The sequence below is a fragment of the Macrobrachium nipponense genome, chromosome 24, assembly GCF_015104395.2.
Source record: "Macrobrachium nipponense isolate FS-2020 chromosome 24, ASM1510439v2, whole genome shotgun sequence".
Lineage (NCBI taxonomy): Eukaryota > Metazoa > Arthropoda > Malacostraca > Decapoda > Palaemonidae > Macrobrachium > Macrobrachium nipponense.
Genome location: NC_061091.1, coordinates 53510863 through 53582951, shown reverse-complemented (window position 1 = coordinate 53582951; position 72089 = coordinate 53510863). Strand labels below are relative to the sequence as shown.

Genomic DNA, 72089 nt, shown 5'->3' with positions numbered 1-72089 from the left:
ACCCAACTGTTAGTCCACCGTGAGAACATATTCAAAAATATGAAAAGCGGAAATGAAACAGATGTGGTTTATCTAGACTTTGCAAAAGCTTTTGACAAGGTAGACCATAATATATTAGCGAAGAAAATTAGAAAACACAATATCATGGATAAAGTAGGAAGATGGTTAAAAGAATTTTTACACAACAGAAAACAGATAGTTATTGCAAATGATGAGAAATCGGATGAAGCTAAGGTAATATCCGGTGTGCCACAAGGTACGGTGTTAGCTGCAATACTGTTTGTTATTATGATTGAAGACATAGACAGTAATGTTAAGGACTCGGTAGTGAGTAGTTTCGCTGATGACACAAGAATAAGTAGAGAAATTACATGTGATGAAGATAGGAACGCTCTACAAAGAGACCTTAACAAAGTATATGATTGGGCAGAGGTAAATAGGATGGTATTTAACTCTGATAAATTTGAATCAATAAATTATGGAGACAGAGAAGGAAAGCTATATGCATATAGGGGACCTAATAATGAGACAATCACAAATAAGGAAGCAGTTAAAGACCTTGGTGTGATGATGAATAGGAACATGTTATGCAATGATCAAATAGCAATTCTGTTGGCAAAATGTAAAGCAAAAATGGGAATGTTGTTACAGCACTTCAAAACAAGAAAAGCTGAACTCATGATTATGCTTTATAAAACATTTGTTCGTAGTCCACTTGAATATTGCAATATGATATGGTACCCACACTATCAAAAGGATATTGCACAAATAGAGAGTGTACAAAGGTCCTTTACAGCTAGAATAGAAGAAGTTAAGGACCTTGACTACTGGGAAAGACTAGAATCCTTAAAATTATATAGTCTAGAAAGGAGAAGAGAACGCTACATGATAATTCAGGCATGGAAACAGATAGAAGGAATAGCAGAAAACATCATGGAACTAAAAATATCGGAAAGAGCAAGCAGAGGTAGATTAATAGTGCCCAAAACTATACCAGGAAAAATAAGGAAAGCACACAGGACATTAATCCACTACGCACCAGCATCGATAATGCAGCGTCTATTCAATGCGTTGCCAGCTCATCTGAGGAATATATCAGGAGTGAGCGTAGATGTGTTTAAGAATAAGCTCGACAAATATCTAAACTGCATCCCAGACCATCCAAGATTGGAAGATGCAAAATATACCGGAAGATGTACTAGCAACTCTCTGGTAGACATTAGAGGTGCCTCACACTGAGGGACCTGGGGCAACCCGAACAACATGTAAGGTCTGTAAGGTAAGGTAAGGTCTCTCTCCACCAATTCCATACACATTGGTTTCTCAAACACCAAAGGTCTCTGTAGTCTGTCTTGAGTTTCTGAATGTCTAACTAAACTTATTTATTTATCTTTTTTTAGATATCGAGAACATCGACCCGTTTTTAGTTTTCTGTAAAAGAAGACTATTTTGTTAGCTCTCTGTCCGTCTCCTCTTAAAAAAAAAACTACTGAGGCTAGAGGGCTGCAAATTGGTACGTCGACCATCCACCCTCCAGTCATCAAACATTACCAAATTGCAGCCCTCTAGCCTCAGTAATGTTTACTCTATTTAAGGTTAAATTTATCGGTGGTTGTGCTTCTGGCAATGATATAGGATAGGCCACCACTAGGGAGTGGCTAAAATTTCAGGGTGGGGCGCGGCTCATACAGCATTGTACCGAGTGACCTATTTCCTTGGAAGTTTTTAAAAGTATTTGTAGTCGTGAATACCACATTGCCCATTATAAATTAGAGAGATTGTAAATGTTCATGTATCTTTAAGTGATATCGCATGTGAATATTTACAGTCAAAAAATTTACATAATTTTTTATTTTTTTTTTCTTGAGCATTTTCCGAAAGTTGCTCTATTGCATTGTCGTCACACCTTCAACTTGGGGAATTACGTACTTCCGTCCGGAGATTAACCTGGGGAAATTAGCCCGGGGTAAGATATGCAAATATTTCCCAAATTTTCACAGCTGGGCACATAGTGGCTTGGTACTGTCATGGTGCTCTCTCTCTCTCTCTCTCTCTCTCTCTCTCTCTCTCTCTCTCTCTCTCTCTCTCTCTCTCTCTCTCTCTCTCTCTCTCTCAGAAGATTTGTCCTTCTCGACATTGGTTTGAATTGTTCATCAGTTCTTGGAAAGGAAATTGGCGATAGATATGAATGCATTTGTGCATTCTTGTGTATGCATGACATTCATTTGCGCATTCTCACGTTTACCAAATGAATAATGAGGTTCATATCTTCATTACAGCTGGTGGCAGGCGGTGAAAAAACGGTATAAAAGGTTTTTTTTATGCCTGGGAACGCCAATGAAGAGATAGGTGACCAGTTAGAAAATAAAGGGGTTATGGCTTAGTGATAATTTTTGAACGACAAAGCCTTTGTGGGATTGTGGAAAATTGTTAAATTTTTAGTTTTCAGTTACTAAGTGAGAAAAAAATGAGAAATATCTGTCCGTTAACTGTGAAGGGAGGGGAAGGATTTTATTGGACTCAGCATTTTTCCCAGGGAGTCAGCCTAGAAGCAGTTGCAGGCACTCAGTGTGACTCTTGTGTGTAATGTCAAGTGCATCCCGAGATAATGGTGCGTGTGTCACTGCCGTGTCGTACCAGAATTCCGAGTTCTTTTTGTTCCCATTATGGAGTGGTGAGTGTTAAAAACTATTGCTTGTAAGGGGGAGGGTTTTTTTTTAAATATTTCAGGGTTATGGGATTGGTTTAAGAGGTCAAAATTTTTTTTTCTCTTTCCCCATAGTAGCAAAGTGACATGTTTTTTTTTTATTGGCGCATGTTTATGATAGACGCATTCGTCTGTTTAAAATATGAGGGTGCATAAAGATGTTTTTTCATGCACGCGAACTGTGCTTGGATAGCATATTTCGCTTGGAGACAAAGCGGCCACTGAATTTTACGGGCTCAGCAGATTTCTGCTAACCGGCGCAGGAAGGCATTGCATGGTGGGGTATTGCAAGGGGAGTATGGCCTGCCTCGAGGGATAGTGCAAGGGAAGGGTACTAGTGTATACCTCAGGGGGTTCCTCAGACACTGTTCAAGGGGAGATGAGTACTGGTGTATGCCTCGGGGGAGTGTTGTGCCGCTTGACTGAGGGGTGTTTCAACGCTCAGTGGGGGGAGAAACTTTTTTTTTTCTCAGTGTGGGTGAACTCCTCCTTCCTTTTTTTTTCTTTGTCGGGCTGTTGAAGACAAGTCTGGCCTTGACAATGAATGCTAGGACATCAGCTGATTGATTAGTTGATGAAGTGAAATGCCCGTAGAGTCTTTTTTTTTTTTTTTTAGAAAAGAGATTTCCTTTCTTTTGGATGAAGAGAAAAGGAAATGAAAAAAGATTTTTCTTTCTCGTGAATGAGGAGAAAAGTAAATAACATGCACGGGATGTGTTGTATGTTTTCCTTATGCCTTGGAAGACACATATAATGGGGATACACAGATTATTATTATTTTTTTTTATTGTGTTGGAGGGATTACTTGGAAAATGGTGCCGAGTGGTGGTGTGTGGTAATGCCCGTTGCCGTGAATGGTGTTGGTTTTTGGTGTGGCAGTGGTGGTGTATGCTGGAGAAATTTTGTGCGTTGTATGCTATTTGAATTACACCCTTACTGGAGATCTTTGCAAGAGAATTGTTGCTATGGAGAGTTATTATTATTATTAATAATTGTTATTGTATGAGATGTGTCACGGGAGGGTTGCTTAAGTATAATTATCATTACAGGAGACTTGTTTTACGAGAGATTTGAGATATTTCATGGGAGATTATTTTATAATTATTACAGATAATTATTCATGGAGAATTATTACAATGAATTAATGGGAGAAGTCTTGTCTTAATTATTTGTTGAGTTTTTGTAACTTTGGAGAATATTTCGGTCATTCGCGAGTGATGAGTTTTGCTGAATCTTGATGAATCTGACTGAATCTTGGTGAATTGTGTTGAATCTTGCTGAACTTTTGCTGAGTTTTGTGCTGAATTCCTTGGTGAATGGACAAGCATTAACATTGGTGATGTTTTTTTTTTTACTGATAATAGTGATTTTGATGATAGCAATTTTTTTGTGATTTTGCTGATAATGATATTTCTGATACTGATTTTTTCTATACTAATACGTGGGTGCTGTAATGCTATCAAGGGTGGTGAAATCTTTTTTGTGTTTGGGAGGAACTAACAACACATTAGTTTTGTTTTTTTTCCTTTTTGTTATGAGTTCAGCAGACAATTGCTTGACATCTAGTGAGTCACGGGAGATAGTTGATAATGCCGTTGATTTTTCTTTTCTCCTTTTTTGAAAGTTAGCCATTGCTGACACAAGTTTTTTTCATCATGGGTGAATTTGAATTTATTTTTTCTCCAGTTGGTGTGTATATTTTTTAATATCTCAGTTCGTGACTTAGAGTCATTGTTCGGGAATGTGTTTGTGTTTCAGCTATTTGATGCTGTAGAGAAATTTACGGGAGAATTCTGGCACTGTTTTGAATGCATACGTAGTGGCACTAAAATTTTTTTCTCTGGATATTTGTGTTCCAGAAATTGTGAGTTTTCTTGCACAATACATTTGTTGTATTTGTGACAACTTTGTGAGAGATAGGAAACTTGGTTAAGTTTTCTAGTGGCTTATGTCGTAGTGCATATGGAGAAGTCTTGGCTAAGACACTTTGAATTTGGAGTTCTGTTATAATGAGTTGCGGCACATTGGTGATTTTTTCTAGAATTTTCTAGACAGTTTTTATTTGCCGAGTTTTTGCCTTTTTTTTAGCAGTTATGCTAAATGGAGAGAGTTTTATAGTTTTGACTATAACATTGAGTTATTCTCTGGAGAATTGAGATATACTATTTGGAGTTATAATTGGAGGTATATTATTTTGGAGTTATAATTTGAGATATAATATATTGGAGATATATTTTTGGCCATATTGATATTTGCCAATAGTGGTGAGAGCTATGTTTAGTTCAATTATTTTGCAGCCATCTTTGTTGCAAATGGAGACACATATTTGGAGATTATGGGGCAATATTTGTGAGTGGGTGAGCTAGATGCTTTGAGTGCACATTTCTTTTGGAGATACGATTTCATTTTTTTTATATTCCTTTTTGGAGATATATTTTTTGGAGCCTTGTTTTATTCCACATGGAGTATTGGGGAAATGGAGGTAAATATTTTGTATTTGCCGAAATAGAGGTGATTATTTTTTATTCCTGGAGTGGTGGTTTTTTTTATTAACATATGGCTATCAGAGAAATAAGAGGGAATATGTGGAGGTGGTTATTAACCAAATGGAGGAAATATTTTCATAACCAGAGTGGTGTTCTTATTAATATGATGTCACATATTTATATATGGAGGTGGAATTAATCTTTGGCGGGTGACCCTTTTTTGTGGTTATGGGAGTTTTGTCTTTTCGAGCAAAGAGAGATTTCTGTGGTTCTTTCTTTTTGGTTTCGTGACTATTTAGAGGCGAGTGGCATTACTGCATTGTAGTCCTATGGAGATGTGTACATTTTTTATGTTCACAAGTATATTATTTTTGGAGGCATATAATTGGGCTGTCATGTTGAGAGAATACGTCTTCGAGACAAATTTTTGAACACATTAGTCATATCCTGGAGTTAATTTTGTGAAATGTGTCAGTTAGACCTTTTTCTGTAGAATCATGAGTTTTCAAACTTGTGAGTCTGACTAGACATTTTTTATGCCGCTGTTTGAGCATACGTCCGCAGGCGGATTTTCTGTTGACAAGCGATGTGATGAGCTGTGTGCTGACTCTTTTCCTTTGGTGGTGATAGATCAAAGTTTTTGCAATATCTGGAAATGTTGACAATAGCATTTCACGAAAGCGCATGTGTTAGAGTTTGCTTTCTGGACATGTCCAGTCGATAAAGTTGCGATGTCGAGAAATTCCATAACTTTACATGGGGCATTTCTTGGGAAAAACGCGGGGGGTTATGCATATTATACATGTACTATGTATTTTGTGATTGGGGAAATCTACTTGTGGTTATCTTTATTTTTTTTGTTTTTCTTCCTTTTCCTATGAAAGATGTAATTGGGGATTGAGTTTTAAATAGTATTTCTTTTTTACCGGGAGATGTGATTTATCGGGGTTGTTACTTACGTAAATGGGAGTTTGACATTAAGTTTCATTGTAATTAATTGTATGAGCAGTAAAGGGGTTTTTGCTGTTAAACATTGGAGATTTTTACTGATTTTGTGGGTCGTTCAGATATCAGAGCTTGAGAGAACATTTTTTGGGTCTGGGCTTGTTACGTAATTATTTTTTTTTCCTTGGGCTATTTACAATTTTTTCTTTTTTTTTTGCTTGTGAGAACATTCGAGTTTGAACGTGAGTGCAGAAGTCCGTGGAGTTGCTGTGAGTTTTGGATTGTGTGTGTGCTGATGTGTGAATTTGGAGTATTGAGTTGGAGAACTTAATGTTTTTTTTTCTTTGAGAGTTGCGATAATGACTTATCATTTAGTAGTCATATTAAAGGGAGTTAATTGGGAGACGTTCAGTTAGTATTTCTGACCTTTTGAGATCATTGTTTGATAGAAGTAGTATGTCTGGGTTAATTTTCTTAGATTGACCAAGACTGACATACTAACACACCAAAAAGTCGTTTCCCAACGCTAGCAAGACGTCCACCAGCCGTGCAGAGAGGTTGTTGTCGTTTTGTCCATGGTGATCACAAGAGTTCTACAGTGTGTCTTTTGGGGATCTGCAGAAGTTGTGAGAAGTCTTCTACAATGAGGGAGGCATTCCGTCTTCCTACAGCCTGCTACTGTCTGTTCAGCAAGTTGCAGACAGAGAGGGATATTCAAGAATCCGAGATGACAGAAAATTCTAGTGTTATTTGGAGATAAAAGCGTAACAGACTTTATTTTATAATGCCAGAGACGTGCAGTTATTACTTATATTTTATTTAAGCCGGCCAATGTGTTTTATATTACATAAGCTATTTTGTTTGACAATTTTGCTAGGCGGGAGCTAGCATTTCGAGGTGGCCGAACGGTGTAAGGCCTAGGGTTACGATTAATGATATATTGCCAATATGTTCGCTGTGACCTATTGGAATGTGGAGAAGCAACGACCTGAGAAAAGCTGACCAATGGTTTCTGTGGGTGGCGTGAGATAAAACTGCATAGTTAGACAAGTCAATGTACTCAGTTCATGAACTCTCTTTCCAAAGTGCCTTTGGGAAACTAGTTGCAGCCAGTAATTATGAGGCGCTAACGAAGTGTGCGTTCGTAAGTGCATGTACGCCTCTTCCTTTTAAATGTATGATACCCAAGTCTATGGGGGATTTGGCATAGAGGCGGCTTTGAGAGAAAGGCAGGATGCCGTGGTGCTCTCCGAAGTGGTTTTTTGATAAGTGTGTGAAATAGTCCGGCTGCTTGGGTGAGTTTTGAACTGTTTTAGCCAAAGAGTGGCTTGTTACCTATTTGACATTTTTGTGGGAATATTCAATCTTTAATCTCTGATTGTTAAACTTGTGTGTGTACTTACGAGGTATTCCTTATGTCTTTGAAACAGACAGTTCTAGTGGAACCATGAGGGGGGACCGAGGGAGTCCCAATGGATAATAGACGTTTGGTGTGACTAAATACTGTTTAGACATTTTGTTGGGGTTTTAATTGAATTAAGTTAGTCTGTGAAACCTAATTAATTTACTGTTTTATCATTGTTAATAAATGTATTTTTTTATAATGCAACTTTCTCATTTTGACTACCTGTTAGAGTGGAGAGAAAGAGGTGAAGAGAGAGAGGTATCGCTGTTTGAGAGAGAGAGAGAGAGAGAGAGCGGTCGTTTAGCAAGAGAGAGAGAAAGGAAAGTCGCGAGCCGCTGGTTTGTTTGTTGTTTGCCTGACGCTCGAGTTACACGTTTACCAAATGAATAATGAGGTTCATATCTTTATTACATATGCACTCTACATTCATGAGCGCATTCTCATGAATGCACTCTACATTCTTGCATTCTTGTGTATGCACTCTACATTCATTTGTGCATTCTTGTGTATGCACTCTACATTCATTTGTGCATTCTTATGTATGCACTCTACATTCAGTTGCGCATTCTTGTGTATGCACTCTACATTCATTTGTGCATTCTTGTATATGCACTCTACATTCATTTATGCATTCTTGTGTATGCACTCACATTCATTTGTGCATTCTTGTAAGTATTCAGTCCATTCATTTGTACTGTCAGGTAAATGTGTATACTGTGTACATATTTAAGCCTATATAACATTTTATATATATATATATATATATATATATATATATATATGTGTATACTATCAATGTCTGTGTATAGATATATCTATAAATGAAGAGGAAATGCTAGGTCTTCCGCAAGTGAAATGTTTATATTGCTGACGTTTCACATCATGTGATACATTTTCAAAGTTGGAAAATAAAACACAGGCAATAAATGCATAAAAAAACCCAAACATATACTGGAAAATCAAATTTATTTTTCCAAGCACATTAGGCAAAAACAAACGGAAAACTTGAAAAAAGCACCCACCAAGGCAAGAGCGAAAGAAGGACTTAAAGAAACATACGAACTTGAAATGCAAACAAACAGGTATATAATTAGGCCCTGAACAGTGGGATGGACCGCGATTGGGTATTAAGCTTAGTCAGCCACGTCTGTTTTTCTTTACCGAGAGAGACTCCAATACCGTCGTAGTACTAGGTTCCCAGGCTACATCTGGGACAGGTAATATATATATATTATTATATATATATATATATATATTATATATATATATATATATATATATGTATATGTATGTATATATATATATATATCTATATATATATATATATATTAATTATATGTATAATTTTGATATTGTTGTATATATATTATATAATGTTATATTTATATCTCTATATATATATATATATTGTGTGTGTGTGTGTAAAAAGGAGGAATGTACAGACTTATCATTTTTAACTTCCCTGGAGACTGAGAGTTCGAGCGACAACGTAAGCATGCTGATGACTCTTTTTTGGGTGGTATGATGTTAAAGTTCCTTACCTAAGCATATCAGTGCCATGATAGCTTGTTCAAGGTGCCTTTGAAAACTGGCTGCAACCAGTTACCGAAGGGTGTGAATTCATGTGTACGTGTGCGCCTCTTCCGTTCATAATGGCATCTTTAGCCAAAACTATGGGGAGACTTACGGAGAGGTCTGTGCAAGAAAGGCAGAGCCACGATGGTGTATGCCGAGGAGTTTCCTTTTGAAAGTGTGTGATGTTCCAAGCTGTAATGGGTAAGAGTCAATGTGCTTTAGCCAAAGTTGTGGCTTAGTTGTCTGTTTTGATATTTTGTGAAGGTGTTCTATTTCATTTAATCTTTTGACTTTGTCTTTACAATTGTGTGTGCTCACTAGTGTGTTCTATTGTCTTTTAAACAGGCAGATCTAGTGGAGGGGACTAAGTGTCCTAGTGAGGGGACTGTGTTTTGGGAAAGAGATAATTGGTGTGTGACTAATTACTGATTAAGACTATTAAAATACCGGGGGGTTGTCTGTGAGACTTGACCTATGAATTATCATTCTATTAATTATCCTGTAAGAACCTGAATTATTCAATTAGTGCTTTGCTTTGAATAAACATGTATTTTTGTAGCTCTGACTCTGATTTGGTGACCTTAGATGATGGAGTGGAGGTTGAGAGAGAGAGAGAGAGAGAGAGAGAGAGAGAGAGAGAGAGAGAAAGCCTATTGCCAGTGATTGCCTTGAGAGAGAGAGAGAGAGGAGGGACAAAGTGTTACCAGTTCGCCTTCCGCTATGGCTAAACGCTTACCAAATGTGAGAAATACGGGGGCGATGCTCCCGTGTTTATATATATATAAATATATATATATATATATATATATATATATATATATATATATATATATATATATGTATTGTGTGTGAATAATGATGGATGTATGTATTTAAATATCTCAGCAAAATTATATATATATATATATATATATATATATATATATATATATATATATATATATATATATATATATATATTCCAACACACAGTCAAAAGTTAGTCATTGTCTGTGTTGGAGTTCTTTATATTATATATATATATATATATATATATATATATATGTATATATATATATATATATGTATATTTATATTCATATATATTATATATAGATATATATATATATATATATATATATATATATATATATATATATATATATATATATATATATATATATATATATATATATATATATATATATATATATATATATATATATATATATATATATATATATATATATATATATATATATATATATATATATACTGGGTATGCTGTCGTTTCTAGAAAAGTTCAATTTAAGGAGGAACAGGATAGCCAGAAGACGTGGTAATATTCCAGACATTATTATTTCCTTAAAATAAAACAAGGGCACAGCCGAGCTTTCGGGAATACATTGCTTTTCCCATCATCAGGGTCACTTATCTATAAAATGATACAAAAAAGAGAAACAGTAAGAACTATACTGATTAACTATATCTGAAAACATTAGAATACTTTAAAATACATAATACAAAATAAAAAAGGAACATAAAATACACAACACAAAGTAAAAAAGGAACATAAAAACTAAGTTAACTGCAAATAAAAGAGCAATGACAAGTTAAAAGAGATTACGAAAAACGCAGAAGTATACTGAGATCGAAAAATAAAAACATGAATATTCAGAGTAAAAAATAGAATAATGATATTGTAGTACAAAATATTGGAGAACCTACTATTCATGTCGTAGTTAAATGACAACTGGGTGAGTTAGAAAACTGCGAATGAAATGGGCAGAAGTGGTGTGGGTAAAAGAGAGAGAGGAGGGAGAAAAAAATAACAAGCAAATTATGCAATGAACAAAGGAACAGAGGTGGTTTGGTTATTGAGTGTTGGAGATTGTTGTTTAATATGGAGGGACTCTAAAAAGGGAAGTGAATGGCTGTTTTTCGTTTGTCCGAGTTTTTCAAAATCGCTGTACTGTATGTGATGGTGACAGGATATGGCATGAAGTCTAATTGCACTATTTTCCTTTTTGCTTAAAGGTAAGCCTGTACGATGGCTAACACCCCTATGAGAGTCGATGCGCACCTTAAGTAGGCGTTTGGAACATCCCACATAAGTCCCAAATTTACATTTTGGGCAATTAAACTTATAAACAGTGCAGGTACGCATCAACTCCGGGAGGGTGTCTTTAAAGTGAAACAGTCTTCCAATTGTTAGTGGGTTATTAAAAATAAATCTGAACTCAACATAAGGGTATAGATGGCTCAAGAATGACAAAAATTTAAGTTTGAGTGGGCCAGAATTATTAGTGAATGGTAGTGGAACACACTATCTTTTTGGGAACGGTGTAGACTACAGTTTTTGGCTTAAAAATATTGTCTAAAAATTCTTTAAGGATTTTATTGAACATGTTCAGGGGATAGCAATTATTCTTAAAATAAGTTTCTAAAAACCTAACTTCCAGGTAAAAGTTATTCCAGTTGGAGCGAAGGGAAAAGGCTCGATGAATGAGAGTTTTACATGAATTAACCTTGAAAGCAAAGGGGCAGTGACTAAAAAAGTTTAACCCAAGGCCGGTAAAAGTTTTCTTCCTGAAAATCCTAGTCATAAAATATCCTTCAGAGCGAGAGACCAAGATATCTAAAAAGGAAATGCGGCCATTGCATTCTTTTTCCATGGTAAAAGTAATATTGGAATGAAAAGAGTTTACAAAATCTAAAAACAACTGGGCATGACGTTCCTCGGTGAAAAGTAAAAACGTATCATCTACATATCGTCTATAAAATCTGGGTTTAAAATTATCTGGGCACTCATTAAAGAACTGTTCCTCTAAATGACACATAAAAATATTAGCGAAAGAAGGTCCTAAAGGGGAGCCCATGGACATGCCATCTATTTGCTCATAAACTTTCCCATTAAAAATAAAGTGAGTGTCAATGACTAAGAGTTCCAAGAGTTTTTTGAAATTATTTCTGGAAAAACCGTGGTAGACAGTATTCGGGGGTAGGGAATAATTTTCAGAGGATAATATCAATGGTTTAAAAAATGGGGACATTGGTAAATAGGGACTGGACATCGAAGCAAACCATAAATGTACGTGAATTTTGCTCAAGAATGTCAGGGACAAAAGAAGAAGAATTTTGCAGTGTGAAACGGTTACTCGTGATTTGGCTGAGGAGGGGAACAAGGTACTTGGCTATTTCGAAATTAGGAGTTATAAGCAGCAAGTATTGGCCGAAGGGGAATGTCATTCTTGTGAACTTTAGGAAGTCCATACAAAGTAGCAAAAGAAAATCCTGAACTGTAAAGAGAATTATAGGTGCTTTCAGAAATAGCAGCATCATCTTTAAGCTGTTTCAGTATACGGTTTCTTTTATCTTCAATTTTGAAAATGGTACTAAATTCAGGAAGACCTACTTCAACGAATTTACGGGAGTCGGACAAAACACTACTAATTTTTTCAATGTAATCATTGCGAGATTCAGTATCACTACACCTTTACCTTTATCTGGTTGGCAAATTATGAGGTCATTTCTTTTAGCAAGTTTCTTCAAAATCTGAAAATCATCATACTTGAAAAACAAAAAACCAATTTCCATACAGACCTTGGCTCATGAAACTTTCTCCAGTCTTAAAACTAGAAATTGGGCGAGTGTTACACTACTTTCTTTCAATCAGAAGTATACAGTCCACTCAGGGGGAATGAAAATGACTGGGAATTTACACAGAGAGAACTATTTCGTTGCTTGAATTAACTAGGGGATGTTTACTAGTATCACAAGGGGAGTAATCACAGCATTGAACCAAGATTGGGAGAATGAGAAGCTAAACAAAGGAGGGGGGAAGTTGCCTCGGAAGAATGGAAATGAAATACAGACAAAAGGCAAAACAATTCCCTGGCTGAACTGGAATTTACTCTCACAGTACCTGGAAATCCTGGGCTTGGTAGTCTTCTTATCTGCCGATATTTCTGTGCACTATGGAAGTATAAAAATACTTGGGACTTCCCCAGAGGAGGCAGGGGGAGGAGAAAGGGGTGAAGTGGGGGATAAATTCAGGACAGCCAATGGGAGCAGAGATAGCTTTCTAGAGAATGGAGGCTTTCAGTTCAAAGGGGCCACTTGCATATAGACAAGGATGAATGAATCTTGTTGTAAGAAATCTTAACTTTCCTTGGTCCTCGCTTAAAATCTTGAACACCTCCACATTCTAGAGGACATTTCAATCCTAGACGGGTTGGAATGGACAAGACAAGCCAGAAACAAGGACCAATTGCAAATATAAATTACTGAGCCTTCCATTCTCCCTTGAGTGGACTTATAAAATAAGCAATATTCAAACTCTGCCAATGATAATATTCATGAATGTTTACTTGACAGGCAGAGGATTAATTAATTAAAAAATAAAGTGTGACGTGACTAAAGACTAACAACTTGCTATATTCCAATAAAGAATACTCTTAAAATATAATGTCACACTAAGAATAACAATGAATAGCAAATAATGAGATAAAACTTAACCTACAGGGTAAATTATATCATATCTAATACTGGTAGCTTAATTGTTTAAGGCCACACATACTATTACTTTACCCTGATGTGGTGATATGACGCGTTCAGGTGTGTTAATGGCCCTGCGATTTCGTTAAGTAACTTTGTCTCATAACAAGAAGACACCTAACAGTATTAATTACATCATAGTAAACATTAGTGCAAACTAACAATTATGGAATTAATGAAATAATTCTCTGTAGAGATTAAATAAGATGACAGAAAAAATGTAAATTTCACCAAAGACAATGGCTAGGGAGTTACACTCAATCAGAAATCAAATCAAAGTAATGTATAAATGAGCCAGGCTTTGAAAATACCTCTAAAGCTATAGCAATTTTTGCTGGCTAAAATTTTTCCAAGTTAAATGGAATTCTAAGTGCCTAGAATAGGGCACTGTGCCAATTGTGGCACTTTTATGACAGTACTTCATAATGAAGTAATAATTTATATAAGGCCAGCTATGGCAGGTTTGGCTCTGCCTAAGCAGGGCATAAAATATACAATGAATGCCTTAAAGGCAGTAAAGAGGAAGAGGAAAGGAAACTATGGAAGAGAAGATATAGACAATACAAAAGATAGAAAGTTACACAAGGGTCAGAAGGAAGTAGAAGAAGCAGAATCTGGCACTCTCCTCTGGAAGAAGAGGGTCAGAATTCTCTATAAGAGGGTGGCACTGTGCCCGGCACTAGTGCGGAGAGACTATTGGCTCTTGTAAGGTTTCGGAAAACCTCGACGCCCTTTTCCCTTGACAATGCCATTGGGGACCTTGAATGATTCACGCAGGGGCATCGGCTCCCGCTGCTGTGACAACTGGGGCCTTGGCACTCGTCCCCATGCCCAATGCTGCATGGCTCGGTTCCCTGAGTTCTTCGGCCAAATAGGATTCGGCAGTCATTACTCCAGGACCGGTAAGCTGCTGACGGAGGGGGATTGGATGAGGTAATGGTATTTGGGATGGGCTTACCCGTTGGGAGGACCGACTCTGGGGCGGTCTGCGAGGCTGCACCGTTGGTGGAGTGTCCGCTATGGTCATGGGTGTCCTGGAGGATTCCTATTGGAATTGACTCTTTCTCGACTGCCAGCATGGGTAGTGGGGCCAAGCCAGCAGAGGGAAAGGGACTGGGACTTTGAGCTCTGGGAGGGAGACTTGAGTCTTGCCTTGGCACTGGCACTGAGGCCATTCCTGGCTTAGTGGAAGGACTCGAACGTGGCTCAACATCCAGGAGAGACGGAGCCTGGCACTGCCTGGCACCTTCAATTGGCACAGGCTGTGCAGAGGTAGTTCTTGGAGGCCCGTGGCACAGGTCTAGAGCAATGCGAGGGTGGGGGCCCTGATACAGTATGAAGGTAGGAGGAGACTTGAAATCTTGTCCTAGCAGGACATCATAACCTCCTGGTATATAGGTTGCTACTGCCATGGTACATATCTTAGAACGGTGAGGTCGTGTGACTCAACCGGACATTAGGTAAGAACATCTTGACGTGGTTGAGGCTCTCTATTGTGATGAATTGGTGCCTAACAACCTGAGCTCCGTAAGAAATTGTGTCCTCTCAGATGATGGATACTTGCGCACCAGTGTCGTCAAAAGCTCGGACCTGGTGGGCAGGATAGCGACCTCTGGGAGGTGCGACAAATATGGGGCCCAGAGCAGGGGGCCTAGAGCTGACGGATTTGTCATGGCCATAGCAATGGCAGAAACAGGAGCTTTCTTGGGGCATCCCGCCCAGGCAGCAGTGTGCCCATGCACTTTGCATGTGTCACAGAAACTCTTGCTAAAATCAGGCCTGAACTTGTTGTTCCTGTTCCAATGGCCGTTGTTCTTGTTATTAGAATGGTTGGGTAGTCCATTCGGAGGAGTGGTGGCAGCTTGCTGAGGAGGATCCACCTTTGAGAGGCACTGCTCCGTGGTGTGACCTGGTTTATTGCAACGCCCACACACAGGTTTCCGTGGAGGAACATTGGGGCACTGGGTAGGCTGAGAGGTGGCAGCAGGAGTAAGAGGGAGAGCAGGGCGTATTTTCTTCTTTAAAGAACTCTGCAATGGATGGTGGGTGTCATAGGCATCTGCCCATCTACAGCACTCCAAAATAGTCTTAGGGGCCTTGTCCACCAAGTTGGTGGCAAGATCAGGGGGAGTGTAGGACAGGAAGTCCTCTAACTGAAAGAGTTCTAAGACCTCCTCAACAGATGCTGCGTTGGAGGCCTTCGTCCACCTATGGAGTGCCGGTGTCTTCTTGGCTGCCCACTCTGTCCAGGTTCGGTTAGCCTCCTTGGGCATAGTCCTCCATTTCTGCCTCCACTGGTCGTAAGCCCCAAGGAGTGCCTCTCGGACAAGGGCGAAATCTTGTCGCTCATTCAGGGGAAGGGCCTCGAATGCAGTCCGCCCTTTGCCAGCGAGGTGCTTGCCAAGGAGGAGGGCTACTTCCTGAGGGGTTGGATTGAAGTTCTTGAACACCTGCTCGACATGATCGAATCAGGTGTCGGGTTCATTATCGTTCGAATTCCTAATGAGGGCGCCCATGCTATGTAGGTGAGAGTGTGAAGGAGGGGGCGCTGGGGGTGTGGCACTCGGGGGTGCCAGAGTGGCACTCTGGACTGCCATAGACAGTTGATGAGCTCTTTCTTCAGCTTCTCTTCTCTCCTGGGCTTCTCTCTTTCTCCTTTTTGGCTGCTTGGAATGCTCTTTCAGCTGCTTCTCTTCTCTCTTGTGCTTCTCTTTCAGCTGCTTCAATTTTCTCTTGTGCTTCTCTTTCAGCTACTTCTCTTTTCTCTTGTGCTTCTCTTTCAGCTGCTTCTCTCTTCTCTTGTGCCTCTCTCTTCTTCTCCCTTTCGGCTGCCTGGTAGGCTCTATCTGCAGCTTCCTTCATTTTATCATTCACCCAATCGATCAGTCTTGCGCCCTCCAGCCCATGACTCTTCTGGCTTCGGTGAAGGTCCTGGCCTCCTCCAGTGCTGTGTTACTGGCCATCTCCTCAGAAGTAAAATGCTAGTAGTCTAGCCTGAGAATACTAGGATGGAAGGCAGTTGAAAAACTGCAAATGTCACTAGGGGTATGCGGAACACTCAACAGCGCAGATACTTGGCAAGATGACCATTAAATCCCTGCAAATACATTACTACTGGCACGTAGCGCTGCGGAAAACTCACGCTGTAAAATCTCTGTAATTTACAGTTTGGCGGAAACTCAACGCCAATAATGGATTTGGCAATAAATTTCGTAGACACGAAAACTCAACGTGAAAACGTGGCAAATGAATGTCATAAACGCAGACACTCAACGCGAATACGGCTTTGTAAATAAAAAAGAATGAATCTGGTCACAATTTTCACGGAAACTCAACGTGAAAAGGTGGCAAATGAATTTCGTAAATGCGGAAACTCACGCGAATATGGCTTTGTAAATAAAAAGAAAGAATCTGGTCACGAATTTCAAGGAAACTCAATGTGAAAAATGTGGGCCATGCAGTTCATAATATAAAATGTATTGGGGTCTCCCTTTTATATGTATATATATATATATATATATATATATATATATATATATATATATATATATATATATATATATATATATATATATATATTATATATATAATATATATATATATTATATATATAATATATGTATATATATATATATATATATATATATATATATATATATATATATAAATAAAGATATATGCCACGAAGGAAAAATAAACAACGGAGTATCCGCGAGACCTTTCGATGTCCAAACGTCCTTTACTAAGCAGATGAACTGACATACATGAGGAAAAAGACAAAACAAGAAGATTCGTATAACTGACAGATAGGGATTATAAAGAGATTAGTACCTAGAATCCGACACACCTGGAAGATGAGTAACCTTCCCAAACAAGCATAAACAATGGGTGCAATTAAAAGTTTAAGACAATCATCTCAGATACCAGGACAAAACAATTAAAGGATTATAGGTGACAGCTATTCAGAACTTTGGTAAACAAAACCATATTCGCAATACATATTCACAATACATATTAGACATACATTACAACAAAGGTAACTCTAAGGCAACTAATTTTTATTTAAGTCTGTAATTATATTTTTGAGGTCATTCTTAAACATGTTACAAATACAAGGGTCTAAATGAAAAAGGCCACGACTAACATTGAAATTACAATGAAAAGTAAGTTGTATTAAAGAAGATTCTAAAAGATTTCATGATAAGACATCTCTTGACCTTGCAATTACTGAACTACCAACCCAATTTATTCGGTGGTTGTTTTCACTTTAATGAATGATTATTGCATTAGATGTTTGCCCAGTTTTTACAGAATATTTATGCTGGCTTAGCCTTACTTCTAGGCCCTTGCTAGACTGTCCGAGGTAAAATGAGGGACAATGTCAGTTATACGAATCTTCTCGTTTTGTCTTTTTCCTCATGTATGTCAGTTCATCTGCTTAGTAAAGGACGTTTGGATGTCGAAAGGTCTCGTGGATACTCCGTTGTTTATTTTTCCTTCGTGGCATATATCTTTATTCATGGATTTATCATGTTCCTAACTTTCGTGATTCAGTTATACATACATACATACATATATATATATATATATATATATATATATATATATATATATATATATATATATATCGTCTCGAGGACGAAGACAAGAAAGGGATATAAATTATTTTTCCTTTTCCTACCAACGCAAATTCCTGGTCTGTCTTACCCTTTCAACCTAGCTATGCTCAGAATTCGTATTTTAAACGCTATCTCGTATACATTAATGGGAAGAGGAAGAACCAGAATAAAGATCTCTCACCCTGCATAAATATACCGCCTCCGCTCAAACCCCTACCACATACCCTTTTTCACCCAAGCTCTCGCAAACCTAAGACCCTCCTATTCCACTAATTTAAAACCCCGGAGAATTAGGCCTGCACACGGGTCGGCTAGACAGAAGGGATGAATCGCAAGAATTTCAAGGCCACGGTAGAGAAAGTTAGGCTAAAGGTAACATGTGCCCTTGTTTGTAAATCAAAAGTATTTGCCCTTATTATTACTCTCTCCACAGAGAATAAAAAAAAACGTTTACCTTTGATTTTCCTTATCCTAACGTTAAGAATTTTACGCTAACACTGTTTTCTTTTTTTTCTTATTGATTCATCTATTCTTTTGTTAATAAACAGGCAATGAATAGAGTTCAAGCAATGAATAGAGTTCAAGTAGACATGTGGCCAGGGATTTAAATTCTATCCTGTTTAGACCTGTAAGTGACCGCGCGAGAGAGAGAGAGAGAGAGAGATGCTGGGGTCACACATTCACGTATCACGACGGCGTATGCCCACGTATGTGGATCTTGGGCATCATCGCGGTGAAATGACCTTGAACAGCTGGTAAACAGGACACGGGCTACCGGACGTAAAGCCAGCGACGTAAATTGCGCCGCAAATGTACGCGCAAAGAAAGCAAGGTCGGACGTCTACCTGGAACTTACGCCGATCAACTTCACGTCAAGACCACGCCCACCGTTGTGGGGCTGTGCTGTTGCCAGGGGTATGAGCACATTACTACAGTTTTTAATTTTGTTTTATTTTTATTCTGTTTGAATCCGCGAAAGACATCTACAACACAGCTGAATATTACAGTTGAAAATTATATGCACACAAAATCGAGATTTATTATCATTGAGAGAGAGAGAGAGAGAGAGAGAGAGAGAGAGAGAGAGAGAGAGAGAGAGAGAGAGAGAGATTTACCAAGATAATTACTTTCTAATTGTACAACAAAAACATTTCAGTAGACGCAATTAGAATAATGGTTGTAAATGAGCACATCACTGATTATATATTAACCCCATTTCTGAATGATATTTATAGCAATAACCAAGTAACCAGTCGACAAGGAATACAAATACGTAGTTTTTTAGGAATTATGATTTATGAACGCTTTGGGAGCTCTTATATAAGATTAGCACTAGAATTGTTTTGCTTCGATTTTACCATTCAGACATACACTTAGACTTATAAAACTGTTGACTATGGGCGATTTATATTTAAGCGATATAGAATAACATCTAATAACTTATCAAACATTCTTAAAAATAAATAGGAATTCTACCTATTCAAGATAATATTTTTTTAGATGTATATAGGAATTCCTCTTAGATATTTACATTATTTGTTACACCATTATTGTAAGACTGCTATTCAGAAGAAATAAATATCTTCGACACTTCCATAATCTGAGAATACCGTGTTACCGGGAAAGTGTTCGTGTGTGTGTGTGAAAGTTATTCTAGTAGATTATACTATACGTTTGCTGTCTACAAGTGAAGTCTTTTGTTATTTTTGGCCTAAGCAGTAAAGGTTATTTCAAAAAGGACTACTAGACATCCTAACAATTGTCTTCGTCAGAAATTTCCCCAGTATTTTTATATTCGTTATCCATTTCCCACTCGCCTTTTATTGAAACCTTGTCTCCATATTCTCAATCGTGATCAGCCACCTGAGACACAGAGAAACAGCCCCTGGGCTATGAAGCCATTAGTCCTGCTCCCACACAAATGGTTCGCACTGCATGGGTCCATATAAGTACTCGTCCAACCCGGGATTATTCATGGCCTAAAGGAAACCTTACCAATAACACCAGGCCCCAACTCCTCTACTGTTCCTGCGTTGCTAATCATAAATTAATTTCTTACTGGAGCAGGTGTGACAGACGACGTATAGGCGGTAGATGCCGGAATCCTGTTGACGAAAATGACCCGGTTGTTGATTTCTGGTTGAGATTTGTGTACCGGAACGCTGGAATACTACCTTGGGAATAAAGCCTGGGATTACCCTGTATCCCTCTGACAGATTCCAATTCATTGTTTGATTGATAGCGGTCAAAAGTCAGGAGAAAGTGGAAATCGTATTAGGAGCCAGTGCTAAAGGATTATTCCAAAATCCGCCATTGTCAATGAAAGAAATAACTGAGACCGTCAGGTCTTGGGATAATCCTGTGGCCATATTTTCAAGTTGATTTTCCAACAGATGATCCGAGGGCGCCGACCTGACCTTTTATACCACGCTACAGCGTTGCCATGTCGTACAGGGTTGTAAATGTGTGAATCGGTTTCGCCGTAGGCTGCAGCGCAATTAGGAGGCCCACGTGCTTCGCGGCGGAAAGAAAACGACAGCGAACAATGCAGGTGACCCTAGCGCGTACCCCGCAGCAGTCACCGTGGGTCCCACGTGCAATGCCTGGAGCTACGTCAGGAGACATTTGGCGTGACCACCCACGACTTGTTTTGAACATTTCAAAACTGGAGTGGGCTACGGCGCCCTAGTGGGCGGAGCTTAGCACCCGGACGACACTTCGCCGTACGTTTACGATTTTACGTGTGTTTTACGTTACATTTACGGTTTACTGACGTGAGCTGTTGCCAACTACCAATTTCCGCTCATGCGTGGCCGTGCGTGCGTTGATACGTGAATGTGTGACCTTAGCAAGAGAGAGAGAGAGAGAGAGAGAGAGCGAGCGAGCGCTCGGACAATGACCAGCACGTTGATTCACACAAAAAATTTAATATCTTTACAATGCAAGATTTGTAATTAACTTGCAATTCACGAAATATGGCACGTATTTTCGTTTTGAATTTTACTCCCTAAATACCTCTATGCTTTATGCAATGGCACATAAAAGAAGTTAAGGCTAAAATTTCTCTCTCTCTCTAGTCTATTGGCATACACGTGGTCTATTTCCTATAGCTATAATGGCAGTCAGATTTTATGCCCATAACTAGAATACCTAGTTCTACACAAATAACAAGAAAATAAAATTTACCATTTTCCTGTTATTGAGAATTGGGAAACCTTGCTTTTGCTTGTTCATAAAAATATTAAAGGAATTCAGATTTATTTCTTTCGTGATACCAGTTTTAATGATTCGGGCCAGCCCTAGGAGAGCTGTTAATCAGCTCAGTGGTCTGGTAAAACTAAGATATACTTAACTTTTTTACCTTGCCCAGGAAGATGAAAAAGAGGGTTTCACCCTGGAAAAAAAGGTAAAAATATGTCTCACAAACATAGGAAAATTGTGATAGTCATTGGGAACAGAAGAAACTTTAAGCGAATAGTTGTCTTAATTGAATTTATAAAACAACTTGAAAAAAATCTTGAATTTAGCAGGAGATAGTTTGATTTTTAGGATGACGGTTAATTAATCTTTATACCATCAGACTTAATTATCCTTTATTTATTACTTGCCTTTGTGAAATCTTGTTACGAATATCATTTTCCAAAAGTACGCCAAACGTTCTTGGTGATAGAATAGAATATTTTGTGATTTTTTCAATCATTCAACAGTTTCCCCAGGTAGGAATTGGTCTCCAAGGGAAAAGAAAAGAGAATTATTACTGCCAGATTTATACTTGGAAATCTGAATCGTTGGTGAAACCCGCTAGCAGAAATCTTCTAATATTAGCTGTTTTTTTATACCATCAGAGAAGACTCATGAGCAGCACATTCAACCATCCCGCACATTGTGTTCTTCAACAGTCTCGTATGATTTCTCTCGCGTCCTGAGCTCCTTCTTTTCCAATACCTATTATCGCGCCATCTGTCAACCCCATCCTAAACTTTGTTAACTAATCCATCATTCCCTTTCCTTTCCACGTGACCAAATTCTTCTTTACAGTTTTCATCATTTTCTTTAGTTTTCGTTTAACCTTCACTTTTAAGTTACAAAGAGAAGGGAGAGTCCACAATCTTTTCATCATTCCAACTTTGGCTTTCTAAGACACTCTAAGTATCCGCCCAGTCACTTACACACATGCAGCTGCTTTCATCGTCTTATTCGTTCTGTGTCTGACCTCTTCTCTTCCTACCATCATTCAACACTTTCCCAGATACCTATACGAATCTACTCTCCCACTTTTCCATCATCCACATGACCATTCATTGGCCCTTCCTGACTCCCATTTACTTTGCTCAAATTTACTTTCAGCTTTCTCCTCTTGCAAACTCAGTGTGTCTGTTCATTTTCTCATCATTATCCCTAATTGGTACGGCATCATCTGCAAAAAACCAGCCAATCCACACTCCATTCATGACCTACCTTCTTATCGTGCAAAATGTTCCTACATCTGCTGCCGCTTCTCCGACTTCTCACACTTCATTCATAAAGATATTAAACATCATTGAAACATAACACTCTCGTCTCATATTTTTACACCAAATCAGCCATTCACATCTAGACACTTTACTTCATTTCCATCGCAAAAATTATTTATTGCTGTCAGCAGCTTACCATTTTCCCTTCAGATTTTTTTTTTATATAACTTTTGAATAGCAAACATTGATCCACCTTTCATGTCTAAACCCTGACTATTCTTTCCATTTTAATCTAAAATCATGTCTTATTTTCTTGATTAAAATCCTACCATACATCTTCCCTTGTATATACTAAATAAATAAAGTTGTACATCTAAACTTGACAGTTGCCCGTATCACTTTAGCATTATACTGAGGAACAGTTCTAACTCTCACCCATTTCTTCGAAATTTTTCCATCATCCAAACATAACCGTATTGACACCCCTGGTCAGCCAACTACTTTCAGCTTACAAACTTTTAAAGATACATACTTGTGTGACCACACAATATGTAAGATAATGAAACTTTATTTTGTGTATTTTACTGCCAGTTTTTCAAGGAAAAGTGAAGGATTTTAGTTTATTACAAACTTTATTTTACGTACAGAGACTGAAGTATCTTTCCGGAGAGTGTTATTACTGCAATTTACAAAAGGATAACTACAATGCTGGGTGCCTAGGCTAACTTTATTGGACTTGCAAACAAATTGAACTTACAAATGAGCTATTGGAACGGAACTCGTTTGTACTCCATGCTTTCCTTCTGTCTCGCAGTTGTACCTCAGAGTCTTTTTTTCTTTATTCATTGCCTACTCTTTCCGTTTGCGTCTCCCGTCACTCACTTTTTATCACCTCTCCCTACCTTCCTAAAACTACTTGCTGAAATTTTGTGCATGCTATATTAATCGAGGAATGTGAGTTAAAAAAAAAAAAAAAAAAAAAAAACGCCAATCGACCTGACAAATTTGCAGAAACAAAAATTGGTCTGCGGTTTCTTCAGGCCATTCTAATGAACATGCTAAAAGTCCTCATCGATACAGGCTGAACCTGACTTCGTGCAATTGTAAGGTTGCTTACAACAATAGGTGCAAATGTGCACAGTTTGGTATGCACTGCTCAGCGATGTGTGGAAGAGAGCCAAGGAACTAATCGTGAAAACTCAATTGAAATAATTTTAGAAGAGCCAGAATACTGAGCTGGAAATTTGTGAAATAACATGGTTAAAATGTGTATATCACTTTCGATATTAATAGCATGATTTATTATTAGAAACAATGTGTTGCCAGCTATTATGTGATGTAAGAGTAAAGTACTATATTATAGAAAATTAGAAAAATGTGTCATTTAAATATTGCATAAAAAGAACAGAATCAGGATGTACTGACTTTACTTTTGAAGATGAACATTATTATCATTATCTTCTCAGTATTAACAAAACATTCTCTAATATTCACTGAATTTTGTGATGTAATCTGGCAGGTAAGTGTTTCTGGTAACTCAGAAATGTTTAAAACTTGGTATTATATAAACCAAATTAAATTGGAAAGTTTAATTTCATTTATATTGGAAAATTTCTATATTGTTTTGATATACATCAGAATTTTCTATGGACACTGGAATAGAGACTGCAAATATTTCATTAAATTGATAATTTCTCCTATATGTATATTAGTTTCTAAACAATTACTAAGCTGTCCTGTATAACCTGGTAATGCTCACTGGTTTTCGATCAAGCATATGGAAAAAATATCGACAAACAAAGTTTCCGCCTTAGCGTTTTTTTTATTTTTCGTCTTTCAGAAAAACTTATTGTATGAGAAATGTTTGTTTTTTTATGAGGAATATATCTTAATTCGTGGATATTTTCTGTAACAAGAACGATTTCGAAGATGAAGACGAAAATACGACACTCTACCGCCATTTTCCAATATATAAGGACGTTTAATATTTTAATCAGCATGGGTCGATGTACAACTGTGCCCAGCTTAACTTATTGCAAATTAGTTAGGTCGATTTTCCTAAAATTCCTCGACTACACTCATTTAACTCTGGCACATTTTTTCATCCATTTCCTCCTCATGTATCCGGGCTCTCCTTTCTACCTCGTCAAACTAAGTTGTTTGAAGTTTTAAAAATGTTTGGAAATTGATAGTATATAGTGTCAGTCGTTTGACTTCAGTATTTTTCTTTATCATAAGTTATGTTGTTATAATTAGTTTTTCTAGGATATTTACTTGACCCAACAATATAGGATATTACTAAAAAAGAACACCGGTTTCAAACCGTGTTTTCTTGTTAAGATTGTCAATACATTTTCTTTGCTTTTCATTCGGTGATAGACACCAAACTGGATCGCCTCTGTAGTTTCGAATTTTACTCACAGCGAAAATTTTGCGTGGGTTCAGTAAGGAGGAGTAGGGTAGATACTCCCTGGGTACTACTTATGCCAGATCAAGTTTTGTTGGAGAGTGCCAGGTGCACCATCCCGATACCTAAGTTTAGAATCTTAGTTACTGATGCAGACATCATTCCAGGGATTGATAATGATGCAGAATTATGGTTATCAAAATTATAATTTAAAGCAATATGAGAATTGCGTTAGATCACACACATTGAATCAATAATGTACTCCTACTATTACGAGCCCTCGTAGGGCGGTAGTGCCGTCAGTGCACTCCATACGGTGCACTGTAGGTATTACTCAAGGTAATTGCAGCGTCCCTTCTGCCCCTACCTGCAACCCTTTTCATTCCTTTTACTGTGCCTCTGTTCATGTTCTCTTTCTTCCATCTTACTATCCACCCTCTCCTAGCAATTAATTCATAGTGCAACTGTAAGGTTTTCCTCCTGTTACACCTTTCAAACCTTTTTACTGTCAATTTCCGTTTCAGCGCTGAATGGCCTTAGTTGCCCCAGTGCTTGGCATGTATACCTAAAAATCTACATAAATAAAAAAAAAAATAAACAAAAAAAAAGCCTACTATTACGTGTAAAAGTGGTATGCAGACATTTTTTGCAGTCTTAAAACTAATTTAGGAAAAGGAGAATGGGCAAAGTGTATAATTTCCTGGAATGAAAAATTGTAACATGAAGTCTCTTTTCACTCTTGAAACCAATTTTATCTTTGTAGGTCTTTGGTTTGTCGGTTTTTATAGATTTAATTAGTGGAAAACTTTAATATTTTCTGATTAGTGTTGGCCGAGTGGTTAAGGCGTTCGACTAGATATTAAATGGGATCTTCCTGTGTAGGTTCTAATCCAACTCAGTGTGAAATATCGGACGGTTTTCAGGAGATAATGTTATGAAACTGGGTGATACAAGAAAGCCAAAATGCTGCAAAGTACTAAGGAGGAAACTCTGTTGCCCATTTCTGCGTACAAAAGCAAACTTCATGTGGGGCTTTTCCAAAGATTTGCGATGTCATAGTGCCATCTTAAGAGTTCACAGAGTTGGAAGATTGGAATGTACTCACAGTAGCTGCCATCGCAATTTTCATTACACCGGGCATCGGTTAGCAATATTTTATAGCAATCTGGAACATAGCTGTATTTTCATTGAGAAAACTATGTGCTGAGAGAGAGAGAGAGAGAGAGAGAGAGAGAGAGAGAGAGAGAGAGAGAGAGAGAGAGAGAGAGAGAGAGAGAATGAAGACTGGGGAGTCAAATATTGGTTTGTATCTTGTAAATATGAACAGAGGCAAAGACAAAGTTGCTTAACCAGCCAAATTCCAAAATCCCATCCTGCCTTAGTTTTGACCTAGTGCTTGCAGAATTCTTATTAAGTACCGTTTCCCACAATATTTACAGAATGACTCTCACTCTAGCTGCTCCTGAAAGGCACATGATACTAAGACAACGGAATAATTCTATTTCATGTTGTTGTTACGATTCGTTTAATTGTGATTAATTTCTTGTTGAAATATTTTAGTTTTTAAAATGTCCTCTTATCCTCTCCTGATAATGAAAATACTATTGACAACACTGACCATATTGATGATGGTGCAGTAGTTATGGTTATTTCAGCAACATAAAAAGTGCAATATGAGAATTTGGTAATCACAAAATACGAAAAGTATGTAATAAATTCCTAGTATTAGGTTTACAGTTGGAATCAGTGCTATTTCTAAAATTGTAAATTAATTTAGCGTAAGGAGAACGGGCAAAAGGTATAATTTGCTTGAATGAAGAAAAAACGTGGCTTAAAGTTGCTTTTGACCCTCAAGACTAATTTTATAACTTTTCAGTCTTACCTTTGTGTATTTTTGTAGATTTTGCTACCGGAAAATTGTCAAAATTTTCTATGCAGTGATGGCCGAGTGGTTAAGGCGTCTGACTAGAAATCAGATGGGATCTTCCCGCGTAGGTTCGAATCCTACTCACTGCGGAAATGTGGGTTGATTTTAGAGATTGTGATTAGACTGACCTGGTAGTGCTTACTGTTTGTTGGCTGAGAATAATAATGTTGAAATGTTTCAAGAACGAAATTACCATAAATAAATGCCCATTTCTGGCAAGCAACGAAATTTCATGAGGTTCTTCCACATAGATAAGAGATGGCACAGTGCCACGTAAGAAGCGTACTAAGGCCCTCATTATTTAAAATATGCTTCATAGATAGGAAAATGAGTCTGGAAAAATAATAAAGCCTTAGCTGGAGTTGTGCCTCATATGCACAGAGAGAGAGAGAGATGATAGGTAATATTTTAGCATTTCAAAAATTACCTGTACTGCAATGTTGTATTTTGTTTACTCCAGATTCCAGCATAACCCACCATTTTTTAAAATATTTGTTCATGTGCTCACAGAATGTCTCTCTTTCTCTTTCTCTCTCTCTCCAGCTGAATTTGCCTCATAGATTGTAATTTCAAGTCATACCTCGCTTTTATTGTTTTGAAAATTTATTACACAAGTTGACATCATCACTTCCAAGGCCACGTAACATAAAATCACTGTTGTGAAATTCAGCTACTCATTGTGAGTCACGTGCTTTCACTTCCACAAATATCCACTCATCTCCTGCCTCTCACTTCTTAGTTTTCATCCATGCAGGTCTGAGTCTTCCAGTTCCTGTGGTGCTGACTGTTCTCCAGGAATGGTTACATATTCATGTAAAGGATTCTGTGACCAAATGTAGATGATGTATGGATGTAGATATATGTGTTAATGTGCTGTGCATATGCTCAAGTTTTGTTTATGTGAATGATTATTGGAAAATGTTTCATCTTTAGAAAATTCACATTCCTTGCCTGTACGACTTTGTGGCAAAATAGTGCTGTAATTTTTTTGTTTTTTCTTTGTTTGAATAATACATGTTAAGGAGAGTTATTTTTATCCTAAAAAGATTCACATTTAATACCTGTATTGTTCTATTCTGGTGTTAAGGCAACATTTGTAACTTTTCTCAATCATGACAGAAAGCATTTACTGTATTGCAATGAGTCTTAGATGATTTGTTTGGTATCAACATATGGATTCCAAAAATAATCATGCTTCCCCAACTAACATGCAAAACCCGCAAAGAATATAAAAACTGAATTCTGTAATTAGACTGAAAGTTGTGATTGCTTCAGTCTTTTATATCATCCACCTAATACATAACCTTATTCATAGCAAACAACTGTTCAATACTATCTTCTTTACAACCACACAGTTACAAAAATACTCTCATTGCATGCAGTAGCTGCTGGAAATATATTTGTCACAGCCAATTTACAGGCCAGCAGTATCCACATTAATACCTAAATGTTTTCTATGCAGTGATGGCCGAGTGGTTAAGGCGTCTGACTAGAAATCAGATGGGATCTTCCCGCGTAGGTTCGAATCCTACTCACTGCGAATTTCGGGGGAAGTTTTAATAATAAAATTTCCTGGATAGGTAGTGGATAGTCTTGTAATTACGTGTTGAAGTTAATTAATTGAAATTGTTCAAGGGAATTGTTTGAATTATGTATCACTGACCAAGAAATAATGCTAAACCTCAGAGCCCACTGGTTTCCAATGAAATCATAGAATATTTGAATATCACTCGTTTAAGCAAATTCAGTCATTGCAACCCTGGGAAATAGTTATGGTTTGTTTACCCGAGACAAAAGAGCTGGGAAAATACCAAGGTATGAGCTAAAGACCAGCAGCAGAATTTCCTGCAAGTGCTGCTTGTCTTTAGCTCATACCTTAGGGTTTTCCCAGCTCTTTTGTTTCGGATAAACAAACCATAGTATTTTCCAAAATTGTAATTACTGAATTTGCTTAAACGAGTGATATTCAAATATTTTACAATTACATTGAAAACCAGTGGGCTCTGAGGTTTAGCATTACTTTGGTACATCCCGTACCTCCGGACTCAAGTGTAGGATCTTGATAGGGTTTGGTTTCTTGGTCAGGTATACCTAATTCTAACAATTCCCTTGAACAATTTCAATTAATTAATTTCAACACTTAATCACAAGACTATCCACTACTTATTCCAGGAATTTTATTATTAAAAGTTTCCCTGAAATTCGCAGTGAGTAGGATTCGAACCTACGCGGGAAGATCCCATCTGATTTCTAGTCAGACGCCTTAACCACTCGGCCATCACTGCATAGAAAATGTTATGGTGTTAATGTTAATGCTGCCTGTCTGTAGCTGTCTGTAACAAAAAAATTTCCAGCAGCCACTGCATGCAATGAGAGTATTTTTTGTAACTATGATTGTAAGAAGATAGTATTCAAACGTTGTTTGCTATGAATAAGGCTATATATTAGGTGGATGATTTGAAGGACTGAAGCAACCACAACTTTGTCTTCTTACAGAATTCAGTTTTTATATTCCTTTTGGGTTTTGCATGTTAGTTGGGGAAGCATGGATAAGAACTCTGAGAAGGGAGGTTGGAGATTTTGGGAAGCATTGGTTAATTATCACAGTTGCCCTTTCTGTCACGCAGCACTGAAGGTGAGGATGGGAGATAAAATGTAAAGTATGTGTTGTGGATAACAATGCACACTACTAGCTATCAGTACTCGAACTTGAAAATATGGTTGATGGACAACAGTAAGGATTATCAAAATCTTGACCTTTTTTATGGTATAAAGGAACCCACAGAAGTAGGAATGTGTCTAGTTTGCCTTGACCAGAAGTTTATGAAATCTCTCTCTCTCTCTCTCTCTCTCTCTCTCTCTCTCTCTCTCTCTCTCGATTGTCTTTATCTTTCATACACCCAACAGCTGGCCCACGCCCCATATGTTTAATTTTTTCAGAGATTGGAACATCTTTCTTATTCAGTTGGGTTAGTTTTAAGTCAGGCTTGAAAAGTAGTATTAATTTGTTTCTCGTGCATCCCATAAAGTGAAAATATTAACTATAATATGATATTCTAATGATTACAATAATACTAGCAATAATAATTAATAAAATAAAAGATCGATGGTGATTTCCAAATTATGTCTCAGTGTTATAAGAACAAGGGGACAAAAGGAAATCTGATATATCACAAGGTCAAGGAACAAGAGGTCAAATCTATTAAGTGTTTGTCCCAGGTTTTGGCATGGATTCGCCTTCTGCTCTCTAGTGAAACTTAAATTACTTTATAAATTTTTTTAAGTTTTCAGTGCTCTAGTGACTGAACAGTCCAGGCTTCTGACTCGAGGTTAAATGGGATCTTTCTGTGCCCATCTGCATCCTGGTCAATGTGAATTGTAGCACTAAGGCCAATCCCTTGGTATCAGTGTACATGACATTTTCTCAACTTTTTGCTGTGAGTGGGATTCAAACCTACGAGGGAAGATCCCATCTGATTTCTACTCATCTTTAACCACTCGGCCATCACTGCACGGAAAAGTCACTCGCAATCAACTAGCTTACATGGCAAAAACATAATAAAAGGCCAAAATAATAGAAAATTATCCCAATCAAATCACTTATGGCTGCTTATGTTGCATAAAATGCTTTCTGCTGTTCTTGATTAAAGTTACGAGTGTAGCCATATTCTCACAACAGCACTATATTTCTGTCACAGTCTTACAAGCAATACAAATAAAATTTCTTAATATACATTATTAAAAAGAATTTAAGCATATACAAAGCAAAGTTACAAACAACTGCACCCATTCACAATCTACATTTAGGTTCAAAATCCTTTACATGAATTTTTAACCATTCCTGGAAAACAGTGGGCACCACAAATGGAAGACCTAAACCTACATAGATGAGAATTAAGAGGTGGGAGTGTTGAGACGAGCGGAGATTTACAGAAGAGAAAGTACATTGACGTATAATGAGTAGTAGAATTTCACAAAGGTGATTTTTGGTGCACGGCCTTGGAAGCAATGATGATGTCTTGTCTAATATATTTAAGAAAAAACAAAATCAAGGCATGACATGAATCACAAACTAAGGTCTCTCTCTCTCTCTCTCTCTCTCTCTCTCTCTCTCTCTCTCTCTCTCTCTCATTATTCAAGTGGACTACGAGCATACGTTTTATAAAGCATAATCATGTGTTCAGTTTTTCTTGTTTTGAAGTGCCGTAACAACATTCCCATTTTTGCTTTACATTTTGCCATTAGAATTGCTATTTGATCATTGCATAACATGTTCCTATTCAACATCACACCAAGGTCTTTAACTGCTTCCATATTTGTGATTGTCTCATTATTAGGTCCCCTATACCATCCTATCTACCTCTGCCCATTCATATACTTTGTTAAGGTCTCTTCGTAGCGCGTTCCTATCTTCATCACAAGTAATTTCTCTACTTATTCTTGTGTCATCGGCGAAACTACTCACTACCGAGTCCTTACCATTACTGTCTATGTCTGCAATCATAATAACAAACAGCAATGCAGCTAACACCGTACCTTGTGGCACACCGGATATTACCTTAGCTTCATCCGATTTCTCATCGTTTGCAATAACTATCTGTTTTCTGTTGTGTAAAAATTCTTTTAACCATCTTCCTACTTTATCCACTATATTATGTTTTCTAATTTTCTTCGCTAATATATTATGGTCTACCTTGTCAAAAGCTTTTGCAAAGTCAAGATAAACCACATCTGTTTCATTTCCGCTTTTCATATTTTTGTTTATGTTCTCATGGGGCACTAACAGTTGGGTTTGTGTACATTTTCCGGGTACAAAACCATGTTGTCCTATAATAAACAAATTATTTTTGATTAAATGTTTCATAATATTTTTCTTCATTACCCTTTCATACACTTTCATAATATGTGATGTTAGACTCACAGGCCTATAATTACCTGCCTCTAGTCTTGATCCACTTTTGAAAGTAGGGGTAATATATGCTAATTTGTGCTCATCATAAATCGTGCCTGCATCTACACTTTGCCTTAATAATATTGCATGGGGCTTTGCGATAGAACAAACTACTTTCTTTAACAAAATAGCAGGGACACTATCAGGTCCAGCTGCCACTCCATTTTTAATTTCATTCATAGCCTGCACTATATCGGCTTCATTAATATCTATGTCTGACAAATATTCATTATTTTCATCCCTTATTTCTGTATCATTATCTTCATTATCAATTCTAGGGGTAAATTCCCTCTTATATCTTTCTGCCAATATGTTGCATATTTCCTTTTTTTCATTCGTTAATCTCCCTTCAATTCTTAGAGGGCCTATTTCTATTCTTCCTTTATTCATCTTTTTTGCATACAAGTACTATAGTTTGAGGTTTTGCTTGATATTTACTAGAGGTTTTTCTTCCAAGTCCTGTTTTTTATTTTCTTTTGATTGTATAATCTTTTGTTCTGCATTTTCTATCTTACTTTTTAGTTCTATCACTTTCCATGCATTTTTTTTTTCTTTTGCAAGACCTTTTTTCCACTTTCTGATTTTCCGGACCAAGATACTTCTGTCTCTTGGTATGCATGACTGATGTTTACTTTTCTTCCTTGGTATATATTTATCCACTATTTTCTCTAATATTTTATATAATATCTCAGTATTTACCTATATATCATCACTTATGAAAATGTTATCACAATCTATGTTTAATTCTTAATTTAGTTCTGACCATTTTATATTTTTACTGTAGAAGTTGTATTTTCCATTCATCTCTTGCTTATCTCTGTTTTCTCTTGCTTTGGAATGGACTATTAATTCTATGACATTATGGTCTGAAATACTCGCATTATGGACTCTCATTTCTTTAACATAATTCACTTCGTTCACAAATACTAGGTCTAAAGTATTTTCCTTTCTTGTTGGCAGGTGATTTATTTGTTGAATGTTGTATTCTAGTAGCATATCTAATAGCTTTTCGAATTGCCTCTTATCTTCTACACTACTATTACTGTCTTTTTTATATGTATAAATACAATCACAATCTCCTATTCGTTCTTTCCAATCTACAAAAGGAAAGTTAAAGTCTCCGGATAAGAGAATAGTCCAGTCCTTGTGATTTCTACATATATCATCCAATTTTTCTATTATTATGTTAAACTTTTTAGTATTAGGGGTCTATATATTACTATGTTCATTAATTTTTCAGATTCAAATTCTACCGCTATTAATTCACATTCCGAGTTACTATATTCCTCATATATTTTTCCTTGTTTTATGTCTTTCCCATATATTGCGGTTCCCCCTTGATCCCTATTTTTTCTAACCGATCTGTAAGTTTGGAACCCTTTTATTTGATCATCATTACCAGTCTCTTGGGAATACCAGGATTCACTTATACTCATTATATCTATTTTCTTTTCAATTTGGGTTAGGTTAGTACTTCTAAGAAATCTATTTTTCTTTTTGAGTTACTCGTAACTAAACCCTGTGCATTCATCACTTTGATGGTTTGCGTGTTATCTCCTTCATTTAACATGGGTAATAATAAGGATTTTACCACGTCTCTTTCCTGTTCTGGTATGTTGTTCTTTTCTTCATTTCCAGAAATACTTACATAAAAAAATCCAACTTTTCCAATATATTTGATCTTCCTTCATCATAATTATTCATTTTGTGTCTGAATCTGCAATTTTCTCTGTATCTGCACCATCCCCTAGAATCATATATACAGTTTTTGTCTCTTGAGCTGTATCTTGGAGCTGATGGTTGCAAATTCATTGCTGACACTCCATAGCGCGGTGATAGCTTGCTTTTTTCCTTCACCTCATGTTCTTTGTTCCTTTCTTTATTTGTTTCTTTTCTATTTTGGATTTAATTATTTAATTGATTATTTAATTGATTTTGATTCATGGCTACAGGGTGCTCTTTGTTTTCATTATTTTTTCTGTCATCTCAGTTTTGTTTTCTTCTCTTCCATATCTTCTTCTTCCTCTTCCTTTTCTTCTTCATCCTCTACTATTTGCACATTAAGTCTTGATTTAATAACATTGTCTATCCATGAGAGACATATTGAGCAAAATACTCTGGTATCCTTATTCATATTTTGCATGACTTCAGCACATTGAGGATGCGTGGGAATGTTGCATGCAGAACATTTTCTGATTAGGTTTTGTGGACTGACTATGCTATACCACACCTTACACAGTTTGCATGCTTTTAGAAGAAGAGGAAAATGGAAAAGAAGAAAAAAAACTGAAATGAGAGAAAAAAAATAATGAAAAAAAAGAGCAAGACAAGAGTATGGATGCTGAGATACACATAGATACTACATGTGGGGCAATCAAGCAGCATACATACGAAGAAATAAATTACGACATGACAACACAAAATAAAATCCCAAAGAGGCTTTACCTAGATCTGCATACTGATGGGAAAAAGCTAGAAAAAATAGAAAAGAAAGACAAAGTCTGCCTCCTTTTGAAAAGAGGGAGTTGCAGATTCGGTGAAAGATGTTGCCTCAAACATCCCAAGGTCTGTCACAATTATGAAATCTATGGTAAATGTGCCTACCTAGACAACTATGAGGATGAATGCAGAGATCTACATCCAAAAACCTGCAAAAACCTAAAAGAAGGAAAAGGATGTAAGTTCAACAAAAAATGTAAATATATGCACCCTGTAGCCATGAATCAAAATCAAATAATCAATTAAATAATTAAATCCAAAATAGAAAAGAAAAATAAAGAAAGGAACAAAGAACGTGAGGTGAAGGAAAAAAAGCAAGCCATCACCGCGCTAAGTTAGTGTCAGCAAAGAATTTGCAACCATCAGCTCCAAGATACAGCCCAAGAGACAAATACTGTATATACGATGCTAGGGGATGGTGCAGATACTGAGAAAATTGCAGATTCATACACAAAATGAATAATTATGATGAAGGAAGATCAAATATATTGGAAAAGTTGGATTTTTTTAAATGTCAGAATTTCTGGAAATAAAGAAAAGAACAACATACCAGAACAGGAAAGAGACGTGGGAAAATCCTTATTATTACCCATATTAAATGAAGGAGATAACACGCAAACCATCATAGTGATGAATGTGCAGGGTTTAGTTACGAGTAACTCAAAAAGAAAAATAGAGTTCTTAGAAGAACTAACCCAAATTGAAAAGAAAATAGATATAATGAATATACGTGAAACCTGGTATTCCCAAAGACTGGTAATGATAATCAAATAAAAGGGTTCCAAACTTATAGATCAGATAGAAAAAATAGGAATCAAGGGGGAACCACGATATATGGGAAAGACATAAAACAAGGAAAAATATATGAGAAATATAGTAACTCAGAATGTAAACTAACAGCGGTTGAATTTGAATCTGAAAAAATTAATGAACATTGTAATATACAGACCCCCTAATACTAAAGAGTTTGACAAAAAAATAGAAAAATTGGATGATATATGTAGAAATCACAGACTGGACTATTTTCCTATCCGGAGACTTTAACTTTCCTTTTGTAGATTGGAAAGAACGAATAGGAGATTGTGGTTGTATTTATACATATAAAAAGAGAGTAATAGTAGTGCAGAAGATAAGAGGCAATTCGAAAAGCTATTAGAATATAACATTCAACAAATAAATCACCTGCCAACAAGAAAGGAAAATACTTTAGACCTAGTATTTGTGAACGAGGTGAATTATGTTAAAGAAATAATAGTCCATAATGTGAGTATTTCAGACCATAATGTCATAGAATTAATAGTCCATTCCAAAGCAAGTGAAAACAGATAAGCAAGAGATGAAAAAGTGGGAAGGATATGGAAAATACAATTTCTACTGTAAAAATATAAAATGGTCAGAACTAAATTAAGAATTAAACAAAGACTGGGATAACATTTTCGTAAGTGATGATATACAGGTAAATACGGAGATATTATATAAAATATTAGAGAAAATAGTGGATAAATATATACCGAAGAAAAAATGTAAACATCGGTCATACATACCAAGAGACAGAAGGTTCTTGTTCCAGAAAATCAGAAAGTGGAAAAAAGGTCTTGCAAAAGAAAAAAATGCTTGGAAAGTGATGGAACTAAAAAGTAAGATAGAAAATGCAGAACAAAAGATTATACAATCAAAATAAAATGAAAAATGGGACTTGGAAGAAAAAACTCTAGTAAATATCAAGCAAAACCTCAAACTATCGTACTCGTATGCGATAAAGATGAATAAAGAATTGAAGGGAGATTAACGAATGAAAAAAAGAAAATATGCAACATATTGGCAGAAAGATATAAGAGAGACTTTACCCCTAGAATTGATAATGAAGATAATGATACAGAAATAAGGGATGAAAATAGTGAATATTTATCAGACATAGATATCAATGAAGCCGATATTGTGCAGGCTATTAATGAAATTAAAAATGGAGCAGGAGCCAGACTAGATGGTGTCCCTGCCATTTTGTTAAAGAAAGTAGTTTATTCTATCGCAAAGCCCCTTGCAATATTAAAGTGTAGATACAGGCAAGATATATGATGAGCACAAATTAGCATATATTACCCCTACTTTCGAAAGTGGATCAAGACTAGAGGCAAGTAATTATAGGCCTGAAAGTCTAACATCACATATAATGAAAGTGTATGAAAGGGTAATGAAGAAAAATATTATGAAACATTTAATCAAAAATAATTTGTTTAATATAGGACAACATGGTTTTGTACCCGGAAAATGTACACAAACCCAACTGTTAGTGCCCCATGAGAACATAAACAAAAATATGAAAAGCGGAAATGAAACAGATGTGGTTTATCTTGACTTTGCAAAAGCTTTTGACAAGGTAGACCATAATATATTAGCGAAGAAAATTAGAAAACATAATATAGTGGATAAAGTAGGAAGATGGTTAAAAGAATTTTTACACAACAGAAAACAGATAGTTATTGCAAACGATGAGAAATCGGATGAAGCTAAGGTAATATCCGGTGTGCCACAAGGTACGGTGTTAGCTGCATTGCTGTTTGTTATTATGATTGCAGACATAGACAGTAATGGTAAGGACTCGGTAGTGAGTAGTTTCGCCGATGACACAAGAATAAGTAGAGAAATTACTTGTGATGAAGATAGGAACGCCCTACAAAGAGACCTTAACAAAGTATATGATTGGGCAGAGGTAAATAGGATGGTATTTAACTCTGATAAATTTGAATCAATAAATTATGGAGACAGAGAAGGAAAGCTATATGCATATAGGGGACCTAATAATGAGACAATCACAAATATGGAAGCAGTTAAAGACCTTGGTGTGATGATGAATAGGAACATGTTATGCAATGATCAAATGGCAATTCTATTGGCAAAATGTAAAGCAAAAATGGGAATGTTGTTACGGCACTTCAAAACAAGAAAAGCTGAACACATGATTATGCTTTATAAAACGTATGTTCGTAGTCCACTTGAATATTGAGAGAGAGAGAGAGAGAGAGAGAGAGAGAGAGAGAGAGAGAGAGAGAGAGAGAGAACTTAGTTTGTGATTCATGTCCTGTCTTGGTTTTGTTTTTTCTTAAATATATTAAACAAGACATCATCATTGCTTTCAAGGTCGTGCACCAAAAATCACCTTTGTGAAATTCTTCTACTCATTATACGTCAGTGTACTTTCTCTTCTACAAATCTCCGCTCGTCTCAACCCTCCCACCTCTTAGTTCTCATCTATGTAGGTTTAGGTCTTCCATTTGTGGTGCCCACTGTTTTCCCGGAATGGTTAAAAATTCATGTAAAGGATTTTGAACCTAAATGTAGATTGTGAATGGATGTAGTTGTTTGTAAATTTGCTTTGTATATGCTTAATTTTTTTTTAATAATGTATATTAAGAAATTTTATATTTATTGCTTGTAAGACTGTGACAGAAATATAGTGCTGTTGTGAGAATATGGCTACACTCGTAACTTTAATCGAGAACAGCAGAAAGCATTTTATGCAACATAAGCAGCCATAAGTGATTTGATTGGGATAATTTTCTATTATTTTGGCCTTTTATTATGTTTTTGCCATGTAAGCTAGTTGATTGCGAGTGACTTTTCCGTGCAGTGATGGCCGAGTGGTTAAAGATGAGTAGAAATCAGATGGGATCTTCCCTCGTAGGTTTTGAATCCACTCCCTGCAAAAAGGTTAAAAAGTCATGTACACGTGTACCAAGGGATTGGCCCTTAAGTGCTACATTCAACTATTGAACCAAATCAGATGGGATCTTCCCTCGTAGGTTTGAATCCCACTCACTGCAAAAAGTTGAGAAAATGTCATGTACACTGATACCAAGGGATTGGCCTTAGTGCTACAATTCACATTGACCAGGATGCAGATGGGCACAGAAAGATCCCATTTAACTTCGAGTCAGAAGCCTGGACTGTTCAGTCACTAGAGCACTGAAAACTTAAAAAAATTTATAAAGTAATTTAAGTTTCACTAGAGAGCAGAAGGCGAATCCATGCCAAAACCTGAGACAAACACTTAATAGATTTGACCTCTTGTTCCTTGACCTTGTGATATATCAGATTTCCTTTTGTCCCCTTGTTCTTATAACACTGAGACATAATTTGGAAATCACCATCGATCTCTTATTTTAATAATTATTATTGCTAGTATTATTGTAATCATTAGAATATCATATTATAGTTAATATTTTCACTTTTGTTATAAGTATGTTTATAGCCCCAGCCAGACACAGAGGAAAGATATTTTATGGGATGCACGAAAAACAAATTGATACTACTTTTCAAGCCTGAAAACTCACCCAACTGAAATAAGAAAGGTGTTCCAATCTCTGAAAAAATTAAACGTATGGGGCGTGGGCCAGCTGTTGGGTGTATGAAAGATAAAGACAATCGAGTGAGAGAGAGAGAGAGAGAGAGAGAGAGAGAGAGAGAGAGAGAGAGAGAGAGAGACGAGAGAAAGAGAGATTTCCGAGAGAGAGGAGGTCAAAGGAGTTACAGACGCCGAGGCGGAAGATTTTGATTGCGGAGAGCGAGAAGCGATTTCTAAACTTCTGGTCAAGGCAAACTAGACACATTCCTACTTCTGTGGGTTCCTTTATACCATAAAAAAAGGTCAAGATTTTGATAATCCTTACTGTTGTCCATCAACCATATTTTCAAGTTCAAGTACTGACAGCTAGTAGTGTGCATTGTTATCCACAACACATACTTTACATTTTATCTCCCATCCTCACCTTCAGTGCTGCGTGACAGAAAGGGCAACTGTGATAATTAACCAATGCTTCCCAAAATCTCCAACCTCCCTTCTCAGAGTTCTTATCCATGCTTCCCCAACTAACATGCAAAACCCAAAAGGAATATAAAAACTGAATTCTGTAAGAAGACAAAGTTGTGGTTGCTTCAGTCCTTCAAATCATCCACCTAATATATAGCCTTATTCATAGTGAACAACGTTTGAATACTATCTTCTTTACAACCACAGTTACGTACAAAAATACTCTCATTGCATGCAGTGGCTGCTGGAAATTTTTTTGTTACAGACAGCTACAGACAGGCAGCATTAACATTAACACCAAAACATTTTCTATGCAGTGATGGCCGAGTGGTTAAGGCGTCTGACTAGAAATCAGATGGGATCTTCCCGCGTAGGTTCGAATCCTACTCACTGCGAATTTCAGGGAAACTTTTAATAATAAAATTCCTGGAATAAGTAGTGGATAGTCTTGTGATTAAGTGTTGAAATTAATTTATTGAAATGGTTCAAGGGAAATTGTTAGAATTAGGTATACCTGACCAAGAAACCAAACCCTATCAAGATCCTACACTTGAGTCCGGAGGTACGGGATGTACCAAAGTAATGCTAAACCTCAGAGCCCACTGGTTTTCAATGTAATTGTAAAATATTTGAATATCACTCGTTTAAGCAAATTCAGTAATTACAATTTTGGAAAATACTATGGTTTGTTTATCCGAAACAAAAGAGCTGGGAAAACCCTAAGGTATGAGCTAAAGACAAGCAGCACTTGCAGGAAATTCTGCTGCTGGTCTTTAGCTCATACCTTGGTATTTTCCCAGCTCTTTTGTCTCGGGTAAACAAACCATAACTATTTCCCAGGGTTGCAATGACTGAATTTGCTTAAACGAGTGATATTCAAATATTCTATGATTTCATTGGAAACCAGTGGGCTCTGAGGTTTAGCATTATTTCTTGGTCAGTGATACCTAATTTAAACAATTCCCTTGAACAATTTCAATTAACTTCAACACGTAATTACAAGACTATCCACTACCTATCCAGGAAATTTTATTATTAAAACTTCCCCCGAAATTCGCAGTGAGTAGGATTCGAACCTACGCGGGAAGATCCCATCTGATTTCTAGTCAGACGCCTTAACCACTCGGCCATCACTGCATAGAAAACGTTTAGGTATTAATGTGGATACTGCTGACCTGTAAATTGGCTGTGACAAATATATTTCCAGCAGCTACTGCATGCAATGAGAGTATTTTTGTAACTGTGTGGTTGTAAAGAAGATAGTATTGAACAGTTGTTTGCTATGAATAAGGTTATGTATTAGGTGGATGATATAAAAGACTGAAGCAATCACAACTTTCAGTCTTCTTACAGAATTCAGTTTTTATATTCTTTGCGGGTTTTGCATGTTAGTTGGGGAAGCATGATTATTTTTGGAATCCATATGTTGATAACTCCCTATGTATACAAAAGAAACATAATCATGTGTTAATATAAAAGTATTGGAACAATAAATGGAGTAAAAAGTTGAAGAAGATTATGAAAAAATGAAATATTCAAGAAAGGAAACGTGATACCATCGCTTAATTTTACCTTGAAGGATTAATGCTCAGATTATTAGAAAATTTCAAATATTTTGAGTAATAATGGGTAATAAAGGTAATAAAAGCTCACTATTTATATTCCACAAAATCGGAAAAGGACAATAAAAGTTAACTTGAATCCTAACAAGATTTTTGTGCACAAAAGTGACTCGTTGTAATGTATATATATATATATATATATATATATATATATATATATATATATATATATATATATATATATATATATCATACCGATTATCTACGTATTTCCTTTATCACATTGAATAAGGAATATTAAATCGTCAGCGCAATGACTTGTCACCAAAAAAAAAAAAAAAAAAAAAAAAAATTCCAAGTGCGAGATGAGACATTAAATAGGGCTTGAATTGGTTCCCGATGTTTTACGTAACCGGTACTCCAATGAGAGAGAAGGTGAGGAGGGGCGATGTAAAATTAGGTTTTAAGTTGTTGTAGAAACACTGAAAAAGTGAATATAGTAATCAGTCACAAAAGCTGATGTTAATTTATTAACGAATATCGACGAGTTGGATCTTGTGACGCGTCGTTAATTCATTTTTGCATGATCGAACATATGGTAATACGATTTTTTTTATACTAAAACTTGGATGTTAGCTTATTTGCATTATATTGCATCGTTAGCTTTTAAGTCCAGTGATTACAACAGGACTTATTGAAATCATGATCATTCAGTCAAAGGAATGGCAAAGTTACCCCACCAACCAGTCCCTAATGGTTCAAGTACTTTAGAGATAGTTATCATAGCTCTTCATATCAAATCCTACGTCGATATTCACATATAGTGGGATTCGGACCTACGTGGGATGATCCCGTGTAGAAAATGATCTCGTTTGGAAAAGCAGTGTAAATGGTGAATACTTTATTGCAACGAGCATTTTTCCATGAAGATGCATCAAGTGAAACAAAGATGGAAGAATATCCTAAGGTGGGAAATGAAATGTTTATGAAATCTTAAGATTAACTGCATCTAAAAATGAGAGCTGCTGTAACAACGACGTTGAACAGCTAAGTAATAATGCGTAGCCACGAATGTTAGTCATTTGGCTATGGGACTAGAAACGGATGTTATGCTATTGTCTACGGTAAGATATTCAAGGCATTATATATTATGGGGGGAGAGAGAGAGAGTAGGACGGGGGTCTAGGGTTATCTAATCACCTGAGGAAATATGCAATATTTCATGAGCAAGAACATTTCATCCCTTTAAAGAAAATGAAGGTATAATTTGTTTCATTTCGGTAGTGATATAAAATTCGTGTCTTAGTCCTCCACTCTATCATGCTGAAATAAGCTAATTTAGCTATTTCAGCAGTCATTGTTTATTACGCTTGTACCATAAACAGCGGTGAAACTGCGATGATCACCTTGGCAGCAATGACGTGCTACGCTGTAATTGAGAAGTCTGCGGAGATTTCACGCCTAGTTTCAGTTGTTGGCACATTCCTCTTCGCAATTTTCTTTTTAAAACTTTCACATTTCGCAGTGAGTAGGATTCGAACCTACGCGGGAAGATCCCATCTGATTTCTAGTCAGACGCCTTAACCACTCGGCCATCACTGCATGTACATAAAACGATCCTATATCAATAATTATTATAATTTAAATTTGAAAAGCTGACTTAATGAAGACTGCCTCGCTATAGTGCATTGGCAAATGGCGATTCAAGTTTATAAAACCAGTAAGCTGCTTTACGCAGAGATGAAGGTGATCCTTAGCCCCATAATGAAAATAAAATTTACCTCAGGTCAGTGAATGACCTCCGCGTTGTGTCTTGTGGAGCGATGTGGCGAGTGCCTTGACCCGAGGCCGCAGTCAATACTCACCCAAGAATCTGATACATTTATGGTGATCCAAGATGTGGAATCCCTCTTTACTAATGTTCTGTTAGGGAAACAATTAACATAATTTTAGACAAATTATTTCCCCAACCTCATCCATGTTTTCATAATCTTAACAGTTCTGCTTTTAAATCTCTTTTAGAAATGGCGGTGCTGGACACCAACTTTATTTTTAATAATTTTATATAGACAAGTGGAGGGCGTGGCTATGGGGACTCCATTAGGCCCAACCTTTTCCAATATTTTGTTGTGCTCGCTGGAAGAGCACGTTTTAGATGAGTACCCTTTGTCCTTCTGCCCATTGTTTTATGAAAAATATGTTGACGATACCGTCACCCTTTTCAGGCGTAGTTTTGATTGATTCATCCTTGGAATTTAACTCGTATCATACAATTCTTAAGTTTAAACGAAAGTGAACGACCGTCTTTCGCTTTTAGATGTAGAAGTCTTTCGAGAAAACAATAATTTTTAATACTACTATTTAAAAAAAAAGGCATACATATTTGAGGATCAGTTTTCATAGCTTTTATTTTTACTCCTGTAGATTTAGAGCTGTCTCCCTTACACGTCTGACTGGTATGTCTTTCATAAGGAAATTACCTTTCTTTTAACATATTTTTACCGATAACTGCTTTCCCACAAAGCTCGTCAACAGGGTAATTTACAGGGTTCTTAATAGTTTTGTAATAGCACCAATGAAATTAATGTTTCTAAGTTTCCTATTTACGGCCGATTCCGCCGATTCCCATATTTGCACGATGATTCCTTTACGGCCGAATTTACAAACATTGTACAAAAATACTTTGGTATATTAAATGTTTAACTTATTCCTATCAATCCACTCACAATTCACTCCATTGTTCGATTTAAAGGTCGTTTTTGACCATTCGTGTCCTCTGATATAGACTTTAGGGTGACCAGACGTCTCTGACCCCTCGAAAGTCACAACCTTCGGGGGACGTACTTATGTCCCCTATTCATATGCAAAACGTAATAAATTGCGAATTGCTCAAAGATTAAGAGTTAAGATATTTTTCCCAAAACCTCCTAGGTTCTTGCAGTATTATAGTGGTTAATGTAAAAAAATTTTTTTGTTTTGTTTTACTATTCATAGAATCATGTCTATAAGTTTTCCTTTTAGGCTATCAAAGCACTAGCTCTGAATAAATGCTGACTGAATCATACTGCCCTTTATTCGAATGCCGAACGTTCGTTTATAGTATATCTGAATATATAAGTTTTTTAGGAATAAATCTCATTTGTGAGGACTCAGGATGAAAAGATCAAACAGCTGCAATTCTGTAATCTGTCTCTCTCTCTCTCATATATATACATTTATATATATATATATATATATATATATATATATATATATATATATACATATATATATATATATATATATGTGTATATATATATATATATATATATATATATATATATATGCTGCTACTTTTATAATGCATATATCTTCTCTTTGAATGTATAGAATGTTAGAAAAGAGTTTTGCAACATTTTCTGATTCCTTAGCTTAGAGTTATAGAATGTCTAAAAATGTATGTTCAGATTACACATAACATAATGTAAAAGTTAATATAACGTAGAATGTGAAGAGAGATAGATTAATTTTGTCTGTTCCAAGATAGAAATTGTTTTGGAAACCTGTCAACACGTTTGATTAGAGTAACTCGAGTCTCCGTTTTGTTTTCATAACATGTCAATCTTAATCAATCTTACTCGCTCGACTTCTGTTTGGAACATGTAGAGAGCATGCTACGTACATGACTAGTTTCAGATGCGTACTTCTTTGTCAATAACCATGTGACGATTTCACGATTTTTCTGTAAAGTTATATCATATTAGAAGCTTCTAGAAAGATTGCATCATCTTTCGCATGCCCAAACGTTTTGTGCAAAATCCACAGTCCAGCTTCCGTATGAAAAAAAAGATTCATTCAGACTTAGATCCTCGTAGCGTTTAGATCTCTCTCTCTCTCTCGCACGCCACTTTTGATTTCATATTAACATAACGTATATTGGTCACTCGTAACTTTTAGATTTCGGATTTCTTGGAGTTATTTAGTATTATTTAGTGCTTTTTGTGGAATCTGAACAAACATTGTACAAGTGTGTAACGGTACCTTTTCTTTTGAGAAATATTGTGAATTGTGTGGTGAAATTTTTGGAGTTAAGTGAAGTAAAAGAAAATTGGTACCAGTAAAGTATTACTATAAATTTGTTAGTTGCAACTAATAGTTACAGTGGTTTCATGAAACAAGTTTAAATTTTTACATTGCAAATTTTTATGTTTTGTGTTTGTTTCATTTGAAGTGATTTTTTGTGCATTTATCCATTTTTCTTATTGAAGTGTTTTTTTTCTTTTTGTACATTTATCCATTTTCTTGCTGAAGTGTGCGTTTTTATTTTATGTTCTGTGTGATTAGTACTTTTTACAATTTTGGTGTTTTACACCTTTTTCTGTGTTTTCATTTGCATTCACAATTTGGTTGACTTAATTTTCACTAATTAATCATTGCACATTTAATTGAATTTAACACGTGAATTAATTTGTATTTACTTAGAATTCTTTTCAAGTTTTAGTGCTGTATAACACGAGAATTAATTTCCAATTTTTAGTTATTACCTAACACTTTTGAATTTTGATTGAATTAATTCTCTTGAATTTTGTGATAAATTAATTTTGATTTAATTTTAATTAATTCATTCAAGAATTAACTAAACTTTGCTTTGTTTTCAAGTAACAGTAATTTTCTCTGATATTGTGAATTTCACTTATAAATTTTTGAGTTTAATAATAAATTTTTGTATTTAAAATTTTTGTGTTTTCTTTTTCACCAGTATAATTATGATATGCTTAAGGTAGAAACAGAGTGGTAATTGAGCTGTTTTCCTTCAATTTACTTGAAGTGAGTTAGAACCAGGGAAGTACTTAGACTTCTGAAATCAGGGAAATAATTAGACTTTTAAAGTTGTTGGTGGAGTGATGCCCTTTAACTAATTTGATTAATTTAGTACCTGTGATGAAGGTGCAGGTGTCTGGCTGTTGTGAGGTAACAATTAATGAATGGTAAGTGTAGTAAACAGATACTTGGCACTTTGTCACAATATATATATAATATCATATATATATATATAGTATACATATATATATATATATATATATTATCTATAATATATATACGTATATACATATGGAATTTAACGTGGGTTCTCAGAGGGTGATTAGGGTGTTCATAGCCTGTTGAAAGGGAGATAGTTTCAGTAATGGATATTCTCTATCAAATCCTGAGCAGCCAGTTTACGTAAACGTAGCAAAAAATGTAAAATTCCAGTTAATGACGATTTTATTATTATTGGTGAAATTCCAACCCAAATGAATCATGGTCCTCTAGTCGCTCTTCAGTAAACGCCCACCTCCACGCCTATGTAGCGTTTTTAATTTGTTGTTTTTGCGTACATTCTTTAAATTTTTGTTTATCTATTGCCATGTTAAGTCTACCCCCAGTGCACTTTAAATATTTCATAACTTTGTCATTTTTCTATATATTTTTTATATATGTTTATATTGTTAATAATCTATATATATAGTAGTATATATATATAAAATTAATTTCAGTAATAGAATAATATAATATAATTTTTCCGTCTTTAGAAATATGTATATTGATAAGGGTTGATATGATATCATATATATATATATATGAATACTATATTATATTAAGGTATGTACATATTTATAATAAATATAAGTTATATATATAGTATATATATATAACATATATATATTATATAAATATATATATATATATTAATATTGTTATATATATATAGGTTATAATATATCGAAGCTAAAGTAAAAAAAAAATCTTTATTCCTGATCAGATTGCCTGAAGAGATTAAGAAGAATAGACGATTCAAAGTCTAAATAAAAAATCTCTGCAAATAATGCCATTGACTTTTATAGAAATATACATATAAACATACACATATGTATGTTACAATTTTACATAAATGGAAATAAATTCTTCTGTTAAAACAGGATACGTCTCAAGTATAAAAGGCCCATTAAAACACTTTGGTTTAAAGCTAAGGACTATATTTCGGTGGACTGACTCCCGCCTTACACTGCTTGATAAGGGTGGGAGTCAGTCCACCGAAATATGGGTCATAGGTTTAAACCAGAGATTTAATGGGCCTTTTATACTTGAAACGTATCCTGTTTTAACAGAAGAATTTATTTACATTAATGTATATATGTAACATATATGTGTATATGATTATATATATATTTCTGTAAAAGTCAATGGCCTTATTTGCAGAGGTTTTTTATTTAGACTTTGAATCGTCTATTCTTCTTTATCTCTTCAGACAATCTGATCAGGAATAAAGATTTTTTTTTTTTACTTTAGCTTCGATTTGCTTCTTATAAGCGATTTAATTAACCGTTTACTCTCCAATCGGGCCCCACCCCCCTACACCAACTTGGGACCACCTTGACGTGGCGGGGGGCTCTTGAACCCCGGGAATTTGTTCCCTGGTTTGAGTCCACAGACACGCTTATATCATTATATATTTCTTTGGATTAATTTTGTGGAATCTTCCATATTTTCTCAAATTTATTGAACCTGACAATGTTTGAACCTGAGAGATATCACATTAACAGCTCAAGGCCGGAGCTGTTCTGTGGGGCTGGACCCACTGGTTCCAGGGGCATCTGGTTCTGGGGAGAGGACTCTAGGCATTCTATCCTGTTTGCCTGTGATATGAATACGGTGGGGATGATTGTGTTCTTTTAATACTCTGTTCTTTCAAGCGGGCTTGGCTCACACTTGGGCCACTCTAATCATGTTGTGCCATCCCCTGTGGGGTAGGGTAGGGTAGGGTAGGGTAGGGACGCGGACATTTGGGAGTCTGTTCTCACTTGTGCCAATGGTGGAAGAATCAACTCCATGAAAGGCTGACGACATCTTTTTAAGGTTTTCAGGCTTAATTTTTCTTTTTTCTCTCTCCATCCTCTATGACTAATACCTGCAAGGATTCAAATACCCCTGGACCCTTTGATGTTACCATCTTGGCACAGTTGACGCAGTTGCAACCTCCACTGACAACATTTGTTTGGAAAAATCATAGAAACCCCCTATAGTGTGATTACACGGAAGGCCTATGCTCCAGTACAGCGCAAAGGGAAACTGAGCAGAAATATATGTAAAATAGAACCAGGAATATTTGAAACCTCTATGATAAATATTTGACTTTTGATCTGGAAGAATCTAGTTGTGATACTTTTGATTAGATAGAGACTTTGTGACGTGTGTTGTCCGAGGGCCTAAGATATCATCTGAAGGTCGAGGAAAGCTGACGGCAGAATCTGCCTCATCAAAGGAAAGTGAAATATTAAAGGGATTATCGCATCTCGGAGGAGATGAAGCAGAATGTGCAGTACATGCCTTTTGAGATTACTCCAAGGGAATGATACATGTGTTGAATTTCGAAAAGCAAGAGCTCATTTCCGTATGGAAAGTAAAAAGCCATGAAAAGAATCTTGGATAATTTTCATATATTAACTAAATATAGAAGAAAAACTCCCCTGACTTTAGTTTGGAAGTGTTAGAAAAAATAACATGTTAATTTACTCCTTGTCAGCCTCCAGTTATCAAGTTCAATGGTTGCCCCGTAGGGGGATAGTGCCGTCAGTGCACCTCATTCGGTGTACTGTAGGCATTACTTAAAGTTCCTTGCAGCATCCCTTCGCCCAATATCAGTAACTACTTTCATTCCTTTTACCGTACCTCCGTTCATATTGTCTTTCTTCCATCTTACTGTCCATCCTTTCCTAACAATTGTCTCAAAGTGCAACTGCGAGGTTTTCCTCCTGTTACACCTTTCAAAGCGTTTACTGTCAATTTCCATTGCAGCGCTGAATGGCCTTAGTTACCCCAGTACTTGGCATAATGCCAAAAATCTATATAAATCACAATTCAATGGTTGTGAAGCAGCAGATCCCCGGTTTAGTGGCAAATAAGTTTGCTAATCATTTTGCTAATGTTGCAAAGAAAAATGGTGATAATCCTATTCAGCTCAAGGAAGGCTAATGGAACAGGTCGAAATTGGTTTCAATACATTAAGGAATGAACAATACAATGTACCTTTTAAATTGAGGGAATTTGAGTCATCAAGAAGTATATTTAATGAATCAGCTCCATGACTGAATGACACAACATACTCAGTGATTAAGCATACCCTTGAAAATACCAGAATTTTCATATTAAACTTTATTAACAGAATTTTCAAAGAATATGTCTTCCCTAAGCTTAGGGAGATGTTAAATTCCTGCCATTTTTGTAACCATGGAAAGACCCATTCAAGACAGAGAATTAGCCACCTATTGCACTGACCTCATGGCTGTGTAAGATCATGGAAAAAATGGTGAACACACATTTGATGTGGTACTTGGATCGTGGTTTTCGAAGTATGCACGCCACAACTATTAGTTCGAATGGAATCTTCAAACTGAGAAGCTTTTACTAACAAGCAGCATCACGTCATTGCTTTGTTTTCTTTGATCTTGAGAAGGCTTATTATACAGCATGGAGATAGGGCATTTTGAGGGGCCTTCATGCTTGTAACCTGAGAGGCAATTTGCCTTTTTTTATCAAGGCATTAAGAAAAAAAAAAAAAGGAGGTTATTTCAGGTTCAAGTTGGAACAACAATGTCAATATCAGATGTATTCAGTCAAGAAGGAGTACCACGGTATTATTTTAAGTGTAACCTAGTTCGCCTAACAATCAATGGGGTTTCCAAAATAATTCCTCCAGATATAACATATACGCTTTTTGTCGATGACCTTTCGATATCCTTTGCAGCAGCAAGGATGGCAGTGGGTGAACACCACCTTCAGCTTTGCATTGATAAATTATAGGAAAGTAGGCTGAGGTAAATGGATTTAGATTTTCTGCTAGTAAAGCATTAACCAAGCACTTTTGCCATATAAGAGGATTACTTCCTGATCCAGATTTATTCATTTATAGGCAGAGTTTTCCATGTTTTGGTGAAACGAGGTTTCTTGGTTTGATTTTTTATAGCAAGCTGACTTATATCTGAAATGCTTGGAAGCAATGAATATGCTGAAAGTTCTGTCCCACACTTCGTGGGTGTGACCGAACTCTTTTCGAATTAACTTATTTGGCTTCTGCAAAGCCAAATAGCCTTAAAATTCTCAATCTAATTCATCATGGAGGAGTAATTTTGTGTGCAGGAGCATTTAAATCTTCTCTCACTGAGAGCATGCTTGTAGATGCTATTGAGATGCTTCTGGATCTTCGTTACCAGCGTCTGTTGGTTCAGAGCTGGTACAGATTTCAGAAACTCCATAAGTCTTTAACCAGCATTAGTATGAGAAATGAAAACCATTGGCAGTTTTATGGAAGTCACCCCAAGCAACCTCAACCATTCGCTTTTAGAGTAAATTTTATTGTCGACATTAAACATGCCAAGGATGGAGATTTTACCAGCAAGGTATTCGGTTAGCACTCCCTGGGACCTTCCAGAGGTAAAATTCTTTAGATATTTCATTTTACCAAGACAGAATTGTCCAGTGAGGCCATGCGGTCAGTATTTTTAGATCATTCCTCGCAACATAACTCCGTTAGAGTTTTCACGGATGGCTCATAGTTAGATGCCTGCATTGGCTTTGGAGTGGCCTTCCTTGATATAGCTTTAAGGGAAATTCTGATTCATAATGGAAATAGTTTTACCATATATTGTGACTCTGAAAGTGTTCTGCAGTCGTTGGAATCTTTTAACTCTTTAAACCCTCTGATTTTAGATATTGGGATGGCTGCTTTTAGTGGAAATAAGAGGTAAAGAAATAAATTTTTGCTGAGTGCCTCTTCATGTTTGTGTGGCTGGGAACGAGTCGGCTGACCAGCTTACAAATTCAGGAGCCACCTTTCCATAACCCAGAAGGTGAAGGCGCCTACTGCCATATAGGGATGGGAGAACTCTACGGATATTTCTCTCCCATTATTATATGCTGGCACATTCCTAGGACTAGACTTCGCAATTTCTATTTTAAAACTTTCACATTTCGCAGTGAGTAGGATTCGAACCTACGCGGGAAGATCCCATCTGATTTCTAGTCAGACGCCTTAACCACTCGGCCATCACTGCATATAATGATGCACAACGTATATCAATAATTGATACAATTTAAATATGAAAAGCTGACTTAACGAAGACTGCCTCGCTTAGTCCATTGGCGAATGGCGATTCAAGTATATAAAACCAGTACGCTGCTTTACGCGGAGATGAAGGTGATCTTTAGCCACATAATGATAATAAAATTTACCTCAGGTCAGTGAATGACCTTTGCGTTATGACTTGTGGAGCGAAGTGGGGAGTACCCAAGGCCTTAGGAGTACCTTGACCCGAGGCCGCAATCAAAGCTGCTTTCCCTTTTCCCGAAACTTGTGACTTCCAGTGCTGATTTAAGGGTTGGGGGCCACCTGGTCATGTGCCGACCCCCTTCCCTTCATATGAATAATGGTATTTTGTGTTCTTTCAATAAATCAATATTAGTAGCAAAAATGTTCTTAGTTAATAATTATTTCAACAACAACAACAACAAAAGCAACAACTACTACTGCTGTGTGTATATATATGTGTACACATATATGAATTTTGAAATATATGTACCGTATGTGTGTACGTGTTATATATATGTATATATATGTATATTATATGTATATTTTATATATATATATATATATGTATATTGTATATGTGTATATATATATATATAATATATATATATATATATGTGTGTGTGTGTGTGTGTGTGTGTATTATCTATATATATATAATACACACACACACACATATATATATATATAGATATATATGTATGTATGAATGTATATACATATGATATTCCTTTGTGATTACCTATGGAAGATTTCTAGATCCACCACTGGTGACTTCTTGACCCCTTTGAAATGGTCGTTTTATTTGTTTCTTTGTGGTGTTTTTTCCGATCAAGAACAAGTTTCTCATTGCTAAAGAATATAAGAAAATCTCTTATTTTCATTCTTATTTCCTGTTAACGCAGACAAGCTGTTATCAAGAGATTTTTTTTATGACTTCAAGAAATTTTCAGTATCATATGCAGTTTTAAGTCTGATACCTAAATCATCTTCAACCTGCCGTATATATGTTTGAAAACCCTTTTATTCTTTCAATAAACAACCAACCGAACGATCATGTATTTGCAAGTTGATTATCTGGAGCAGTCAATTATCAACTTGCAAAATTTTTAGTGCCGTTGTTGGAACCTTTAACTAGGAACCAATATACTGTTGCCAACTCAAAAACGTTTAAAGAATCAATACTCTCCCAAGATTCTGATACATTTGTGGCGATTTAAGATGTTGAATCCCTCTTTACCAAAGTTCTTTTAGGGAGACCATTAACATAATTTGAAACAAGTTATTTCTCCAGTCTCATTCATGTTTTCATAATCTTAACAGTTCTACTTTTAAATCTCTTTTAGAAATGGCGGTGCTGGACACCACCTTTATTTTTAATAATTTTATATAGACAAGTGGAGGGCGTGGCTATGGGATCTCCATTAGGCCCAACCTTTTCCAATATTTTTTGTGCTCGCTGGATGAGTGTCCTTTGTCCTTCCGCCCATTGTTTTATAAAAAAAAAAAAAAAAAAATGTTGACGATACCTTCACCCTTTCCAGGCGTAATTTTGATTGTGATTCATCCTTGGAATTTAACTCGTATCACACAATTCTTAAGTTTAAATGGAAGTGAACGACCGTCTTTCGTTTTAGATGTAGAAGTCTTTCGAGAAAACAATAATTTTTAATACTGCTATTTTAAAAAAAGGCATACATATTTGAGGATCAGTTTTCATAGGTTTTGTTTTCGTAATATTATATTCAACTCTATTTTTACTCTTGTAGAATAAAGCTGTCTCCCTTACGTCTAAGTGGTATGTCTTTCAAAAGCAAATGACCTTTCTTTTAACATATTTTACTGATAACTGTTTTCCCACCAAGCTCGTCAACAGGATTATTTACAGGGTTCTTAATTGAGAGTTTTGCAATAGCACCAATAAAATTAATGTTTGTACTTTTCCGGTTGTGAATCTCAAGTTAACAGCTAAAAATCCTAAAACTCTGGGTTCTTTGTTCTCCCACAAAGATAAACTTCCGGCATTGATGCGATATTTGGTGGTTTATTGCTTACTTGCCCGAAATGTAAAATCGGGAAATACGTGGGAGCCACCAAAAGATTGCTCAAAGTCAGAATCGATTCTCATCTCGGAGTCAGTCACCTTACGGGATGTACTTTGAAAACCAAAGAATTCTCTAACATACGAGAACATTGCGATAAGTGTAAGACCTCATTTTCATGTAAGGATTTCCACATCGTTGACCAAGCACCCAATGATTATTCTCTCACCCTGTTTTGAAATCGTTGACAATTAAACAGCTTGTGTCCCCATTATATGGGCAGATCTCTTCCACAGATTTGTTTATAGCATAGTTGGTTTACGTCCTCCTTTCCAAACATGAGATCGTCACTGTTTTTAACACCAATAGAGATAGGTACGGATTTAAGCATCATTCACTTTTTATTTTATTTTTTATTTTCCCCTTTGTAACGAAAAGATTATTTGTTAAGCATATGGCAGATTGACGGCTGAAGAAAAATGGTTTTTATTTTATCTTTTATTTTCCCCTTTGTAACGAAAAGATTATTTGTTAAGCATATGACAGATTGACGGCTGTAGAAAAATGGTTCACTTTTGAATGTGTGCATTTATTGGTCCTCGCCTCTCCTCCCCCATTGTTTACTGGCAAAATTCATGTTGTTTAGTAAATTATATGAAAAACGTGGGAATGTCTCCTCCTCACGAAAATTAATTTGACAAAAATGACTAACCCGATCCACACGGCTATAAAACCCCCTCGGACCCCGCTCTCGGTCTCTCTACATCAATTAACTTGGTATAGGTAGTTAGCAACACGCTTGGGTCTTGATCGTGGCGTGCGGGTGTGAGGCGACGAGGCTGATGGCGATTGACCAAAATGCACAAAGTAAGTAATTGTTCTTTTTAGTAGCCATCGATGGGGTCATTGTGTTTAATCATTATTGCAGATGTTCAAATTCTTTGAACAAATGGTTTGACACGTGTTTCGTTGGGAAAGTGTAAACTGAATTTGTGAAGTTCTTAGTGTATACGGGCTGGAACCTGTCCATTGGTAGGGCTATCAGCCCATAACATCGGGCACGAGCCTAGTGAAAGTCGCCATAACATTCACGACATTAGTTAAACCGTGCTTTCAGGTATTGTTGATTTTTTTTTAGTTCAAAACTGTGTTGTAGTCCCCGCCCTTTTCGTGCAATAAACTGGTTTAACTATTGCTGAAACATTCTGTATTCGAATTATGACTAAATTTACCAAACTAATGGAGAGCTTGCATGAGGTAAATTGTTAAATCAAAGCATGAGCTTAAAAGCTTACATCAGCTAGCTAAAAAGTTACTACCTGCCTGCTTAATTTATCTTACATCCTAGCTATCCTCCCCTTCCCCCTCCTACTCCCCGAAGACACCCGCAGTGACCCACACCTTTTAAAAACTCAGTAGAATGTGCCATACCTCTGGAATGGATGATCTCCAATGAATCACATATGGCGCTGGCGCAAAAGCTAACGTGACCATGTGTGAGACCCTTCATGTTCTATAAGAACAAAAGCAAGAGGAGAGTTGAGCAAGACCTCTTAAGTCTTTAATGCGTAGAAATCTCTGAAGTCTATAATGGGTAGAAATGAGACCCTATAGGTCAAGAGTGACAACAATCTTTAGCAATGGGACGAATGAGTACTAGATAGCAGTAGCTATATTTCCCTTGGTTACAAACAAAAATCAGCTGAGAAAGACTCTTATCTTTCCCGACTCATTAACAAAATAATGTATGAGTGAGTGCCTTAATCCATTTAGCTGTGCGTAGAAAAGACTGCCAATATTTTTCGTATTTATCTCAGTGGCAAAATGACAACCACAAAGAAAAATGCCTGTTTAACCAATTCGTCCATTTTAATTTATATACTTAATGTTCCAGGACTAAAGCTTCTGCAAAGTTAAACCCTAATCTTGGCCATCACAGCATTTCGCCCCCCCCCCAACCCCCGCCTTTTTTTTTTATTCTTATAGGGTTACACAAGGACTCTGAGCTGTGCGTTACACAGGCTCTTGTATTAACAAAAACGTACGTAAGTGTCATCTTTGGAAAATTCTTGGTGCTAACCAGCCAACTTGTGGCTGACAGCCATTTTAGGGCAAAAAAAGTTATTATTTTGTAGCTCCTTTCACGATGGATCCAAAGATTTATTAAGTCGAATTTCCAATGGGCAAATTGGCAAGAAAATGGTCGACTGGTGGCCATTTTAGAAAAATTGATACATATACGTACCTATATATCTATATATACTATATATATATATATATATATATATGTTATATATATAATATATATATATATTATATACACATATATATATATATATATTTATATATATATATATATATATATATATATATATATATACATACATACATACATACATAATATATATATATATATATATATATATATATATATTATTATATATATATAATACGGAGTGTTTTCATGTATTAATCCTTCCCGAACAGATTTACAGCGAAGTAATAATTAGCCGTTCAGGAGACGCCGAGCTGTTGTGTAAAGCATACTTTTCACTTCTCAGCGCCAGGTGCAGTTAACGCCAGTGGCCTCCACTGCGACAGGACCGCAGAGTTATACAATAACAACTAAAGAAACATTTTGCAACAGACAAAACCTTTCCCGATCGTTTCTGTTTTGACGAAAGGTTTGGATTTTTCAGGTTGCGGTGTAGCCGTCCACCTAAAATTGCACATGCGCATTTATTTACATATTTAAAGTATAAGCACGCACGCGCGCACACATACACAAGTCTACATACTTGATATAGATTTGTATGTACACACACACACACACACATATATATATATATATAGATATGTTATGTATATATATATATATCATATGTATATACTATATATAGTATATATATATATATATGTATATTGTATATATATATATATGTGTATATATATATATATATATAATATAAATACACACGAGACAGTTTGCGTATATGTATGTACATTCATCCATCTTCTCTGTTGACTGAGGCTGGCTAGAGACCGTATGGCCACACCAGGCCTCTCTTTTACTCCCTTTCACACCGTAGCAACCTTTACGGGCAAGGAACCTAGGCTGGGATAAACCAGCTTTAACAAAAGCAACCACAGGCCGAATCGAAATTCAGATATCCCTACGTAGTACATAGAAACTTGAATTAAACCCCATTCCATACTCGCCCCCCCCCCCCAACCCCATACACATACACAGAACACGTGTGCCTAAACTTTTTGTTTAGGTTTTGCGTTAGCGATGTTTGTCGTTTACGAAACCCCATTTTATTTTTATTTGGCAAATTGTGACAGACATATACACATTGCATTTGATCGTAGAGACAGCTCCCTACAGCTTGTTTTTCATTAGGCATTTGTTATGGGAGTCAGGGGAAAAAGAAAAATGTTAGTTTCACTCAATTTGCAAATTACGTTAGAACAGGGATTCTTAAGCTTTTGATGACTCCAGACCCCAAGTGAATTACCCAATATGGTTCCATACCACCTTTGCTTAACTCCACTTAAGTACTACCTGCGACAATGTAATTTAATGTACTTATATAGTTTAATACATACATTAGGTATGAATAACTAAGACTATAACATAAAAGACAATCAAAAGCATTTATAGCTTTATATATTTGTTTACAAAATGTACCCATGTATTCAATGACACATTAAAATCAAATAAATGTGAATATCCAGAGATCAAGTGCCATACCCCCAGCATGTGGTTCTCATGACCCCAAGGGGTATGGATATCCCTGTTAGTAACCCCTACTTTAGAATATCAGAAGACTTGAGAGATACAACATAAACATAAGATTCGAAAATTAAACCTTACGTTCAAACTCAATTTCAAAAGAAATAATACTATTTTCACTTTCATTCAAAAACGCGTTCTCATTCCCTATGCATGGATAAACCATATATATCTTATTTACACAATTACGTTAATAAAAAAAATTATATTATTCCTATAGAGTACGTTTCTGTAGCTCAGTACATCAAATACTGAATTGCTATCAATGTCGTGGAATATGCGCGCGCACACTCACATATATACAGTATACACACACACACACACACACACACACATACACATATATATATATATATATATATCTATATATATATATATATATATATATATTATTATGCAAAACCTTATAATTAATTATAATTAATCAATTCAAAGGTAATATTACATTATTTTGAACATGTCTTAAGATTCATATCTACTGGCAAACAGGCTGTGATGAAACAAATCTCTAGACCCAAGATACAGTACTTTCTAATGCTATGGAAAGCTACATTTATCCTTTCATACTGAGGGCGAGTCAAGCACTTGCAGCTTTGTTTTTCAATGATAATTTCTCTTCGTAGTTCACTCAAACTCCATTGGGTCCCAAAGGCTTTCAGGAAAGATGTAATTTTGCAACTGGTTGTGATTTCATCCCTATATGTCCATCTGTCTGAACCATCGAATCTTGTACAAGTTGGTCATTTATCCAGATTTTATAGTTTTTTGAAGAGGAACACGCCAGAATTTCCGACGCCTCTTGCAATTTACTCACGAGATGGGGGAGAGCATTCATTTCAGAAATCGATACATTAATACAGTCGAGTTGTACGGATAATATACTGATTAGACGAGATGTCTATTGCTATGGTGCAATGGCCTCAACTAAGGTTGAAACATTTGGTAGGGCTAGACCAAAGCAAGACTATAGTTGACGCACGAGTGGGCTCCTTCATCAGGAGCAAACATTCCAGGGACTGACAGAGATTCAGAGATGAACTGTGGTGCTGATCAGTAATGCCAGCAGGAGGGATGTTGCTGTGGAATAGGAATATAGAATTTAGGCCAAGGCCAAGCGCTGAAACCTATGAGGTCATTCAGCGCTGAAATGGAAATTGATAGTAAGGAGGTTTGAAAGGTGTAACAGGAGGAAAAACCTCCCAGTTTCAATGTAAAACAAAGTCGCATGGAGGAAGGCGAATATGAAATGAGGTACAGTAAAAGAAATGAAGGCGGTTGAAGCTAGAGGCCGAAGGGATGTAGCGCAGAACCATAAGTAATGCCTACAGTGCACCATGTGAGATGCATTGACGGCACTAGCCCCTTGTGGGTGGATGTTGCTGTGCCCAGCACTGAAGACCCCGAAAATAGCAGTTATCTCGAGGTCGAGAAAATCACACCAACCATTTTTTTTTTTTTTTTTTCTCGAGGAGGCAGTCAGATGCGTTCATAACTATACTCTGTTTTTTTTCATCTGTCCACCCGCCTGTGGTGTTTGTGTATGGTAACACTGCGTCCCGGGCTTTAGAAGTTACGCTGTGTAAGTTTTAGGTAAATAAAAGGATATCTGGGTGTACATTTGCAACTGAAAAGTGTTTTAATAATTTACTGTATGCGAATTACACCGTTAATATTCAAAATAGGATATTGTTATTATTGTTAAATGTAAGCTGAATGAAACTCTCTAAAACCCGGGATGCAGTGTTACCATACAAAAACACCACAGGCGGATGGACAGATGGAAAAAAACAGAGTATAGTACTAGAGTTCCTATTGACTCCTTCCCAACGGAAAATCTCATAGCCATATTCACAGTTCCTCTGACGATGAACAGGAAGTCTTGCTCTAACGGCAAAATCAGCCATATTCTGAGCATACGTCATGCTTTAGCGGATGATGTAGATGGATCCTATCAAACGATGGATTAAGGAACTCTGCTTTTGAATAGGTACAAGAAACATTGTTTTTAAGCAAAATCTGGCTTGGCACTGAACGTCGAACAACTTTTTACTACGGTCTTGACAAAAAAAAGTAAGGGACCTTATATTTCTTTCTGTTAAAATGAGACTTGTAGGGCTGGAGTACATTTCATTATTACCAATAAAAACTTGAAGCATGCAATACTTTTAATATAAAATAGTAAATAAATTTAAGATAAAAACTAACGTCAACAACGAGAGCAGAGACTGTAACAACAATAACAACAACAACAACAACGGTGTGTACTCTTGACAGAAGAGTTTACGCCAAGAAAACATAGACCCGTAAGGAGTTTTGAACATTATGCCATAAACAAGTAAACATAGGGGACCAGGCACATCACGCAAGGACAATCATTCCAGTCATATCTATCTCATCGACTCGGGAAGGACGTTCGTGACGGGTTTGCAATGCAAATAAAAAAATTTTAATCAAACAACTCATAATCAAACGAAGACACAAGGTAAATATGGGAATTAGATGACTGCGGTCGCCTTGAAGACCAGAAATGGGAGCGAGCTAGTTCAAGAAAGCGCGCAACACTTGAGAACGTCAAACAAGATTTTTCACTGGTCACTGAGAAATGCGGCTTCTAAAATCTGGAACGACTTAACCTCAGAGAAGATAACGAATTGTCTCCGTACGATTTGCTCAGCCTTGACTTCCTTTCTCTTCCACAGACGAGATGGAAATTATTCAGGGTAATTTTGAAACGCAATATTCCATGACCTCCGTTGCTACGCCCGTCTAGAAATGCAGATCAATAACAGTTGCGTAGAGTATCCGATGAACTCCAAAGAACATATCTTAATTTTCTTGAGTGTAGAACATTGGGTGTGGGAACTTTATTCCTCCTGCTCTTAGGCTTGGGATTATTTGTATTTATTTGGTGTCCTTGATAAGTAAAGTCTTTTACTTTGTATGGAAAGGACCCAGCTCTTCTTTTAAGGTAGACTCCCTTTTTCTTATTTCCTCTTCTCTCTTTCAGAAGCAAGTTACGCCTGCAAAATCACCCGTGATCTCGAATGGGAGATTCCAGTAGTTCATTAATTTAGGATGTTTTATTGGTTTCAGAAATACTGTAGCTTGCTACTAGCTCGCTGCTAATACCAGTCAGTGTGTTTCTCTCGTTGCGTATGTTAAACAGTAAAGATTTTAAATAGACAAAAAAATCCAGCTGCAAAAGTCTTCATCTCTTCAGTTGGTCTCATGACCGTCTGGCTTCCTTCATCATATTCTGCGCCATATGAGGTATTTTCTGACTTCCCTGTATTTCCTGAACTATACAATCAAGTATACAATCTTCTCAGCTTAAGAGGTCTGTTAACATATGCTTTCCTTGCAAGCAGTGACAAGCTCGATTTGGGTATACATGTTCAAGTCAGCTTTTCATCGTAAAAATGAAGAGGGAGCAATACGCCATTCATGTTACTTTCAGCAAAATTAATTTTCTTGCAATACCAAATTTTCCTTTTTCTTCATTACACACACACACACACACACACACACATACATATATATATATATATATATATATATATATATATATATATATATACACACACACACACACACACACACACACACACATATATATATATATATATATATATATATATATATATATGCGAATGTTGTTAAATGTCCTTTTTCCTGCGAGACATCTACTCTCTGCACGTGAAGGCGGTACAAAAATCCAAGCGCAAAACCGAAATATGCAAGGACAACCCAGAGAAGGTATTTGTCGGGCGAAACAATAGACAACCGAGAAGCGCCTGGCCGTGGGATGCAAGCTAGCGGGTAAAATTCCAAAGCAGCTCTTACCACTAGACACGAGTGCTACCGAAGTCAAGTTATAACTTGAGTCGGGTGGTTAACCGCCGCGGTAGACACTCGAGGAGTTTCCCATGGTCACTTCGTTGAGGAAAAGGTTGACAAGTATGCGATGTGGCGAAGGATGGCAATGAGGGATCAAGGTGAAAAGTGAAAACGCTGGGTTTCGGAAGGGGAACGCCTCCCCAGACCAATTTTCGTATTTCTAAAAAAATTTCTCACAGGGATTTATCATCACTTATAAAAAAAAAAAAAAAAAACTCTATTCCGTAAATTTTAACGTTAAAAAATAAAAAAAACCGCCAGCATGTACAAGTGATAAACTAAGATGGTTAAGTTTTCAAAGCATCAGAAACACAATAAAACTTTTCCTCCATTCCCGTCTCTCTCTCTCTCTCTCTCTCTCTCTCTTCTCTCTTCTCTCTCTATCTCTCTCTCTCTCTCGTCTCTCTCTCTCTCTCTCTCTCTCTCTAAAACTATAAATATTTAACGAAATGACATAGCTGGGTTTGATAGTCTCTTGCATTCATTCATGAGAAGAATTTGCTGTAATGTTCATGTGTAGCTAACGTGAATAAGGACACAGTGCGTAATTACAGTATAGTACAGCATAACATACCGTACAAGTCAGTTATCTAATGCCAGAAATACCATAATGTACTATGTAGCTAAGATAAAGGTGATTGGTACAGTGCTCATGGGGGGTTGGACAAGCGGCTGGTGACCCTTTTTTGCTGTATGAAGCATCTGTTATTACGTGACCTTGAATCAGCAGTTACGAATATGAATGTGGCAGCGGCATTTTTTTTTTTTCTCTCTGGCGCTACCCTTAGTCGAGGAAGAGGCTTAAATGTAGATTGGAATAACCAGTACGGCGCCCTTAAGGCGATAACTCGCGAAGCTTCAAGTTAAAGCCATCAAAGGGTTAACATCATTTCAATGTGAATTTACGATATCTTAAAAATAAATATTATATGGGATGAAATTTAAAGATATAAGGTTTTATCAGCCGAAAGAATTGTTCTTTTATCCCCAATACTTTCGGAGATATTAGCATTTGAAAGGCTATAGGGTTGGGCCGTGCTGGGCAGCCAGAAATGAGCCTGTTTCCATAAAAATAGCAGGGGTGACCCATGGTAGTTTTCACGAAGATTAAAATCAATCCTTGACTCCTCATCAAATGATGAACTTAGGAATATGAAATGCTTAAACATTACAACTGAGGATAAAAAAAAAAAGCAATCCTTAAACTTACATAAAACGAGAAAGATAACTACAGCGAAGACCAGAACTGAACAATAAACAAACTTCAAGAAAAGAATGGAATCAGGAACGCCACATTTAGTGTCAAAGAAATATGGAAAAAAGGCAATCAATCTTATATTCCGTACGAAAGACGGCACTGATCCAAAGGCTGTTCATTTAGTGCTCCCTTCACTCGGCAATCCATAGTAGAAGGAAAAAATTCTGATTGACAGATGTATCTAAGGAGGCATAAGTAGTAGGAGCAGAGATGATTTTAAACCTAAGCCTTATCAAAAGCGAAGTGTGGTCGTTGAAGGGAAGTAAAAACTAAATAAAAATCCGTCAACTCTAGACCAATACATCGGCGTAAACCAAGATCTTCCATTGGACCATAGATATCCATTTCAGCATTCTTTCTTTACATTTTCTCGTCTCCTCTCTTTCTCTACCACTACTATAGGTCTAAGATAACTCGCAAAAATATATTCGACTAGGCCAAAACATAACGAGATGTCTAAATCCCACACATTCCTTGTTACCAACGTACACAACGCTTCCTAGAGCAGAGTCCAGAGTTCCACCGGATTTGTATACTGAACACGAGATAACCAGAAAGGACAACTTCAAGGCTGATGTGTAATGTCATCCTCGAGTGCAACATGAGATGCAATGTAACCACTTGTACTGATTAGATGAGCAAAATTAACGGGATGTCTTGTTTCATTTATATGCGATTGAAGTTAATGATGGATTAACTAAAGGCATTATTTGCATCAACGTCGCTGTTTTTTTTTATATATAGGCTATACATAGTATAATATATATATATATATATATATACATATATAATGTATCTATATATGTGTATGTATATCTTGGATATATACACACAATATATATATATATATATATATATATATATATATATATAATATATATATATTGTGTGTGTGTGTGTACGAGTGTGTGCACAACCGTGTTTGTGTGGATAGATGTGTGTATACTGGATATGAATGTATATATAAATATAGGTTATGTATATATGTACATGTATAAATGAGAAAAGTCTCTTTGTTTGTTTGTATGAATGCTATACAAATCCTCATTTCTTAAACAATTTTGATAAGATTTTAAATTATAAGTTAACATCAAATCAGGAAAGGTCATGGTAAAAAAGAAGTGGGAAAGTCAAGAAATGTAAAAATTACTGAAACCAACAGATACTAGGGTCTAATCCACAGTTTTCAATGTCGCTGAGATATATAGTGACAGTCCCGATGCCCTTTTAGTCCAAGTTCAGCCCCAATAGGGAGTGGAGTGGGAAGGGGTGACGTGTAACAATAACCCAAAATAACAGATGTTAATGTCTAATCCATCATTTTTGAAGTCGCTGAGATGAGCAGTGACACTCCCGAAGCCCTTTAATCCCAAGTTCAGCTCCAATAGGAAGGGGGGTTGGTGTGCTGCGAAAATGGGTGGGAAAGTGTTGACATGTAACATGTAAAAGTAACAAAAAATAAGATATTAGTGCCTAATCCATAGTTTTTTAGGTCACTGAGATGAATATTGACACTCAATGCCCTTTAAGTCCCAAGTTCAGCCCTAATAAGAAGAGGGGCATGATATGGGGTAGGAAAGGGGTGACATTTAAAAATTACCAAAAACTACAGATATTAGAGTCTATACCATAGTTTTCTAGGTCATTGGGATGAATAGACACACTCCCAATGCTCTTTGCTACTATGTATATATATATATATATATATATATATATATATATATATATATATATATATATATATATATATATATCGCATTACGCTACAAATGTCCTTTAATATCTAATTCGCTCTACCTCGGAAGTAATATCTTTTCATATATGTTAACTGAAGGGAAATTTTTTTAGTGATAATAATTTCGTCAGCTCACGGGCGTGAACCTCGGAGCCAAGAAATCCGGACGTACAGTGAAACGCCTTTAACCACACAGCTATTATCAACTAAAAAATTCCCCTTCAGTTAACATATATGAAAATATATTACTTCCGAGGTAGAGCGAATTAGATATTAAAGGACATTTGTAGCTTAATGTGTGTATATAAATCACGATAATATGATATGACTATATATATACATATATTATATATACATATATATATATATATATATATATATCATATATTATATATATATATATATATATATATATATATATACTATATATTACTACATCGTTTAAACAACATACCATATTCTCCCATAAAATCGAATGCTACAGAAATAAGACTACAGCGATAAGACTGTTGATGACCAGAGAACAATAATCTAAACCCCTCAATCAAAAAGTTTACACATTTATTACCGTTGCTAATCCTACATATATCTCCAATTGCATACTTTACAATAACCATTATTTGAATTTATTTCTTGATTGTATCCGAACGTTTTTGTGTAAAGAAAGTAGTTTAAGGAGAATGTATATTTACGTAAGCATTAAATGTCCGGAATATTAATAGGAATTTACGCAAACACTTTAACAGCGCATGCGTCGAAAGTGGAGGAAAAAAGTGGCTGGCTAAACAGTTTTAATTTTCAATAATAAAAGATATAACGAAGGAGAATTGTTGTAGTGCCATTAAGTATTCACCACACATAACGTATTCTTTTCTCTGTCTGTCTGTCAGTCTGTCTGCATCAAAGAAGAGAATAAGTGTTACAAATTTCCAGTTAAAGAGACAATTACTGTCATATCGATATTTTACTCTTTTTTTTCTTATATGATACAACGTATCTGGATGCCATGTGGTTTTGGCGTTTCTACACCGGACTGTAAACGGCGTCTTTAAATGTTAACATATCAATAAATTTTTGGGAGTTTACTGAATAAACAAAGCGTCTAATTACTACGGACCAGCATTTCTTAACACCACACTGTGTCATAAACAACCTAATTCCTTTAGGGCGGTATGTCAAAGAATGCGTCAACTGCCAATCATGTGCCAGGACGTCATCCATCCAAGACCCACAATCCGAGTCAGCAAACGAACCTTCTGATTGGATGAGAAAAGTATTTAAACCCATCCCATTGGATAAGACCCGAATGACGTCATGGCTGGAGAGCCTATAGGAACCTGCGATTGGAGGAGACCGCGATGACGTCGTTGTCGGAAAGCCTATAAGAAAGAGTGTTTAAGGAAATCCCTATCCATTCGAACTTCTTCCACAGATTCTTCCTGTAGTGAGTGTGTGTTTGTGTCAGTTTCGTCCTTCCCTTTCCCAGAGGTAAGAGAAATAAAGACAGTGAAGGAGACAGTGAATGTGCTGGATATTTTCCAAGATTGTAGTGTCACTGTTTTTTTATTTTTATTTTTTTAAAGGGATGAATGGGGATAAACGTCGCGTTCGATATGATTCTTATTACGCAGTTTTATTTACAGTACGTGGAAGATGATGATGATGATAATAATAATAATAATAATAATAATAATAATAATAATAATAATAATAATAATAATAATAATAATGAAGAATGTTAGTACCATTTCCATTATTATTATTAACCTTTTTCGGCAGTACCTCAACCCCTTGGATGTTTTTGCCGAAATTGTTATAAACACAAAAATCAGAACAGGGAAAAGTTTTGACGCCATACAAAGAGATACAATAAGTTATTCCGAAAAATCCACCTTCCTAAAGAATCAGGGACACGACAACAAACTGAAGTTCTCCCACGAAGTCAAATCACCTTCCCCAGTGTTTTAATTAAGTTTATTTATTTTCAAATGAGAAACTTTGGTAGCAGAGCCTCCCTTTATATATTATATATATATATATATATATATATATATATATATATATCTATATATATATATATAACCTGTGGCGAAGGAGGGAATGTCCTGTTGTTTATCCTGTTAATTACGATGAAATCTGAGTCATCCATTGTTGACATAAAAAGCGGAAGTGACGAGAGAGAATAGTAATTAATACTTTATATACGGCCTTCATAGGACAGGCAATAGGTATATGATGAGAATAATTATAGCTGACACTTTTGTCTCCCAGGTGGTTGTGCCTCAGAGAGAGAGAGAGAGAGAGAGAGAGAGAGAGAGAGAGAGAGAGAGAGAGAGAGTGATTAGAGAGAGAAGAGAAGAGAGGAGGGCTTATTGAGTTGAATTCATTGTCGATTTGTGTGCTCATGATTGTGTTCTGTATTACATGTGGGTTTCATGTACCAGATATTAGCCTCCCAGTTATCGAGGGACATGAACCTTCCATCCTAAGCATCTTCTATTTATGGGTAAAGAAGACGCAATGAACAAATACAGCGTCAGCAGAACTTACAGATTGGTACTAATAGAAGCAACGTAAATTATGGAATCATCATACGTTGAACTTTTTCCTTGTAGCTCTTTGACCTACCGAGAGTGAAATAGACTTCAAAACTAATGATGGAGTGAACAGGGTGAATTGTGCCCGATTTTTCCAATTTATTTGGGATTACAGGAGGTTTTGAGAGGTCAGTTAGTTATACGCAAGACTACCAAGTTTCGCTAGACGCCATGTTTGGTTCAGGAGAGCATGGCCGTTTTTAATATAATAATAATAATAATAATAATAATAATAATAATAATAATAATAATAATAATAATCCTTTCGTTTATGTCAAGAATATCAACAGGATTATTCAAATTGATGAACTAGCTGTAAGGTGTAAGTTATTCAAAATTAAACCAATAGACTTTAGACCCAGTTATATAAACATTAGTCGGAACAACGTCGCTCGCTGCATTCACATTTCACTACTATTTTGATTTTCACATGCGTCCAGGCGTTATCTCTCCTTCCTTTCTGCATAGTTTATATCATAGACGTGAGAGCACAGTTTACAAGGTTCTGCTTGTTATTTATGCGCCCCTACTCAAGAGGTGCTAGTACTAAACACTGTATGGTAAATGTAGAGGAGACATCCGCACGAAGATAGCGTTTATTAATATATTTGTTTACCATACGATACAATATTGAAATGGGTGTTTATAAAATGATCCCCGAGGGGCTGGTACTAAACACGGCGTCCCGAGAAGCTCCCGCCAAGTTTAGGTGACTTGTAGCTAACAAACCAAAGTAGCACCGTTTACGACACCATTGGTACTGTCCTTTTTTTTTTTTATTAATTGTAAATTCGTGAGTCTGTTTGTCTTCTTTCCTTTGCATAAAAAAAATCCTAAAAACTTATACATTTATTGAGAACGCTATTTTGTCATGGAATATAATTTCCGTTCCCTTTGCATTTGCGTAATTATTATAAAAACTGGGCATTCTCTGACACAGAAACTGCCATCCTTTTTCTTCTTGAGCCACCTCGTATTAGTGAAAACAGCGTATGATCAAATGGCGCAGTGTGTGTCCGGTTGTCTACGTGTACTTGAGAAGCCTTTTAATCATTAACACAAAACTGGTGATTTTTGAGGCCTACAAAAACTAAAAATGTTATTATAGAGCTGATGAATGTAATGTAGAGGTGTTAGGAATGTTTGGCATAGATCATTCTCAACGTACAATCAAATGAATTTGTTATATCATCGCCGTGATTTCTATACAATTTGGAGTCGTTGGTAGGGTACCGTGACGAGCAGCGTGCACTAGATATTTAAACATCTGTAACTTAATGACTGTATATAAATCATGGTGATGTGATAAAAAAAAATAATCAAAAGAGCTACGTGTTCCAAACGTACCAATTAGCTATCATGGTGGAGTTTAATACCGACGCTAAGTAAAATTTACCTGCTCCCGATAGGTAAACGAGTACGGCAGATTCGGCAATAACTTTTAACTAACTGTCTTGATTACCAAATAGTTTGACCGTCGACTAGAATCGTTGGAAGGTACGTGTCGAGTGTTCGAGAAACTTCGATACCAATCCATTTATCGTTTATAATTCCTCTTCGGTTACATTCCCGAAGTAATGTGAAATGGTTATATAAAACACATTATATATGAGCAGAATGCTGCACACTGATATAGTACCTTATTTGGTAACTACAGAGCGTGGACCGAGAGATTATCTTCCAAAGGTAATTTGTGGTCAGGCGTAAATTGAAGAGTTACTGCACAATAAACGTTTAGCGTCATAGCTGTGGGAAAGAAGCTTACAGGGAAATTTTTCCTCGTTTTGTTCCTTGCTTGCAGCAACGCTCATTTTCCCGCCTAATTATAGACGGTAGTTACCAATATCCAGATAAAACACGTCTGGCCAAAAGCGCGCTCGTCGGTTACTTCTGTACGGTTTCTTGCGCAACTACTTTTCCGGAAATAATCGTCATAGCAGTCGTGTATATGCGTCTGTTATATCGTATGGTATAACGGGTGAAACAATCATTATATATATATATATGCATAATATAATTAATATATATACATATATATTATTATATTATATATATATATATATATATATATATGCATATATATTATATATAATACATATATATATATATATATTATATATATATACAATTATATAATTATAAATATACTATATATATATATACTAATATATATATTTTATAAATATATTTATAAATATATATATATATAATATTATATATTTATACTTATATATCTATATAATATATATACATATATATATCTATATATACATATATAATATTGTAATATATATATATATACATATATAACTAATATATATATTTATGAAATATTTCTAAATATATAATATATATAATATATATATATATATGTAATATAATATATATACTATATATATATTATATTATAGATATCTACATATATATATATAGCTTAATATATATTATACAATATACTATATATATATATATATATATATATATATGGGTTATATACTATATATATTATATATATATATATATATATATATATATATAGAGAGAGAAGAGAGAGAGACGAGAGAGAGAGAGAGAGAGAGAGAGAGAATGTAAAAAAGTGATTATTATACATACAGTTACAGCCACGAAGGAAAATCGAAACAATTGAGATGCCAAGTACTTTCGTCTTATTACCACGACACAAGACATGGTCTCAATCGTTTCATTTATCCTGTGTGGCTGTAACTTTGTTCATATATATATATTATATATATATATATATATATATATATATATATCCTGTGCGGTTTAACTTTGTTTATATATATATATACATATATACATATATATATATATATATATATATATATATATATATATATATATGAATTATGAACTAACAATGATGACTAAAGCTTAGCAACATACTGTACAGCAAGCAACTGCTACGATATTTGTGATTCTTCGTGGTTTCAGCGTAACAGTACAGCTGAGAAACCCAGAGAGATGAAAGAGATATCCCACTAGAAAGTAGAGAGAGAGAGAGAGAGAGAGAATGTATATGAAATACAAATAACGATCATAACAACGCCTGCATAATCTAGCCAATCATTTCAGTAATAATTTTGCAGATGTTAGAAAAAAAAGGACATAACCTGAAAACTTTATGGAATTTGGGCCTGTTATTTCATCTTGACACAAAGGAAAGACGGTTTCTCGAAAATCTTCCTGCCAACAATGCACTGAGTGAGGTGCACTGACGTCACTACCCGACCCCAAAGGCAACAGCCCTCCCCCTCCTGCCCCCCCCCCCCCCAACGGATTTATAAATTTAAATTTTGTTTCCTACATAAAGAAAATTTAGAATGAGAAAAAAATGAAGAAATAAAATCATTCTTGTGGCCATGATTTTGAACTTGGCGTGAACTTTTGTCATGTCGATATGCGAGCTAGGATTTAGAAGCTAAGTATCTGTATGATTATAAGATGATCATCTGAAGATTAACACTGAGCACAATCTTAGCTCCTTCGAATTCGTTATTTAAAAATGTCCACTGGATTTTCCAAAGTTATCAGCCAATAATAATTAATACTAATAATAATAATAAACTTCATTGAACAGTATGGCCGTCTGTATGCCGTTTAGTTTGTATTGTAGTTTATCAATGTCTCGAATGAGTTCTTTAGTAGCGGCAGAATAATAATAATAATAATAATAATAATAATAATAATAATAATAATAATAATAATAATAAGAAGAAGAAGAAGGAAGTAGACCCTCTCTTAAGCACGTCTTATTATAAAGGATGGCAGCATTGTCCGAATTAATCTTATATTGAGTCTCCAGCAAGTGTCCCATATCGCATGGAGAGTAAAGATGATATAGAGCAGAAAATCTGATTAAGCGCTCTTAATATATCCATCTTTGCCGACGTTTGAACATTGGCCAGTTAATGAGCAACATCAACGTAGAAGGAAAACGAGACATCATGAAAATTGAAGAAACTCAGTTTAGGATTAATTCGCCAGATGCAGTATCCTTTTTAACAAAATAATACTAATAATAAAAATAATGATAATAATGAATGACCATTTGTGAGTAACCCGTCCGCTAACCAGGAAACCTCAGCTCGAAGGGAGATCAAATTAGCGTTACCAGTTTTCGTTTCCTCTGAAAGAGAACATAACTTTCGATTACTCCTACAAACCAAGGTGGCTCGTTATATTCCTTCAGACTGATAATTGGTTCGCATGGCTCATACTGGGTCTTTCTTTTAATGTTTCATCGTATACTACTCTACTCATACGAGTCATTATCATATAAAATATGATGCATAATGGCATACAATGGTTCCGTTCATTAAAAAAGGGAATAATTAAATAAGATAAACATGTATTATTTCCGTGTTTGTGTATGCATGTATGTATGTATGTATGTATGTATATATACACATATATATAATATATATAATATACTATATATATAATATATATATTACATACACACACACACACACACATATATATATATCTGTGTGTGTGTATATATATATATGTAATATTATATATATATATATATATATATATATATATATATATATATATATATATATATATAGTTTAGCTGGCGAATGAAAGCCTGTACATATTTGAAATATATTTTGCATTCATATACTTTTAAGCAAATGCTTATGTGTACACATTCAGTACATTTCATATTCTATTCCAGGCAACATGCGGTCTGTCTACTTAGGTAAGTGGCCTGGAGGAATTCCGCCTTCTACCGTAAGAGGAAGCGACACCTCCATCCCCGCCCCCCGGTACTCATCCCAGAGAGTAGAAAGTGACGAGACGTAAACAGACGGGTGGCGTTGCCAACCTTGCGCGGATTAAGACACTTTTCCACGAAATGACGGTACTGTGTGACAGATGTTCTTGCACGGGGAGAGAGGTATGTGACAGTGAAATTATGACGCGCATACCAGTTTAATTTCCCCCTAAGCGTTAAGCGTGAATGACGGAACTGGTATAGCTTCTTTTCAAACTTCATCATAATCTCGTGCATGGAATATCATGAAATCCTACTAGCATCTTGTGAAAACACCGTTACCTCTCTCTCTTTCTCTGATTAGTCAGCCTTAGCTTAAAGGCCTCTTTTTCTCCTTTTCATTCAACAATTGGGAAGACTCCTCGCCAATACATAACTATCGTAGTTTACAGGTTAAGTCGGTATGTTTGACTGTCTGTCTGTCTGTCTCCCTCTCATCCCCTAAATGTTTACGAGATACAATCGTGGATTACAGAAATGTCTGTACCTCATTAGTGACCGCAAACGTCAACAGTAAATACACATACTAAGCATTCATTGCCGCAGGTGGTAAATTGAGCGTTACTACTGACGTCTACGCTTCCGTTGCGTCACTTGAATGAGTGACATGACTGTTACAAGTGCTCTGAAGTACTTAGAGGAAATGATCTCATTACGTAAGAATTCTCGCGTTTGTGGTGAGTGGATCGTTGACAGTCTTTAGAAATTTTCTAAGTAATAAAACTACAAAATATGTAAATATTATAAATTTTATAAAGTACACGGGATTAATATAGTACGCAAATGAACCGTCCACCAACTAAAGAGTTTAGTTTGAAATGTTTTCCTGAGCAAGCGTCAACATATAACCAAAAGTTAGCTTTTTTGCTTTGATGATATTTTGTCAATTATCTTTTCACCAAGATATGAGCTATAGATTTTCAGTCACTTGACCATTTACTTTCTCTCTCTCTCTCTCTCTCTCTCTCTCTCTCT

At 36.0% G+C, this 72089-nt stretch overlaps 1 protein-coding gene and 7 non-coding genes across 9 annotated transcripts in view; 4 read left to right on the top strand and 4 right to left on the bottom strand.

Moving 5' to 3' along the window:
• Positions 1-27068: 27068 nt before the first annotated feature.
• Trnas-aga (transfer RNA serine (anticodon AGA)) lies at positions 27069-27150 on the top strand. The gene has a single exon. It is a non-coding gene; the product is annotated as a tRNA-Ser (tRNA).
• Positions 27151-28519: 1369 nt separating this feature from the next.
• Trnas-aga (transfer RNA serine (anticodon AGA)) lies at positions 28520-28601 on the top strand. Its single transcript has one exon. It is a non-coding gene; the product is annotated as a tRNA-Ser (tRNA).
• Positions 28602-29264: 663 nt separating this feature from the next.
• Positions 29265-29346, bottom strand: Trnas-aga (transfer RNA serine (anticodon AGA)). Its single transcript has one exon. It is a non-coding gene; the product is annotated as a tRNA-Ser (tRNA).
• Positions 29347-39631: 10285 nt separating this feature from the next.
• On the top strand, positions 39632-39713 carry Trnas-aga (transfer RNA serine (anticodon AGA)). Its single transcript has one exon. It is a non-coding gene; the product is annotated as a tRNA-Ser (tRNA).
• Positions 39714-40373: 660 nt separating this feature from the next.
• Positions 40374-40455, bottom strand: Trnas-aga (transfer RNA serine (anticodon AGA)). The gene has a single exon. It is a non-coding gene; the product is annotated as a tRNA-Ser (tRNA).
• Positions 40456-42400: 1945 nt separating this feature from the next.
• On the bottom strand, positions 42401-42482 carry Trnas-aga (transfer RNA serine (anticodon AGA)). The gene has a single exon. It is a non-coding gene; the product is annotated as a tRNA-Ser (tRNA).
• Positions 42483-50868: 8386 nt separating this feature from the next.
• Positions 50869-50950, bottom strand: Trnas-aga (transfer RNA serine (anticodon AGA)). The gene has a single exon. It is a non-coding gene; the product is annotated as a tRNA-Ser (tRNA).
• A 14108-nt stretch (positions 50951-65058) lies between these two features.
• Positions 65059-72089, top strand: part of LOC135205636 (U-scoloptoxin(01)-Cw1a-like) — a 12094-nt gene continuing 5063 nt past the window's right edge. The window contains exons 1-2 of one of the 2 annotated variants that reach the window (XM_064236447.1): positions 65059-65154; positions 71016-71039. In XM_064236447.1, the coding sequence (XP_064092517.1) occupies positions 71021-71039 (19 nt within the window). In that variant the 5' untranslated portion in view covers positions 65059-65154; positions 71016-71020. Of the gene's footprint in view, positions 65199-71015; positions 71040-72089 lie in introns of both variants that reach the window. The other variant, XM_064236446.1, reaches the window with a different exon arrangement.